At 42.7% G+C, this 72,089-nt stretch overlaps 1 protein-coding gene and 1 non-coding gene across 2 annotated transcripts; one reads left to right on the forward strand and one right to left on the reverse strand.

The window, feature by feature from the left end:
- Nucleotides 1-22,348: 22,348 nt before the first annotated feature.
- LOC126263460 (probable cytochrome P450 304a1) lies at nucleotides 22,349-35,924 on the reverse strand. The gene is made up of 9 exons (XM_049960553.1): nucleotides 35,825-35,924; nucleotides 32,941-33,189; nucleotides 31,484-31,647; nucleotides 29,001-29,294; nucleotides 25,969-26,080; nucleotides 25,386-25,566; nucleotides 24,019-24,136; nucleotides 23,304-23,445; nucleotides 22,349-22,521 (listed from the first exon to the last, which is right to left on the reverse strand). The coding sequence occupies exons 1-9, from the start codon at nucleotides 35,922-35,924 to the stop codon at nucleotides 22,349-22,351; spliced, it is 1,533 nt and encodes a 510-aa protein (XP_049816510.1).
- Nucleotides 35,925-70,315: 34,391 nt separating this feature from the next.
- Nucleotides 70,316-70,388, forward strand: Trnat-agu (transfer RNA threonine (anticodon AGU)). Its single transcript has one exon. It is a non-coding gene; the product is annotated as a tRNA-Thr (tRNA).
- Nucleotides 70,389-72,089: the final 1,701 nt, after the last annotated feature.

Consider the following 72,089-nt stretch of genomic DNA (forward strand, 5'->3'; position numbering starts at 1 on the left):
GAGAACTGGCAGACAACATTAATAGTAACATATGACTTTTCACAAAAGATGTAGTTATCTACAATGTTGTGGTGTCTGAAAAACCTGCTGAGATTGTAAGTCATATCTTGATAAAATTTCAAAGTGGCTAAGGACTGACAACTTGCTTTAAATGTTTAGATTTATAAAATTCTGCACTTCATCAGATGAGTAAACATAGTGCAGAAGTCAGCCGATCAAACTGCAGTACTTCCTTTGTGAGACAAAGTCTGTTAAATCATTCATTTGTTTACAAGTAGTTGGTATCTCTGTTATCGCTGGCGCACATGACTTGCAAGTCGAGCACATGTTGCCTTCCTGTCTCTCTCTTTCCCTCTCTCTCAGAGTCAGGCCGTTTTATCAGATAACACTTACTACAAGGGCACGCAGCCAGCTTGCTGATTAATATGACGTAAGGATTCCGAGCCACGGGCTGTCGTAGTTCTGACTCTCTATTTTGCGACGTGATAAGGTAGCGCTGTGATCTTCGAGCCACTTGGCTGGCTGTCTATTCATAAAAACTGGACGCAAACTGCCGAAACAGCTGCGTGAAACACCACAAATACGTGAACTGTTTCATGAATTTCGGAACATCGGCTGTGTTCGATCTTTACGAATTATCTTGAAACATACTATCTATTGACTAGTAGTTAGCACAGATTCAGAAAACACCGCCCTTGTGTAAGACAACTAGCTCTTTATTATCATTAATTAATGACAGCTGTCGACAGGGGATCTCAAATTGATTCCATGTTTCCAGATTTCTAGACGTCTTGTGATAACGTTCCCCGCAAGCCGCTTCCAATCAAGTTGATCGGCATTAGAGTATCGTCCCAGTTGTGCGACTGAATTCGAGATGTAAGAAAGGACAGTAACTGACGAACAGTCTTCGAGTAAAACGGAAGTGCTATCTGTAGCTCCCTAAAAAATTGCTATAGGTCCTCTGCTGTTCTTAATGTACATAAATGGTTTAAGAGACATTCAGAGCAGCCATCTTCGATTATTTGCGGATGATACTGTCAGTTACCGTCTAGTAAAATCATCAGAACATCAAAATCAATTGCACAATGATTCAGACAATATAACCGTATGGTGCGGCAATAGAGCCTAAATAATGAAAACTGTGAGTTCGTCAACACAAGTGCTAAAAGGAAACTGTAGTTACACCATAAATCTCACAAATCTAAAGGCTTTCAATTCAAATACATACCTAGGAATAACAGTTAGGAACAACTTAAACTGGAACGATCAGGTAGCTAATGTTGTGGGGAAGGAGAACCAAAGACGGTATTTTATTGGCAGAACACTAACAATACGAATGCCAATCGTCTGCTTGAGTATTGAATATAGAATAGGGTCCTTACCAGACAGGGTACACGGAAGTCATCGAAAAAGTTCAAAGAAGGGCAGTTTGTTTTGTATTATCGTGCAATATGCGAGAGAGTATCATTGGTATGAAGCGTTAGTTGGGGTGGGAATCACTAAAATAAAAGCGTTTTTCGTTGCTGCGGGAACTTTCCAGAAATTTCTGCTCCAGATTTCTCTTCCAAATGGGAAAATATTTTATTGATGCCCACCTACATGAGGAGACATGATCAACGTAATAAAATAAGGGAAATAAGAGCTCGCACAGATATATTTTCCCCCGCACGCTGTTCCTGAATGGAATGGTAGAGAGGTATTGTGAAAGTGATTAAATGAACCCTCGGCCAGGTCTTAAGTGTAAATTGCGAAGTAGAAGGCAGTTTAAATCTCTGTAATGAATTAAGGTCCCAGGGCCCGAAGTAGTCCTTCTCTAGTTCTACATAGAATTCGCCAGTGGCCTAGCCTCGCCTTCACCAAAAGTTACCGTAGATCCCTTCGATTTACTGGTAGTATCCTGGGAAGATGCAATGAGTCTACTAAGGGGATCGCTTACAAAACACGCATGCGACCCATCCTAGATTACTACTTAATTGTGTGTGATGATCTGTAACAAATAGGGCTAACAAGGGACACTAAACTTAAACAGCGAAGAGCAGCACGAATGGTAACAAATTTGCTTGCTCATGGGAGAGGGTCAAAGAGATTCCGGGAAATCCTAAACTGGCAAACGCTTGATGGTAGACGCCACATATTTTACGAAAGCCTACTCACAAAGTTCCAGGAACAACCGCGTATCGGACTTCTGCTATAAAAGTAGCACAACGCTAAATGTCAGGTTTTCCATAAATCACGAAAAACATTTTTGGCCATAATAAAACATTATAGATACAAACAAATTTTATCAGCACGAACCAGAATAGATACGACACCAGTATCAAATGGTGTTTCAGTCGTTTCTAACATTAACCCCAAAGAACTGCCCTTTGTTTTAGTTATGTCACTTTTTGTGTATTGATCAACTATTGATTATTTGGAGTTCTGACACCTTTATAGAATAAAACGTTTACAAATGTCACTTTTAATATTCAATTTTGCTTATTAATAATGTTTTATTTCTAGTAATGTTGCGCACTGCATGGGATAGAATTTGACCAGTAGATTTACGGTGTCCTTTGCTGCAAACCCGTAACTTATCTGACAATTAGATGTGCTTATTAAAGCCCATCACAAATTCATATGTGTAAATCAAATGACAGTATCATATAGTATTATGAAAGTCTAACATTAATTAGACACTAAAATGATTAAATCTTAATGAACAGTTCAGATATTCAACAAATACTTACAACGTCTTTGTAATAAGAATTACTATATGTTATTGTTGTTTTCACACAGAAGAAACTGATTAGAGTCAGCTTTAACCAATCTACTTTTTTACCTATATGTAACAGCATAAATGTGACTTCTGTCACTGCTTCAGAACTGACAGCAGTAACAATTGATACTATTTGGTTATAGGCTTTCACTAAGGATGATGCGTTTCTAGGACAGTGTAGCTCATGAATTATTTTGTTAGGCTCTTCCTTTGGTTCCCCATCTTTTCGATGTGTCATGTGGACTTTGAATACATTCCAAATTAGCAGGATATCCATCATTTTTATTAACTTGCAATATGACAGGCGGACACTAATGGCAACATCATACTTCTACATGAAAAGAGAACAGAAAAAGAAATGTACGAGTATATTCGTAAAAACTGAAACAAAAGATCCTGAACTACCTCTCCAAAACCTACAAAACTGAGTATGTTAGAAAATAATTCCTCTACAGTGAAGCAGCTGAAAATATCTTCACTGCATCATCACAAACAATGCAGTTCTGCTATGGTCAAAAGTATCGTGTTTACTCTAAGAACTGACAGTGGTTAAATTAGAAAACTACGAACTTTTTATGGCCAAAGTAGAGAAATGCAACTTTTCAGTTTATTCATTAACTGAGAAAACTCTGAGTTCCGTTAAATAATTCTTCAAACTGGGAACAATCCATATTATTTAACCGTTCTACGATTACCATGGACGACTAAAGTGACTCAAATAAAAAAATCACGCTGCTTTTTTATGACTTCAATCCTAACGAACGACACAAAAACTAACGCTGTATTGAACTTTGTCACACGATATGGTCGCTATGGGATTCAAAAGTCAACTAATAATGCAAAGTTATGAGAACGTTCCCACTCAAAACAATTGCTGTGAGACAATTGTCTTCTAACGGTCAAATTATGAAATTATAGAAACACACTTTTGATGACTGGTCGGCTACCATTTCTTCAACGCTGTCACATTAAACCTCAAAAATTAAGATAGTTGAATTGTGTCACTTTGGTTGCAAGGGATCGATAAGTATGGCTCCCATATGAACCGCGAAGTCATGACTAGACCGATTAAAACACGCACAGAGGGATTTAAGCATTCTATCTTCCTGCGCTACATACACGAATGGACCGGGAATAAGTTCTGATAACGGGTACAAAGAGAAGTACCCTCTGCTAAGCACTTCACAGAGTACATGTATGGATGTAGACACACAAAATACGACAAAACAGGAACTTCTCTATTGGAAAAAGTGGCTGTTTTAGACGCTGCGTGTGTTTAGCACGTAAGTGCTTCAAGAAAATGTTCCTTATTTTGGGTAATAATATTTCAGTTATGATTCTTGTGAAAGTGCTAGTTAGAACTGTGTGTTAAGCGATGTTATTTCTAGTCTTTGGTGTTATTAATTTTCAAATATCAGCTGCATACAAGTGCAAAGTTTTACGTATACGAGGGTTGGAATTAAATAGTGGCAACTATTTATTCACAACCGATACAAACGTGTTGCACGTTTGCACCTGTTACTGTCCATCAAAATAACGTCGTGTAGAACGTGTTACCAGCGATGTGGAAGGCATAATATACCGTTAGCAAAGCATGTTCTGTTGATGGTGAGGATGGAGAAGTCTACTGCTTGTCGAATCTCTGGAACAGTACAAAAATGGTTCAAATGGCTCTGAGCACTATGCGACTTAACTTCTGAGGTCATCAGTCACCTAGAACTTAGAACTAATTAAACCTAACTAACCTAAGGACATCACACACATCCATGCCCGAGGCAGGATTCGAACACCATCCAAAACGTACACGAGAATCACCATAACTTTAGACCGCTCCATTCGCTCCATCAACAGAACACGCTCTGCTAACGGTATACCACGCCTTCCACATCGCTGGCAACGGGGTCTACACTATGCTAGTGATTACTTTGAAGGACAGTAACAGGTGCAAACATGTAACTCTTCTGTATCGGTTGTGAATTAATAGTTGCCAGTATTTAAGTTCCAGCCCTCGTAGATAATCTTAATGGGTGAGAGAACAGAAAACTCGCCGTACTTGAAAATCGTTTTGATTCCTGTGCGGCCGTTTGAGCTCGTGTACTTCCTTTGCGAGAGAGGATTTATCAGCGCATTCATCCCGTTTTGTTTTCGAGAGATTGAGAGCCCTGAGTTGGCATTGCTGGCCTGAATGACTCGCTACTCCGACACTTGTTGTTTTACTGTCTCTCTCTCTCTCTCTCTCTCTCTCTCTCATTGAGTTCTCTCTCTCTCTCTCTCTCTTTCTCCTGCAAGGTCAGACGATAGTAACAGATAACGCTGACTCCACGGACCGGGCGCCAACATGCTGATTAATAAGATACACAGATTTTCCGGCACTCGCATTCTTAGTGCTGACTCGCCATTTTGCGACATGATGTGGCATCAGCTGCTAAGTATTTCGTTATTCGGTTACCGCTGTGAGCTGCGCGGCTATTCACGACATGTCTTACACCTCTTCAAGAGTGTACATAATCCAAAAGTCACTATTGAGGTGAACCGCACAATAGTCGATACTAGTGGTAATGTTCTATCATAGTTTTAAGAAATGAAAAATATGAAGTACGTTCGCATACATGTATAACTGCTGTGATATATCAAGTCTAAAACTGAACTCACTTATCAAATGCAACACATTGTTCAAGCAGAATATGTGTTGCCATCGTAGCAGCCAAAACCCAAATAGGCCTGCTGCGTGGTCTACTGACAAGAGGAGGCCACGACGTGCGAATCATGGATTTACTTGAAACTTTGTACACGTTTAGTAGTCCATTAGGACAACATAACGTGCACATAGTAAGGCGCTCTTCTTAGGCGATTTCGAGAAAATCGTAAGAGAATTTGTGAGCATCAGCGATGTATAGGCCGTGACCACGAGATGACGGCGATCATGTTCAATCTCCGTAAAAGGCTGAATCGAATCCCGCTCATGTGTTTTTTCTAATTTATATTTCTTCAAAACCAGTCATGCTATTTCAAACATATTACATTTGAAAGGTAATTTGAAGAAAAGACACGTGTATTTGCATGAGCCTCTACTGATTTTCATTGTTTTTTGGTTCCCAATTTTTACTTCACTGGAAAGTATGCCCGTCGTGATTTCTGAAATCCATTACACCTGCAGTCGGGTAAAGTACCAAGATCTGCTTTGCGTCTGGGCGCTTCGGACTGCAGACACTGGTTTCAATGACGAGGGAAAGGCTTGGAAACCCAAGTTAAAAATCGATAAATAAAGGAGTGAATAACTATATTTGATAATACAATGAGTTACAAAAAGCAAGAATATGAGGTTATCGTACATTTAATCGTAGGATGTGCTTTCGACATTACAAGTTGCAAAATGATATTTTTCACACAGACATGAAAAACATAAATTAAAATGGCATCTACTACATCGAGTGAATGGAATCTTCCCACGTGACCAAGGAACTTCCAGTGTTTCTAAGGAAAAACAAAGCTCGTTACTTTGAAAATTTTCCCTTCCTTCTGACAGTTTGGATGCAACATTTTCGTAAATATCGGTGCCGAAAATTTAATAGTATCTCAAAGCAATATGGAAGCGACGTTCCAAAATCTCATGCACATGTTCAATGAACAATTTTCCATCATACGAGAAAAACAAGATGACACCACCACTCAGTTCAATGAACAAGTTTCCAGCATACGAGAAATACGAGAGAACAAGATGACAACACCACTCAGTTCAAAAGAACAATTTTCCGGCATACGTGACAATCTTAAATCATACACAAAAACGACTGATAACTGTTTCAGACAGGTAGATACAGACATTAAGATCAGTGAAAAACGTCTTCACGATAAAATTGAAGCCATAGCCAGGCAACGCGCAGACAGCACCAAACCTTTGAGAGGTGACATTAAAGCATTGAGATATCAAAGTAGTGAAACCTAAAAAACTTACAGATAAAATCCAGTTAATGAAAGAGTAGATAAACAAGATATTCGATTACATTCACATCTTAAAAGTTCACACTGAGACCTCAGAAAAGCGATACCAAGACTTTCTCCGTAAACACACTGAAGAAAACAGTTTTTACAGTCATTAGCCGTACCAAGACAGGAAGAAGAACAACAGTTGCTCACTAGTCTTACAACCCATGTCGACGCTAGCATAAATTCCGTTACAGAGTATGTTGACAGTGTAAAACAATCACAGAACCAAATACAGCAAATGTACTTGGTTTCAAAACCATTGTTGACACACGAATCCAGCAAGTTGAAGAAAAGTGCACAGATGAAATTGAATCGTTAAGCACCCGTCTTGAACAAATAGAGCTGGTGCAGGACCCTGACACAATCAAAGCAGATTTGAAAAAGATGAACAAAACTGCACGAAAAGGCAGAAAAGTGAAAAGGGTTAATATATTGACCAACGGCTGGTTCAATGATACCTTGGTCTAAAATAGTCCTTAAGTTCTTGCTTGATTTGATCTCGATAGATAAACGGAATGTTGCCTTGAATGTATCATGCAGCTTTACTTGAAATTCGTAAACAAAACTGGATATGATTCTTGGTACATTGTTAAATACTTCAGAGTGTTGTACAAGAATATTCTGCAACTGTTGGCGCTCTTCATCGGTCGAAGCTTTACATTCATTCACCTTAGTGTTGGTCGTCTGTACTATGTCACAGTCTACTTCCTCAGGGATATTGTTACTGCGGCAATACGTGTCTGTAAAGAATGTTGTATGCCAATTAGTTTTCTTAGATGCTGAAACGACCTCTACTCTGTTAATGTCTTGCTCCTCAGCTGACAAAGTATTCTGAAAAGTGTCAGATAATTGTTGAGTTCCGGATTTCAGTATAAGCAATGACTTCTTAAAGTTGATAGCGTCATGTTCGACAAGGAAATCCATACCAAGGATAACATCGGTTATTAAGACAGGAACAACCCAGAAATTAGCATGAAATGTGTGATCAGCAAGTATAAAAGATAGGTATGTTTGCAGTTTCACATCTACTCCCTTGTTAGAGATTGCGCCTCGAATTTTCTTCTTACCAAGTGGAAAGGTAGGACAGGTATTGTCAGCTTTATATTTTTGGAATGGTGTTTCATATATCACTGTTACTGGTGAACCAGAGTCAATCACTGGAGAAAATAAATACAAACCAATTTTAATTTCAACTACGGGATGAGAAATATTCTTTTCAATTTGGTGTCTCTCTTGTAATAATGTGTCCCTAATGTTGTCGAAGGTTATGAAATTTTGCTGAACGGTATTATGAGCAGAAGATTCACCTTGCACGTTTTCCGATTGAGCAGCGTCGGTAGTCTCGAATCATGCATTACTAGTGGGTTGATTGGTCGCAGAAGATTGCAGTGATGATTCAGTTATATGTACTGCACGGTTGTTTTGGTCCCCAGAATGCCGCGGTGGATGGAAACGAACGTTAGGTTCGTTAAGAATGAACTCTAGGCGCTACAGTCTGGAACCGCGTGACCGCTACGGTCGCAGGTTCGAATCCTGCTTCGGGCATGGATGTGTGTGATGTCCTTAGGTTACTTAGGTTTAGGTAGTTCTAAGTTCTAGGGGACTGATGACCTCATTAGTTAAGCCCCATAGTGCTCAGAGCCATTTGAACCATTTGAGACTGCTGGGGTTGATTGTGATGGAACTTGCTGTTGCCAAAATTACGCTTAAATTGTTGATTATGCCCTTCATGCTTGTGATGAAAATTTCTTTGCTGTTGATCGTTTCGATGTGACTTGACAATTGGTTTTTGTGGGATAAGTTATTCCCTTGCGGTTGCATAAAATTACTGGACTGGGCTGTACTGGTAAAGCTGAACGGTGGCTCATTGAGCTTCTGAGCTTGTCGACCGTATTGTTGTTGGATATTTCCTGGCTGATGTGACTGTGGCAAGAATTGCAGCTTAAACTGTGATTGTTGGCGTCGAAATTCTGATATTGCTGCTGCTGCTGAATACACTGGTTATCAAAATGTTGTCTCTTGTTAGCATGTCAATAAAATTCGTTATCGGAATCAAATCTTTCATTTCTCTTGCTATGGAATGGGCGGGATTGCTCGTTACCTTCATTCCAGTTACTAAAGTTTTTATTGACAAATGAGTGGCCTGATGGCTGAATTTATAATAATTGTAATAAATCCCTGAAAGCTGAAATGCTTTCCTTTTGCTGTCTAGTAAAAAGGGAAACTCGTAATGAGTGCGGAAGTTTTGAGATGCGTAATTGTATGAGCGCAGATTGGCTATACGGTTCTGTTAGGTACTGGGTTTGTTGAACCGTATATTAAAGAAACTGGGTGATACTTGGAAAACTGCGAAGTTCAAAACTGGGTAAACTGATTAGCTGGTCTTTAATGCCTTGCTGAGTCGTTTCCGACGAAGACGCAGATAGAAATGTGTAGTGGACTGACAAGGCAGCCAGTCCACAGAGACGGGTAGCCGAAAGGGCACACGTACACACGCCGACTGGCGCGAAGTCTGGAACAGGATTCGTAATGAATGTGATAAAGAAAAGAACGTAGCTACTAGAACACTTAACTTTTATATCGTCCTTTGGTATACAGCATTCTTGATGATACAAGTGAGACTATCTTGAGATACATGCAATGGTACAAATGACGCCTTGCTAGGTCGTAGCCATTAACTTAGCTGAAGGCTATTCTAACTGTCTCTCGGCAAATGAGAGATAGACTTCGTCAGTGTAGTCGCTAGCAACGTCGTCGTACAACTGGGGCGAGTGCTAGTCCGTCTCTCGAGACCTGCCGTGTGGTGGCGCTCGGTCTGCGATCCTGACAGTGGCGACACGCGGGTCCGACATGTACTAATGGACCGCGGCCGATTTAAGCTACCACCTAGCAAGTGTGGTGTCTGGCGGTGACACCACAAAATGCATTTTGGAATTCTTCGACGGAGTGACATTGCCTTGCTATGGGTCTCCTATGTATCTAAGTTTCTCCCTCTAAAAAGCTACAGATAAATTCGATCTTGTGTGTCACTGGCCAGTTTGGTGTCAGCGAAAATGGAAATTGATGCTTCCAATCAAGGGTATGCATATCTGTGCGGTTATTTCTAAATACCTTGAATTTCTTTACAGACAATTGTAGATTTTGCGAGGGTTTGGCGGCGTGAAAGAACTGATTGTGGGATGATTGGCTTGTATCAAAATCACGCACTCTTTGTAATCTGCTCATATAATTGTGAGGCTGAAAAGTACATGAGTGCTGCTGTTGCACGTTCCTGATGTAAACTGTTAACTTTTCTACGCAGCGAACTGTTATGTGCACCAAGCTGGTTTAATGTTTGCTGCTTGGACTGATATTCTTGAGATTCAGTGAACGGAATGGGAGCTATGTCGTCTGATTTATTTTCGGTTTGATTTTCAAGTGTTTCTAATCTTGCCGATAGCTCATCACATCTTTCCGTGAGCGAAAGAATGTATGTGGAATTGTTTGAATCTACAGCGTCGACTTGCTCGCTTCATCTTGTGATGGATTCACGTCATATAAACGAAATCATTACTGAAACCGACCATCCGCAAACTCTGGAAGGCCTCTCACAAAAATTTCACGGAACGTCAATCTATTCTACTCTAGACCTAAAATCTGGACTGTGGCAAATTTAACTGCATCCTATTGCAGAAAATACATTGCTTTTCTTTGTTTAGGTAACTGTTATCAATTTTGTAAATTACATTCTCGTTTAACAATTAGCTCCACTGCTTACATCCGTACGATGAATACTATTCTTCCAAATTATTCTGTTCTTCGCATGCTATTGCCAACTTTTCTTACAGGTGTTACCGTGAACCTCAGTAAATCTCATTTAGGCAAAACTTCCATAACATTTATAGGTCGTGTAATTTCGACTGACGGCACTACTCCCGATCCCGACAAACTACAAGCCATCCGTGACATTACAGTTCCGTCTCCAAAAAAGAACTTCGCAGCTTCGTCGGTTTGATCAATTTTTTCGCCGTTTCATACACCACTCTGCACTAGACACCCCTAGATTGTGTTATCTTGCTGGTAAAAATACTATCACGTCATCACGTCGTGGGACGACCAAGCACAATTTAAGAAATGCTTTACTTAACGCTCGCCGGCCGGAGTGGCCGAGCGCTTCTAAGCGCTACATTCTGGAACCGCGCGACCGCTACGGTCGCAGGTTCGAATCTTGCCTCGGGCATGGATGTGTGTGATGTCCTTCGGTTAGTTAGGTTTAAGTAGTTCTAAGTTCTAGGGGACTGATGACCTCAAAATTTAAATCCCGTAGTGCTCAGAGCCATTTGAACCATTTGTATATGTGTTGACACGTAAGTAAGACTGTGTGTTGGCATCTGTCTTGCCCATTCATTCCCGTAACCTCTCTTATACGGTCCAGTCACATTAATGTAACCACGGCCTATGTTAGACGTCAGCGTGCTATAACAGCTCATAGACGGCAGGTGGTAGCACTAACAGCGGGGGCGGAAAGCAGTGCAACCGCCGTCGTCCACATCCCAGGAACCCAGAATACTGTAGCAGATGCTCTTTCTCGCTCACTGTGCAGTAACAGGCAAGAAATCGTCGCTAATTTCTGTCAAACCAATTTCAGCCTTCTCTATATTAAACAAGTAGCTTTTGAAATTTTTATTTCAGCATCGTTAAAAGACATCGCCAGAGAGCAGAGCAAAGACGACGATGGGATAACTGAATCGCTTACCACCAGAAAATTTTGTCCTCTAGTGGTGACTGTTGTCTGCATCTGTTCTATACAATTAAAGTAATTCGATTGAATCGCCACTCTGAAACCCTTTAGAGAAAACGGAGGAAACACTTCACTGTAGTAGACAAGATGTTAAGAAAAGTCTTCTCATACACTTCTAGCGACGTTTTTTTATTTATATTTCTACTCTACACGAAGATGAGGGCTGGCAGGAGATAAAACCACTTTCCAGCCAAAAAGTTATATCTTTTAAATTGTTGCAATTGTGGATTTAAAAACTGTCGGTAGGTGACAAGCTGACGAATGTTTAATGCAGACTGGCACTTAACATGATTGTCACAAATACACAGAGGTGACGAGGTCTGTACTGCTACGGCATAATGGTGGTGTTCGTGATGTTTGAAAATCAGTTACGTTCGTTTCGACGGTATGGTAATGTGCAGCTTTCAAAACGTTCTAAATGACGTCCTCTGACTTGCAGATAATTTTAAGCTGCCCTTAAAATATTTGTTCTTCAACTAGTGTCTGGAAAACAGCTCACAATCAGGAAGCTGACAGTTTATAGCAAAAAAACTCCGCACAGGCCTCAGATGGCTCGATGTTGCCGACCGACCGCCGTGTCACCCTCTGCCGATAGGCGTTAGTAGATGCGGGTACAGAGGAGCATGTGGTCAGCACACCTCTCTGCTGGCCGTTGTCAGTTTTCGTGAAGGGAGCCACCATTTCTCAGTCAAGTAGCTCCTAAACTGTTCTCACGAAGTCTGAGTGCACCACGTTTGCCAACAGCGTTCGGCAGACCCACACGTCACCCACCCAAGTACTAGCCAAGCACGAGAGCGCTTAGCTTCGATGATCTGACGGAAACCTGTGTTACCACTGTGGCAAAACAGTTGGTTGACAGTCTATACGACAGATAAAACCTAGATGGGTATAATAGCTGATAGTGAAAGGAATTGTAGGAAGAGTAAGGCGTCGTGAAATGGTAACTGCATGTAATAGGCAAAACGTACACTATGAAAGCTTTTTGTGTTATCAGCCGAGTGGCGTCGTCGACTTGTCGGAATGTTTCAGTAGAGTCCGTAGCAATCAACTTCAGTCGAAATGCGTGTATAACAAGGCTAATCTGCTGAGCAGCTTACCCTTATTGATCCGTAATTTTTGCCGCGTAGAGGTATGATACATGTGATTGTCGGCTTTCTCGGCGTATTTCAGCTAAGAAGTGGCGTCGTCGTCTTGTCGCAACGTTTCAGTGGATTCCCTATCCCTTCACTTGAAGATGGTGGATAGTGAATCCATTGAAACGTTGCAGGAAGACGACGTCACCACTCGGCTGAAACCGTAGAAGATTTCATAGCTGAAATACGCCCAGAAAGCCTTCAATCATAAATACATACAGTGCTTGGTAATTATTAATGTTTCATTTCTCAGAAAAAACCTGTAAGAATGCGCACTGAAACGAGAACGGGTTACTAAAGCAAATCTTCAGTATGTAAGGTGAAATAATGTGATCAAATTGTGTGAGGAATAGTGCCAGAATGCGGAAAAGACGGGCAATCCACATTACCATAAGTTAGACAGGTAAGGCATGCGGAAAAAGACAAGACGGTGTTGACGTGTGTACAAAGAAAAGCTGGTCAATATAGCGCTGTCTAACTTAAATGTTTAAAAGGAATGAAGACGACAAAAGTAAATTTCGCAACAGGACAGGAAGTACACCGCTATGGTAGGCAAAAATTGATATCGTAAGCCATTAACAAAGTGTAGTATCGAGCTATAATTTGATTCTGCATTTTAAGTGGAGAAAAGCTACTGTTACACCTGCTGAGATGGCGGAAATGTACAGCAACAATGCACCTTCGTAGGACACAACGGTTAGGTGCTGCAGACACTTTCTTTGTGGTCAAATAAGTCTGGGTGAGGTAGAACAAAGACCACCTCTCTCTGAAGGCTGAGAATCGCAAGGGTAGTGGAGACCCTGTCGATGGCAGTAGAGGAGATACGTCTTGAACATTTCGAACATAACGAAGGTCACCATTCGCTGGGTTTTGCGACTGCTCAGACGCATTAAAAAGCCCACGTCTTGAACATTTCGAACATAACGAAGGTCACCATTCGCTGGGTTTTGCGACTGCTCAGACGCATTAAAAAGCCCACCGAGGCTGTGCAACAGCAGAAATGTTGCAACTGTGGCAGTCAAGTTCAGACAGATTAAATTTTCGTGCCGGCGACGAATTACCGTACTTTCCTCTACTTCATTAACAGACTGGGCCATTTTGTTATGGCTCCTCTAACGGCAAGGTATGGTGCTGTGGCGCGATGATTTCTTTGCGTACACGGAAGTTGACATTTACGTATAAACAAACAAAAAACTTATTACACTACTTCCTTTTTCAGGGTAATAGTTGAAAACTTTGTGGTAATACTCGTATGCAGGCGTGCCCGCAAGTTTTCGTGTCAGTAACGACAAAACATTTTCCCCATACATTTTATTTAGAAATTTTCAAGACATTGCTTCATTTCATGATTTCCCCAATTGGATTCTACAGAACACTTTTAGTCCCTGGTCAGTGTTATAAACTAGATAGCAGTATAATTATAGTAAAATACGAGATAATCATCTTCCCTCATCCGCGTTTGGGCCTCCTATTATTTAATAAGGAAAGTGTTTCTGACTTGAAAAAACACAATTTTTTTCTTGTTTTACTTCCCGTACATGTTCCGGAGAAGTTTCTGCATCTTCAGTGTTTTTTGTTTCATTATCTTATTACATATTGGTGTTCACAAATATGTTTGGTATTTGGTATTTGCAGCGCAGCTATGATAAGTCTCTTCCAGTAAGTAATTTTTGGGCAACACTGAAACGGTGTGTGTTAGGAAGCTCAACTCAACTCGGACACCGGATCTACAGAAAATGACATACTGGAAGGATAATTATAGTTGTCCTGCAGATACCAAACAGAATTGTGAACTTCAGTATGTCATAGTTAGATAATAAAATAAAATCCACTGATGATGGGAAACTTCGCCGAAATATACATTGGCATAAAACAAGCAAAAATTGTCTTTACTTAAGACAGAACCAAAGTTCCTTGTTACATATAGCAAACGCTGTTTTTACATTTCCAGGTTTTACATTTTCTTGTCATTTACGTTATTTTCTGTTGGTCCCATCGTATGCACTATTCTCTCACTTAACTGTTTTCTTACAATTGAAAATCTCGTATGAGTATCACTTCACACTTTTTGCGCTTTGGAACAACTATTACAAGTTTCAACATCGATTTTAAAATCGATTTGTGTAGAAACTACGGCGTGTTCCCACTCACATACAACCTGTTGGATAATGCGTAACATAAAATTGTACAGTTTGTACAATAATCTGATTAATTTTGGGCTCTATGAGAAATATAGGTGCCATTTTTAGGGGTATTTACAAAAAGTTTCCGCAATGGTTCGTTACTAGACAGTACTCTTAACTGCATTAAACCGCTGAAAACAGCAATTGAATTTGTTTCTCCTCTTAAAGGCAAGACATGTAAAACACAAAACAATATCGAAAAAACAAATTATTGATGTCAGCGTAGCCCGATTAGTTTGTAGTAATTTTGCAAAACTGTCACTGACGACTTTTACATTTTTATTTTTGTTAGTCATAATTTTAACAAAAGTACTTGATTTTTCAACTGCTTGTTTAGCCATTCGGAATTCATATGCATTTTTAGACCTTCATGAAACTTTTTGAAATTTCTGACTGAATGGTTTATGAAAGTGCCATTCCCTCACTTTCATTCGTTTATGACATACGAAGAGTTTACTAATATCGATCATTTTTCCACTCTATGCACTACGCTGTTAAACCTCACCATGCATAATATAATAAGTAAATCACTTTCATGCACTACACCGACGACATCCTGTTTTACCGACAAGTACCGATCAACGTCCCCACAGTACAAAATGGTTCAAATGGCTCTGAGCACTATGGGACTTAACTTCTGTGGTCATCAGTCCACTAGAACCTAGAACTACTTAAACCTAACTAAGGACATCACACACATCCATGCCCGAGGCAGGATTCGAACCTGCGACCGTAGCGGTCGCGCGGTTCCAGACTGTAGCGCCTAGAACCGCTCGGCCACCACGGCTGGCCACAGTACAAACCAGCACCGCTTTTGCAAATATAATAACATGTAACAAAATATGATTTGAGACTTTCTCGGCGTATTCCATTCGTGAAATCTTCTCGGGTGATCAGCCGAGTAAAGGCGTCGTCTTCTCGCAACGTTTCGAAGGGTTTCGTACCCATCATCTTCAAGCGAAGTGTCACACTTCGCTTGAAGATGATGGGTACGAAACCCTTCGAAACGTTGCGAGAAGACGACGCCTTTACTCGGCTGATCACCCGAGAAGATTTCACGAATGTAACAAAATACTCAACTTTAAATTAGCACATGAGAGTTATTTTAATTTTCTACGAGGGAGCCTTTTGTCGAGCATGTTTTGTCGTGCATCTGTTTTGTTACAGCAAAAACCTTTTGAGGTTTATGAAGATGTGCGCTCGTACCATCGGATTTTGAAGAGACTCGAGTTAGGCGTCAATTAGAAACGTACCAACAGAACTATCGCATGATGACTGATACCATTTTTTTTTGGTTCCATTCTGCGTTAGGTTATACGGATCAATTTGCTTTTAAAATTCAATATATATATTTTTAGCTGAGATTGTAGTAGTAACTTGGGCACTAGAAGGGTGAACTTTTCATTCTCTGGGGAGGCAACATTTCCGAGACGGAACTAAAAACAAAAAATGGTTCAAATGGCTCTGAGCGCTATGGTATTTAACAGCTGAGGTCATCAGTCCCCTAGAACTTAGAACTACTTAAACCTAACTAAGGACATCACACACATCCATGCCCGAGGCAGGATTCCATCCTGCGACCGTAGCGGTTGCGCGGTTCCAGAGTGCAGCGCCTAGAACCGCTCGGCCACTCCGGCCGGCGACGGAACTGACTCCATGGATATAATTTTTAATTCTCAAATACTGTCCATCACAGTCGTTAAATTAACTCTACCGTGCTACCATGTACACCATGTTAATTTGCACATTTCGGACATATTTTTACTTGGTGTACTGCACGAACGAATTTACTTTTCTTGCAGCAAGTTTTACATTTACGCCCTTGCTCGGGAACAGAAGGCACATCTTCCTGAAATAGTGTGCCTTTGGATAGAGTGTGCTGCTGCACTGGAGTGCGCAGAATCCCTGAGATTGTTTCTTAGAGATTACGAGACAAACATAGGGTCTTTATTCCTGCCTCAACATGCGGCCCTATCAAACTAGTAGCTTTCTATAGATATTTTGCCGATTTGACACGGATTCTTTAGATTTGAATCAGAACACAACAGAGATGAACTGCCTTCAGCAACCCATAGAATATGCATAGAGACCATCTGTGAGCTTTCCTCTACACCGAGTAGGTAAGTCATAAATTATCAAAGCAATAACGTAGTCCTTTGTAGCACTGTAGAACTCTACGATTTCGGTAATTCTGACCATTCCACACTTGTTTCATTTCGTTATTCCCACCACCGTTATAGAGTGATCACTGAGCACAGAAATGAACCAATTATCAAAAGTGCAGTTTGTGTTAGTACCATGAAAAGATTTGTTCATCTCCGTAGACTAATACTGAGCAACAATAACTCACTTAGGAGTTGAATCCTTACCGCTATAGACTTCTACATTTAATATACAAAATATCTCAGCATCACACATCATTATTATCTTCTTTCCATATTTATTAGGTTTTGATGGAAAGAACATCTTAAAAAAACAGCGCCCCCGAAAACCAAGTAACTGCTCATCAACCGTACAGTACCGAAACGGCACATAAATTCCTGGATGGTTTTGCTTATGTGATAAAAAACGTGCCTTACTGCAGCCAGTCGGTCATTCTTTCTAAGTTCCCTCTTACTTTCGCGATCATCAAAGCGTAAGCAATTAGTCAGGAGTTCAAATCTTGCCATTGACATTGTACCACGAAAACAGACTACACCTGTGTGTATATAATAGTTCACACGTGGTTAGAGAATTTATTTTCAAAACTCCACCTAGTTAACATAATCCAAAAAGTGCCTTCAACTCTGTAACATTTGTCTCACGAGTAAATGATAGTCGTACTAAACGCAGCTCCTTCATCTTCATTCCTTTGATATCGACCGCTGGAATACCCTGAACGCTGCGTGAAAAGTACTACGTTTGTATGACTTACACCTGTTTTGCGAAAAAATAACTCCCGTAGTTTGACTCCAGCGTCAATGCTTCTCGTGGCACCTTTGTTCCCAGGCAGATAAAGCACAATGTTTATTGCAGGACATCTTACGTTCTTTGGCTTTTTAGCACACCATTTGTATTTATTCTTACCAGCAAGTCTATCTGGTACATCAATCACTCAAAGGAGATATTCAGATTCACTGTTTGAGTCGTGGTTACCAGGAGGAGTATAAATAACTGAAACACACTTGTCGCCATTTCATGAAGTACCACCTCGCTTAGAAAATTCACCATCACTATTTTTTCAGGCCTGTTGCTTTTGCTTGTTATTGAAATACACTTACCAACATTCCCTGTACGACTACTTCCGTTAGCATATTCATCATCACTATTTCCTTCGTGCCTGTTGTTTTCAGTTGCCCCGTCTGGTTCACTGTCTAAAAAGAATCTCTTATATCGGAGTATTCACCATCTCACTTAAGCAGTAGTTTCATAATTTCATTCTGTTAATGGTCGTGACCACTTCTTTGTTTGGTTAGCGACATTCAATTTGTGAATACCCAACAATCGTTATCGGAATAACAATAATTCAACTTGGGTACAGCCACGCGTGGTAGCCGCGTGGTCTGAGGCGACTTGCACGGTCTGCGCGGCTCCCTCGTCGGAGGTTCGAGTCCTCCCTCGGGCATGGGTGTGTGTGTGTTGTTCATAGCGTAAGTTAGTTTAAGTTAGATTAAGTAGTGTGTAAGCTTAGGGACCGATGACTTAAGCAGTTTGGTCCCTTAAGATCTTACCACAAATTTACAAATTTTTTTAACTTGGGTACTATATCTCAAACAAAAACAGATGTTTCCAGTTTATATGGTATAATCGCCCACTATAAGTCAGTGCTGCCAACTCGCTTAAATAACTAAGAAATAGACACACCGTGGGATATTATAGTACCCTGGGTAGGGTTTAAGGGTTAGAGGACTGTGTACACATTTAACAATTTCGTCATTCAATCTACTGACAGCCACTTTTCGTTTTATTGTATCTTGTTACTAATGCCCGACGTTTGTTGACATTCAATCTTTCGTTTCTTCTGAGATACTCCTTGTTCACAAGTACTAAAATCACAAGTACTAAAATCCCGAATAATCTAACTAGAAACGTAAATTTAATTTTGCCTTTTTCGTCGAACAGATACTGTACTTTATTTAATTTTCCAAAGATGATGACATTTAAAATTCTACATCACTTTTTAGATGTTTCTGTTTAACTTCAATTTATTATATAGTTCTTTCTTCTAATGTTAGCAAAAACGAATAATGCATCTATCTCTAGTAAAAATGCTGTAGTGTAGCTCAGGAATATTGACATGTTGAAAAAATGGTTCAAATGGCTCTGAGCACTATGGGACTTTTAACTTCTGAGATCATTAGTCTCCTAGAACTTAGAACTACTTAAACCTAAAGACATCACACACACCCATGCCCGAGGCAGGATTCGAACCTGCGGCCGTAGCGGTCGCGCGGTTTCAGACTGTAGCGCCTAGAACCGCTCGGCCACCCGGGCCGGCTTACATGTTGAAAACATACTGTTGATCCATCTGCTTATTGTCCCTGTCGCGACACTTACTGTTGTTAGCTTCTAACAGTTCAGATTACTGAAACAAAAATATCGACATTTTGTATCGATATTGTACGAGAATAAGTTCTGAAACTAAAGGAATTTTGAAGTGTTCAACCTGCCACCTTATTTACTACGATAATGTCGCTTATAGGCATAGGCAAGGAATCAAATTAGTCTTCGAATTTTTTTTTACGAATAGTGTATGTTTTACATCGTTTTACGTCATTTTATCTACATTTTCAGGTAATTGCAATGCTAAAATTTCAGGTATTTTAGGTCATAAAAGTTCGGGTCCTGTGATTACAGGTCCTTTTTCATATTCGTAAACTGAATGAATTCTCGCCAGGGGATGCTGCTACCAATGTACCCTCCCCCTACCCCGCCCCATTCTGTCTGCGGAAGCGACTCGTAATGTTATCTTTGCAAGATATTTGTGATTAGACGGAAGATTCTATTTAACGGATTCAGGTATCTTCAGTTGCCTCTATTCTTCCTTGCACTGCTGAATGCTGGATCGCAGCTGGTAACAGGCTCCAAAACCAAGCCGATCTATGTGCAGTGTCTTTCAGTTCTGTGCTGAACATACGATGACATATACGCAGAGCTTTGTAGTGACAGTGGTTAATATCTTGCCAGGTCGGGACTTGGTCCCGGATTTTCTGCTAATTGCTTAGCGGCCGCCTTAACCGTTTGGCTATCCGTGCACTCCTGCAGGATTTACTCCAGCATCATTTGTCACTGACGTTTCCACCAACGAAATCCAAACATTACCACCAGAGGTTGTCCCAAGGGGGACAACGGAGATATCAGCATATGGGGAACGGAGCCAGTGGAGAACTGTGACTTAACGTGATACACTGGGTATTTGGAGTGCCTTTTCAAAATGGGTAAAAGGAAATATGACCAGAAATGAGTTCCAACGGAGGTGCATCCACCTGAAGGTGGAGATAAAACATCTTTAACATTACTGCTTTCAATGAGAACATACCAGGCAGGTGGGAATGTTCTCTCTGACTAACGTTTTAGTGGTGCCACCAGCGCCGGTCCAGCCTCAGTGTGAGGTAGACGTAGACGCTATCGAGATTGCTCTGCACAGAAATGTGGAAGTTAGCTGGAGCACCAACATGCAGCAGTCGCGTTACCCTTCGTAGCACCGTAGGCACGTCTTCCAGCAGGAGAGGCTGAATAGCTCACAGGGCATGCAGATATGCCTCGCCTGTGTGGCGTTGTGGAAGGATGACTGGTCCCACGAGGTGGTCGCCAATAATCCCCACCCATACATTGAGAGTGAACCAGTGCTGACGTTTCACCGGTCACTACCACTGTAGCACTAAAGCATACGGACATAATATTTCCACTTTTCTGGTGTTTTTCATGTGTGATTTATATAACTGAAACGTATTCTATCAAATATCTTTTTATCTCCCACTCCAAGTGGGTGTGCTGATTATCCTCTCAGAGATCTTTTATTTCAGTTCGCCTCATACCACAAAACGGCTTTATATAACATATCATTATATCACTGCATTTCATTATATTTCTCTAATTTCATCCGCATTGTGCCATTAATTATACTTCAGTGCATTTTATTCGTTCTTGTAAACTATGGCTTTATCAGTACAAATGGTTCAAATGGCTCTGAGCACTATGGGACTCAACATCTTAGGTCATAAGTCCCCTAGAACTTAGAACTACTTAAACCTAACTAACCTAAGGACAGCACACACACCCATGCCCGAGGCAGGATTCGAACCTGCGACCGTAGCAGGCCCGCGGTTCCGGACTGCAGCGCCAGAACCGCTATTTATCAGTACACAATAGACCGCGGTGTATCACAGCTGAGCTGAGCCATCATAAACTTCTCGTATTATCCAACCAGCATCTGACTCAGTTATTACATGAAACATTTTCGTACCTGCTAGAGATTATGTAAAATCGTGTACTTCAAGAAACGGAAAAATGCAGTAGCGTGTGATTACAGTATTGATGCCTCACAATAAGGTTCAGTTAAGACATACAAATTGCTCGATGTAATAATTTAGGGGAATATGAAACGAAATGATCGCAGACGTATTTAAAGCGGTCGGTTGACTTGGATTCATTGGTAGACTACTGGGAAAATGCAGTTCAGTCTACAAAAGCGTTTGTTTACACAAAACTCGTGTCTCGTATTAGAATATTGCCCAAGGTTATGGAACCCCGTCCCAGGGCGTACTGAAAGCACAGAAAGAATGGCAGTACCAATGAACACACATTTGTTTGATCCGTGAAAGACTTCAACGGATATTTTGAAAATCCTGAACTGACAGACGTTTCCATACATATTAAACTGCAAACGCCTACTTACTTTTTCGAGAGGAAACTAGGAATAGCCTAGAGTCGTTAAGTATCACTGTCGTAGGGACTGCAAAGGTAAGATTAGACTAATCACAGCTTTCCCAGCGGCATTTAAGCAACCATATTTCCTGTGCTTCATACGTGAATGGAGGGGGTGAAAAAAATGCGTGATACAGTTGGAGTACTCTCTGCCATGCATTTAACAGTCGTTTTGAGAGTATGGATGTGAACGTAGGTGTAAATGCAGATGTATGTTATCTGACAGGGAGACAAGGATAATAACCAACACCAGAGCTACTATAACGAAAATATTTTTAATAAAATAAATAAAGTTGGTATATAAATACTGTACATATTTAGAGAGTATTTGGTTGATAACAAAATGTCAGTCTTCAAGGAATCAACATGTGAGATGGCAATTCGCATTGATATGCTAAAGAAAGGCAACAAAATAATTATCACATATTCCCATCTCCACCAGCTCCTACGTCTTATGAGTATCACAGCGTAATGTGTAAATTCTTCGTGCTTTATAGCATTGTTCATGAGTTAGGCAACAATGTCTTGTATAGCAACAGTCTCGAAATGGGAGAAGCCAACATTAACAACCACACGAAGAGTATTGAAGGGGCAAGTTCCTTCACCGGGGCTCAAACTGGGCCCAGAAGGCAGGCGGGGTCTCGATGGCCCCCGGGATGTTGCAGCGGAGAGGCGGCAGGCCGTCTGCCCGGACTGAGAAGTTCTGCAGAAGCGTCGCCAGCATGAGGAACATGTTCTGCCGGGCGAACGTCTCACCGGGGCACACCCGCTTGCCTGTAAGCACATATAAACACTTGCTAGCTGACGGTAATGGAGAGACAGTTAAAATTAAAACTAAGGTTGTGTGGAATTAATCTTGGTGAACGCAACTAGTCGGATCATACTCAACGAAAAGAAAGCGAAATATAGTAATTAAAAGTTGTGTTAGGAAACAAAATTTTAGCGAATATCGGGAAGGTCCAATACCACTTCTTATCTATGTGGACGACTTTCCATTTAACTTCCATTGAGTAGAGTTGACGCTTCTTGCAAACGTTGCAAATATTGCAATTAATCTGGTTAGAGGACAGCAACAGAAGAAACTGCTAATACGGCTCTGCAAAAGCTTAGTATGTGGTGCTCTGCGGAATGAACCTTTCTTAATTTCGGAAACAGTATATTTGAGTTCTGTGCGAGAAAGGTAGAACAACATGAACCATTTCTTGCCCTTTTCAATAAACTCCTTATTGGTATGTCACAACGTCATATATAGAGTAATTACCAATGTTTCAGCAGCTACTAGGGATAGCCATCTTCATGTCGTACTTGCAGTCACACACCCAAAACGATGTTGTTAAAATGAACTCCAGATACGGAAGCCTACATTCTTATTTTACACTTTTTGTGTGCTAAAATAGCCAAACATGTGCTGATCGACTTGCATAGCACCTTTGTAAGTAGTAATATAAACTAACAAAGTTTCCAATCGATAGAGGAGATATGTAGCAACATGAATGGCATACATAAAAACGTTTGTGTACTCTGAATGTAAATAATCAGGACATGGTAACACATACCAGTGCTGAAGGGTAAAGTGAGATCCCTGGTGCAGAGAGTGCCATCGCTGTTGAGGAATCTCTCTGGTCTGAAGTTCTCTGGATCTTTCCACACACCCTTGTCCATGTGCATGCTCCATAAGTTGGCTACTACCACAGTTCCCTGCAGCACAATGTACCAATCAGCATTCAGAAATTTTTGACTCTATGGCATATAGAGGAAATGCATCACTGCTTTAGAAATACTAATAAGTCGTTCAAATTTCAAATAACTAAACTAGATATGATGTGTTTCGATCTTTAATGTTTATAATTTATTCTACTCCCTCTGCCTTCTCCATGAATTAGAAAACTTGTAGTCGCCACTGCAAAATCTGTTACAGACGTTGTCCTCCTGGATCAGATAGCAGAAGATAGAGGCTCACAGCTGCCATTTGATATGGAGTATCCCAATGAGACCTAAACGGGGACAACTAACGTCTGATATGAAGAGATCCACTAAGACGTAGAGGTTCTTAGTTGATAGCTGGTATAGAGTATCCGAACAGGTTCTACAGGTTCCCTCCTGGCCATTGGAAAGACGATTCCCAACAGAAGATACAGGATCTCGACTGACTTTTGGTATGGAATAGAGGTACCCAGCTTACTTTTGGTATGGAGAAAAACCGACACAGAGTTTGATTCCCTGATATTTTATATGGAGAACTGCAACAGGAGGAAAAGGTTTCGAACTGACCTTTGGTATGGAGTAGCCTTGTAGGGTTGTGTCCTCTGTGGCAGCATGTGGGATCCCAATTGGCAGCAGTGTCTGTATCCTCATCGTCTCCCTCAGAATGGCTTCCGTGTATGGTAAGCTGGAGACAACAGATTGCTGTTAGTATCCAAAACAAAATGTACTGCACTGCACGTGAACATTCTTATCAGCATAACTTCCTATTACTCAAAGAGCTCTCTTTGACGAATGATTTACTAAATGGGTACATATATGAGTTTGGTGGTGCAATGAAATATTTGAATGTGTCAAAGTATTGTTCTGTGTACAGAAACATAACGTACATTCATGTATATGAAATGTAAACACTGGAAAAAAACTGTATTTTGATGTATCAATTGTGACACAAATTGTGCTATGTGATATTCTTGGCTTCAAAATTTATTAAATCAGCAATCCTAATTTCGTTAGCAGTTATGGCTGTAGCAGAAGATGGACGTGGGTGGTTACAAGATTCTGACTGTATATGTTTGTAAGGGCAGACATATTATTTTATTCCATATTCATTCTGTAATGTCAGAGTACAGAATATTCAGGAATTAACTCGACAAGAATTTATCCTTTTCATTTTCGTCACTTGCATTCCCATGGTAGTTCAACTGGAGTGCCGGGCACATCAGGAGTAACTGTATTAAAATGCAAACTCACGAAAAATTTACATCCCTAGAATTAGTCAGAGAGAAAAGGAAGGATTAACGCCCCACCGGCAGTGCCATCATTAGTGGTGGGCAGCTCAGACAGGTCTTTTATCAAAGGACGGTTTTTGTATTTTGCCTTACAGAAACATAGGGAAATGTGGGAAACCTAAACCTGGAAGACTGGATGGCGATTTGCCCAGCTATTCCAACTGGCTGGAGGGTTGAGTGTGCCACAAATGTCACGTTTTGTGAATCGCGAATAGATAGTGTCATACAGTTCTTGATCATAAGACTGTCTGCCATGTCTGTGGTTAATACGCAAAACACTTCACAATGTGTGATGGTGATTCCTCTACTGGAAATGATAGTAAAGAAACACCCCTGGTGCTAATAGGATCAGTGGGCTGCATGTCATAAATGTGATTCAGACTCTTCTGCTATCGACCCATCATCAGAAACGTGAATGTGAATGTGATTGTGTATAATACCTGCACTCTTCGTAGAAATTATATTGAAGAGCTGCAGTAAAGATGTGTTAAATGCGACTAAGGAGATATCAAAACTTAGTCGAGTGAGAAACTTTTTGCAAACGGAAATCGAAGCAACACTTGTAGGTTACTCAACTCCAGCAGTGCCCGATATGACTTGGACAGTACCCGTCAGCCGGTGGTGATGCACGTGTTGGGCACTCACCGAGGGCGGTCGTTGAGGTTGGGAAGCCTGGAGTTCCCCACGACGGTGTCCAGTTCGAGTTGCGCTCGCCTCTGTGCCTCTGGATTGTGGGCCACGTACAGCAGGGCCCATGAGAGAACCGTTGACTGAACCATGGAGGCCGGCAGGAAGGTGTCGAACAGGGTGACCCCCAGCTGATCAACTGCAAAGACAGACACCTGCTGTGATTACTTGAGATAGCAAATGTTGTGTTATGTTGGATGGTGATGCTAAATATTTGTAGTATTAAGTTCGTGCATCGGCTCATATTCAGGTTATGATAATGATTGTTGAAAAAGAGGTCCTTGAGGACAGTAAATGTTCTGGCGACAATAGCGTGTAAACAAACGCCATACAACATAAACTGAAACAGCCACAGCAATAGCTACAGTCTTTGTGAAGGCTATCCACACTTACTAAGTTCCACTTTTACTTCCCCCACTCGAACCATCAATGAATCCTGGCATTTTTAAGGAAAGTGACTTGTATGCTTTAAGTAAGAGCAAAACAGAAATACGAGCAAATGCATTAGTGATTGAGATACAGTTTCCTCTTGTTTACTTACTGGTATATACTGTATCAGTACCCTTCTTCTCCTTTATTTCTTTCAGGTATCTGTCAATGAAGTCCCTCATGTGATCATCAGAGTATGTCTTCTCGTGTTCCTTGATCACTTGCTGCAAAAAGACAGACTTAATCATTTACGTGAAATTTGTATCACAGGAGAAAATTTTTTTTTCGCATTATGTTACGTTATCAGCATCAAGTCCATTATCACTGACATACAAGTAATATGTCACATACAGAGAACGCAAAACGTACTGCTCAAAGTGTGAAATTTCTATTACCGATGTATTGTCTGCGATTCGTGAGCAGTGCATCTCTTGTCTCTTTAAGTTTCTTTGGGTCCATAGACTTGTAGTAAAAATAGCGTGCTAGCATTTGTCAGTGCTTCTGTACTGACAAGCCGAAGAACCAAACGGATGACCAGTGGGCAGGTACACTTCCTTGTCAGGCAGAAAAGGACTGATGATCTGAGGATGGTCATTACGGACTGAAACTGGTCATCGTCTTAAGAATTCATGTTGTGATCAAAGACTGAGATGAAAAACATTTGATAGTATTGGATCATTGTTTGTATACGCGACCATGTCGCAGCTGATGAAAAAACATAGGACTGATGTGCTTGAAATAATCTTCTTTGTAGAGGCAAATATGTGCCAAAATGGATTGTTTTTATTTAGTGACAGGCGATTATTAATCAAATTCTGCATCCTGCAAGTCATGGCAACACAGATGGAAAGCTTTTAATATGAGGAAGAAATTTAAGCATCACATTTTTGAGCACGAGGACCTAAAGAAAAGGCAATGCATAGTGGCAAAAATATTCATAACCACGAGTTGTTTTCTTTATTTAATTATGTGGTGCACACTTCTGAGGAATAATTTATAGTTTTAAATTAGCAACTTGAACAGTTCATGATTGCCGATTTGTGACTTTTCAGTGAGTCATTCGTTCGATTCAAGTAACTTTAGGTGTTTGGGTAAAATTTCAGAAATAGGAAATAAAAATCAACGGTTTCGATTCAAAAACTGCAAAAATTAATGGAACTAAATACTCAAGATAAAGAGAGAAAATCTATTGATAAAGTACCTGTAAGAAGATAATCACCAGTGAGTTGTATGACGAGAGTTGACAAACGTAGGGAAACACATGGGACTTTGCAAATGCAGAGCAATTGGTTAAAATGCAGACCAATTGGTTAAAATTGGTAAAATACAGATAACCTTCTCAGAAATTAACTGGAAAGCCGCTTGCAAATTTAGGTCGTGTCTAAATTTTTCTCTTAGAGGATACATTATCTCTTAACTTTAAAAAAAATGTTTCCTTAGCTTGTGGTGTCAGATTGCTGGGCTATTTTGAGAGTTTAATCACACACATTAAAAAATTTGAAAGCAGAAGCTCAGACCTAGAACGCTCCATCGCTCTTGCTACAGATCAAAATAAAGCTCACTTTCAGATATAGGTTTCAGTTAGGTTTAGAAACAGAGAAGATCCTAATGTGACTTATTGACAGAATGTTAACATACTACTGTACTAATGCTGAAATTGTTGAGAATTAGTCAGCTAGGTTGACACTGTTTTGGCGTGTGAACCGAGGACACAATGGTATTGAGAGACATAAGTAATACCAAATGCGTCAGGAACATAATCTGCTGAGGACTCGCTTCTCAAATCTGTATTAACGGCTCTTCTAGCAAAACCTGCTTCAACTTTCTGATCAGTGTTTCAGGGCAAAGCTTTTCTTCAGGGATTTGGAAGACAGGGAAGAATCTAGGTCCACGTAGGGCGTACGTAAATTAAAGTCTATCAGCCAAGCGGAGGCAGTTCTTGCCAGTAAACTCAACTTTTTTATGCAGAACATTCTGCATCTACAATCCACAAGCTACCTTGTGGTGTTTGGCGAATGCAATTTCTGGTACTAGTATCTTCTCATTCATTCGTATCTCATTCACGAGAGGCATGTGGGAAGAAGGGTTGTTGGTAAATCTCCATATGAGCCCTAAATTCTTAGATTCCTCTTTGTGGTCATTTTGCGAGACGTATGTGGGAGAAAGCAATATATTGTCCGCCTATTCCTGGAACGTATGTTAGTGACAATTTTTCTGTCGTACCACTTTCGCCCATGGAAGCTATGAACACCTACCTGTTCCTATGTGATCTCTGATGTATCGAATTTTATCACGATGGCCATATCTCCATGTGTTTCCAGGAATCAGTGAAATATTATGGCACTGAAAGGAGAAGGTTTGTAATTGAAATACCGTGTTGGAAGGTAGGAGACGAGATACTGGCAGAATTAAAGCTGTGAGGAGGGGGCACGAGTCGTGCTTGGGTGGCTCAGATGGTAGAGCACTTGCCCGCGAATGGCAAAGGTCCAGAGCTCGAGTTTCAGTCCGCCACAAAGTTTTAATCTGGCAGGAAGTTTCACATCAGCGCACACTCCGCAGCAGAGTGGAAATCTCATAATGGCAGCTCTTTTTGAATTGTCACAGAATGGGCGTCGAGATTCTCACTGATACGTCTAAAAGGCAGTTGAGGTATCAATCATTAAAATAAATCCGTTTTTGGTGCGCTGAGAACTTTTCACAACACGGTATTTCAATTACAAACCTTCTCCTTTCAGTGCCATAATATTTCACTGATTCCTGGAAACACATGGAGATATGGCCATCGTGATAAAATTCGATACATCAGAGATCACATAGGAACAGGTAGGTGTTCATAGCTTCCATGGGCGAAAGTGGTACGACAGAAAAATTGTCCGAAAATTTTGCTGCAAGCCTAATCCAATCATTTAAGCATGAGTTGCAGAATAATCATCGCAGATACAGATTTCTTTATGTTAATTTACTTCTAATTCCTTCATCAACCGTCGATCCTCTGCAGGTGGTTCTACAGTTCGCTACAGTCTTCTGACATTGCTGCAGTTTCTCTTTAATATAATAGTTAAAGGCAGCTGTAAGCAAATGCACTTATTAGATCTACTTTAGAAAATATTCCTTCTGCAAACAAATACATTACTGGGTACTCACGTGGAAGTATGTCAGGATCTTCTCGGCGGACTCGACCGTGTCGTGGTAGCCGGACATCTTGGGCGCGATGGAGGCCAGTGCGGAGTGAAGCGTGAGGAAACCGCCTGTGGCGTCTCCAGCCCTGGCCGTCTGCAGGCCCGCGTGCCCCAGGTAGCGGCACAGCCCATCTGCTGTCCGCGGCAGCTGGCTGCCCACCACCACCGGCATGAAGCCGTTGATGAAGCCGGGGAAAAGGGCATCCGGTAGCAGCACGCGCCGGCTGCAGTCTCCTCCTGATGACAACTGCACCACAACCTGTCGAAACGTTTCCAGTCACACACAAAGGAACCACTTCAGTACTATGTACTTCAGTCACACATAGAATTGGATACTCATAATTTGGAAAGGGCCACACTGTTACGTGACGGATTAATAGCTTACTTACAGTATAATCTTTCGATAATGTGTTTTCTAATCTGAATTTTGAATGACCCATGTGTAACACACAGTCTTTTGTGTTGTTGTGACTGTCCTAGAAGGAACTCAAATATGAGGTGTAGATTATGTCACAGAAATGAATCGATTTTTTCAGATTATATTTATTCCAGGACGCTGGACCTAGACTGTATAAGCACCAGAATAAAGTAAAAGAGAATCCAAGTAGCTTCTGCATTACACCAATTCAAAGTCCAGAACAAAACCAAACTCTGAGTTCCACGTTTGCATACCACTCCACTGCATTTATGGCACGAAATTAATGTAGTCCCAACTGTGAATAGTCATCTGCCGCATCTATAGCTGACCAACACCGATTCTGTCACGGGCTCAGCTGCACTGTGTGGTCGTTCTAAAGGTGAACTGAGCGCTTCAGCTTTTCTGGTTCTCTTTTAAAGAAGCAACAGTTCTGAACAGTGAAGCTGACCAGTTAGGGTTCTTTGGTTGTCTGGGGTTCACTCAATTCCTGTTTCTGGCATTCAGAATAAGTGAAATATCATATATATCCGTCTGTATGTTTCCCGGAATGAAATTTACTAGCTTGACATATTTTTTATAGACAGGCAAATGTCATCAGAGTACCTGTCATATGTGTATGTAGTCTGTGTATAACGAATCTGACTGAATAAATCTTGAAGCCAACCAAAAATCCAACATTATGCTACTACTAAATTTGAATCTGGAAATGTCTAGAGGGAAGGAATGTACCCATGGTAGTGATTGAGAATGTGAAGGTGCACTACAGAAGATGTATCAGCAGTGTTCAGGTAGTACGTGGACAGAGCCGATAGTCTGAGACAAAACGTGGCGTACATAAAGGGGGTGCGTTGTCTCCAACACTCATCATCATTCTGATGGATGACGTCACGAAAAGGATAAAGGAGCAGTATGGACCTGAACTGATTGCAGTGGTGTTCGCTGCTGGTGGTTACTATGTGGTGATACAAATGTAGTCCAAGGGAACCTGAGTGAGGGAACTGGTGAAGCTAGTGACATGAATTTTGTTAGATACATGCTGAAAAGAACAAAACAGGATAAGGTAAGGAATGAAAGTAATAGAGTGGACGTAAACGTACAACTCAGTGTACTGGCAAAACGTTGGTGATCTATATTAAGATGGTACAGTCATGTAGAACTGGTGGAAGAAACCAGGATAGTCAAGAAATACCTTGAGATGAATGTAAACGAAAAATACATATTGGATGTCAATGAGAAGCCGGGTTGGCATAGTTAAGGATGTCCCCCAAACTTCTCTTCTTTGAGATAGGATCCATCAAGAAGCGCTGAACAAGGAAAAAACAATTAGAAGAGAGTCGTCACTAGAAGTCAGGAATCCGGAGCTACGACCTGACGATGATGCTTTACATGTTTAATTTTACCTCTGAATGAATGTTAGTTAACTTCACTGATTCTTAAAAGTAATCATGTAAGCAATGACTTTGAGCAACGCTAATTAATGTTGGGAGACATTACACATCTATAGTCCGCATGTCACATTATTTTGTAAGACAGAGAGTACTTTATGTACTACTGTCACGTCCACTCCTTCCAGTTCAAGTCGCGCATGGTGCTTGGGAGCAAAGAATGATGTAAGCTCAAATCTCTCTGGTTTTACTTTCATGGTTTTTTCGAGAAATATGGTTAACATCAAAGGAATGTACAGTGAAGTTCCAGATTAATGTGTGACGAAATGCACTGTTCATCCCTGAGTCTGTTTTGGCCATTAATCCTATCTCATAAGAGTCGCATTTGCGAACTGCCACTTGGATCTTCCGACTTTAGCCAGGATGTCATTTTATATGCTGTGGACATTAATGTTTCTACTTATTGATAATGCCACTAACGTGTTTAATATACACATGCTACACTAATTATGTTTTATAAAGTTCCCAGTAATCAAACAGACAACCATGAATGTAACAGATGTCTAGAACATCACGAGTGTAACCAAGGTTACTTGTCTACAGCACGAGCAGATACTGGGAAGAAAGACTGTTCCTGAAACTCACCTCATCCTGTCGATCTCCCCGGATGAGCTCCACCAGCTCCGTCATCTCAGCTTCAATCTCCGACTCCAGGTGGTCGGAACGCCGTCCGAAGCCAAAGTCCCGCAGGTACCTCAGCGTGAAGCGACGCTGCTCCATCAGCTCTGGGCCCACTCTGAAGTTTATGCCTGCACAGTGTGGAAGCTAGCCTTAGCAATTCATATGGAATTGAGCGTCATTATGCATTTCGTATATGATTTTATACTGAGAGATTACAAAGAATGTAGTGTGCTTCGACACTGTGGGGGACGGTGTGTTGCAGCAGACTGTTATAAGATGCTGAGCGTGAAGCTAACTATCTGGCAGTGGCGTACGAAACGCTGGTGGCTCTGGTAGGATTAAGTAATGCTGACACGCTTCCATCCAGGACGCTGGCCACTAACACACAGCTTCAACCCCCAACTTCAACACCCAGTAGTTAGCCCGTGGCTTACATTAAGAACATGCCACACTTAAACTGAATCCCGTTCATGTTTTGACGAGAGAGGTTCTTATTTTGGTGAGAGGACAGAATAATAGCTAAGTGGTGACCTACCCATTTTTAGCTAACGACAAGATATGCAGTTACATCGGTATAAATTTGTGTAGCATCTGGGTTCCATCCACCGCTGTATCATTGTCGTTTAGTACAGCGTTCAGCCAGTCCCATCTATGAGTTGGGTTATTTTAGATTATTTTAATGCATTTCTCATCTCCATCATAAGATTTTAGAATTGATTATTAATACGATTTTCGTACTTCCCTCTCTCTCTCTCTCTCTCTCTTGCTCTGTGTGTGTGTGTGTGTGTGTGTGTGTGTGTGTGTGTGTGTGTGTGTTTCCTCTTTTCATTAATTTTGAAAACACTTGTCTCACAAAAGATTTTCGTAAGGTGCGCTTAAGGTCTGGCTGTCAGGCATCAAAGCCTATGTATCATCATAATCCGTACACTTCCAGACTCACAGGATGCAGTATCTCTGTTCAAAGATGTGGAAATGAAAGTTTTCGTAAGTGGAAACTGGACAACAACATATAGTAGACTAACGACTGACAATGCAGTCTCAAATGGTAATGTTGTGCGTGACCTGCAACAACTAGTCAACGTAATAGGGGAACGCAATACATCAACTGGTCAAAATATCAAGAACAAAAGACATAATTCAAGCTCTTGTCAATTAATCTGAATTTATTTCAACGACGCGTTGAAGAAACCCGACAGGCGCATTTACTATTTAGAAACGAAGTGCTCACGTGTTCTAAATTCAACCTGGTCATAAGACCAAGATTTGGAACATACTTTGTTTAGTCTCTACGTTTTTGAGAATAAAGTGAAAAGTAATCAGCAGACGTGGTACGTTTCATCATCATGAAGCTGGAAATGTAATAGGGATAAAGTAGTATACTGATTTTACTCTTGTTTCTTCAGACAGCAGTCAGTGCTTACCGAGGTCTTCATGGGGCATCCTCTGCTTGATGGCGATGTTGGATATGCGGCCCTGCAGATTAGGGTTGTTGAAGGCTTCCTTGGCAGCCTCGTAGTCACTGATGACCACCACGGGTAATGGTCCAAAGTAGAAGCCCACCAGTTTGGAGTTGTAGCGGCGCGTGAAGGCGTCCATCACTTTGTACGGAAACTTGTAGTTTTCCAGCAGCAGTTGGATGTAGCTTCCCCATATTGGTAGTCTAGGGGGGCCTGTAACATACAACACTGGGAATGAGACAAGCTGCACAGCCAATAGCGGCAAGAGAGCTAGAGACAGTACTGCCAAGAACTGAATTTTGTAGTGTCATTTTATTCCTACGACATCCAAATCCAAAAAGTTTGCTGTTGGAAATAGCACCGGCCTATGCAACGCTATACACAGCTTCAGGAGCATAAAACTCCTCATTTCGTTACAAGAGACACAGCGGAGGGAGGACACGCACTTTTCATCGAAAACATATGGTTGGTGGAGTAGCCTAGATCCCGTACAGCATAACAAGAACCAGCTATGTTTTTGTAGAACTGAGAATCATCAAGAAGCACAACAAGTACTGTCACTGGCATTTGATACGCTGTAGAGAAGAAACATGCAGCGAGAGATTAGGAGGAGTATTCATTACAAATTACGTTCAACGTTATTGGATAGTATGTGAATAATGGACCAGAAAACATCGTTTCCTATACTAAGCGTGCAGGATTTCGAGGATGTGTCAGTAAGGAGCTGTTGGAGAATCACAATATCAATTCTTTTTGTAGTATTTACTTGTGATAACGTGTGCGATCAAACCTGTTTTTATTATAGCATTAAGTCGCAGACAAACCATTCCATCCACATGTGTAGCGAGTGGATTAACAGTATAAATGCCTCTGGGTGCGGTATGGTGAGTCTAATCTTGTCCCCGCGTACGTATCTGAGCGATACGCACTTGGTTGTAATAGTTTCCTATATTATCCATCTAAAGTTAGTTCTTGAAGTTTAGTATGTAGACATACTAGGAATAGTTGGTGTTTGCCTGCAAGTGTATGCCAGTTTAGTTTCATCATCATCTCCATGGAACTCCCCCATGTGTCGAACAAACCTGTGGTCATTCGTGCTGCCCTTCCCTGTATAGATTCATTATCTTCCGTTAGTCCTATCTGATATAGGTCCCACACACTTCAGTAATATTCTAGACTGGGTCACACGAGTGTTTTGTAGACGAACTACATTTCCCTGGATTTCTTCCAGTGAACTGAAGTCTGCCATCTCCTTTACCTACGACTGAACCTATGTACTCATCCCAGTTGACTACTCGCAAGGACTTTTATGAGTTGACAGATGCCAATCGTGATTCTTTGATATTGTAGTCACAGTTTTTCCGTTTTGTGAATTGCAAAAACTTACATTTTTGAATATTTGAATAAAGTTGCCTATCTTTCTTCTCATTTTAATCTTACCGAGCTATGACTGAATATTTCTGCAGCTCTTTTAAAGTATAACTTTATTTTAAGTGACTGTATCATTTGTTAAAAGTGTGAGCTTGGTATTAATATTGTCTACAAGGTCATTAACATACAACACGAACGACGAGTGCCGCAACACACTTAACTGGAGCCAATATTACCTTACTTCTATGTGTCTTGGTGACTGTCCATACACAGACACGGAAGATCTCTAATAATAAATAACACTGTGTGACAGGAGGTGCTACAAAAAACATATTGGAGCTGTGCTATTGCTGTGCAGAACCAATAAAATGTGGTGTTATAACAACTGTGAAAAACACAACTTTACCTCTCATATGGGTGAAATGAATTTAAAGGTGTAACCTAGTTTACCGAACACTGAAAAACAGTAGAAACACTTGATCGGGTAAAACCAACTGAAGTAATTCGCTTTGGGAAGAGAAAAATGCAGTGTCTACTGTAATGTCGTTAGTGAGACTGGGAAAGTAAACCCATGTAGAAGTATTACAGGAAGTCTGAGAAAGATTTAATAGCTTGACAGCCGGCTTTTCACGGATAGAACTAAGAATATGGCCATAGGACTTCTCTGTTGTAGAGGTAATAAATTATACACACAAACTTTCCTCGTGAATCAGGCTATCTATTAGAGATAACCATATCAAAATTTCTGCGGTAGTTCGTGAGAGTTGCCTTCACATACATGATCGCGGTGAGTGACTTCTATTTGTAACACATACAGAATGTTAAAAACAAGCTTCGAGATATTCACGCAACAGAACGATAACGTTAACACGAAGTACACTCTTATCTTTTTGAAAGAAACGTGTTTCCTGCTCTGGACGTTATTTCTTTCCACTTCAGTTATTATTTTGGGTACTACGTCGTTTCAGCCGTTTAGCCAGTCTCATGCTGAATATTTACCTCCCTAACTACAAAAATTATGTTTTGAGTTACAGTTATTTTCACGGTCACTCCACGGCTGTCTGGGGTTGAAAGCTATAGCAGTAATATTTCGTACAGTACAAGCAGTAGCATAAAGACTATGTCATTTACTGTTGTCAAGTCGTGCTGAACTGTGTGCAGCGAGACATCTCACACAAGTCACATAGAGGGAAATACATGTCTGCAAAGAACCTCTGTATGATCTTATCCTGTTTCACAGTGACTGCAATTCACCTTACGAACCAGCTGAACGAACATCCCATTCTCAGTCTGGTAAAAACATGGCAGCCACTGTTGACTATACACTATCCACGAGTATGTAGGCTCTCTAAGTTATTGGGCACTGAAGAGTAGCCTGCTAGTTCCATGCAGCGTGTGCACATGGGAAGTAGACGAGAGGGGAGCTGTGATTTAGTGATCAGTTTGCTAGTATAGACAGACAGCAGGAGGTACATACCTGGAGGGAAGTTGTGAGGCCTGGAATATGCGGCCTTCACGAGGAGGAACAACAGCAGTACCACGATCACAGCAGACAACAGGAGAGCGAGAGGCGACATTCTGGTAGGTCTCTGTCTTCGGGCTCTGTCGGATCTTCCCTGGAGGTCGTCTTGCTCGCTGATGAAGCTAGGTGCACAGGCAGACAACTAGTGCTGTTGCTTTCTTTCTGCCTTCTGACCACATGGGCCCCCTGAGCTGCTTTTTAAGCACTGCGACTCCCGCTTCCCACACCACGAGGCCCCTCCGCGATAACGATGCCCTGCCTGTAGGAGGCCACGCCCACTTCTCCACGTGTCGTGACTCAGCGCCTCTCTCGCCAGAGAGATGCTCCAACAAAACCTGCTGTCATCACACTACAACAACAATCTGCAGCGATGATAGATCGGCATGATTTCACACAAATACACGTACTCTGGTACGGCATCAGGAAATCGTAGGTGTAATGTAAACTGGCACAAATGACATCCACTCTGAAAGCCAACATGCTGGGGAGAGTTCCTGCCACCTTTTACTGTGACTTCAGCAGACTGTCAATACCTCGACCTCCTCCTCTGATAATCACTTCTTTCCGGATTTAGTTTTTCATTCTGAACCAAATGTGAACTGATTTATTACTTCCTAGTAGTGTAAAACAATGTGTCGAGCTGTGATTCGAACCCAGAACCCTCGCCTTTTGCATTTTAATGTTCCACTGACTTCGCTATCCGGACACGACTCATGGCAAGTCGGCGAAGTTTTCCACCAGCACCTCGAAACAGTCCTATAGGCTGTGACTATGCCGTCTCTCCACAATATCGTTTCTTCCAAGAGTTTCATTCTCGCCAATACTAACTCCCAATATTCATTTCAAAAGTAACACAGACGTTGAGGTCTCTGTATTCACTTCCTACGAGACAGCCTTGAAGGTGATGGTACAATGAAAGATTTACGTAAGATGTAACAATTGTAATTGATATACTCAGATAGTATACGTGATTCATTGATATAAGATCGATGCAAGACGTAATAACTTTGATTGATATAGACAGCTGCTATAAGCGGTCCACTCGTCTTCGATGTTCTATATTTCCCAAAGTATTCCATGTACGCCGGCCGGTGTGGCCGAGCGGTTCTAGGCGCTTCAGTCTGGAACCGCGCGACCCCTACGGTTGCAGGTTCGAATCTTGCCTCGGGCCTGGATGTGTGTGCTGTCCTTGGGTTAGTTAGGTTTAAGTAGTTCTAAGTTCTGGGGGACTGATGACCTCCCATAGTACTCAGAGCCATGTATTACATGTACACTCATCACTGATGCATTGACAGAACCGTAAATGCACGGAGCTTGTATTTTGACGACAATTGACAAAATAGCGACAAAGCGAAAAAAGAATTATTTGTGTGCTGCAATATACGAAATGTTTATTTATTACAACAACACAGCGTGCATTCAGAAGGAATTATGGAAAAGGATTGCCAAGTGAACAGAGCATTTTGCGTTGGTATCTACAATTTTGGACAATGGTTGTGTCTGTAAACAGAAAGGTCCGCGCAAGCAACGAATTTGGAATACAGGAGCAAATTGTGTGAAAGATTTTGTAACGACGGTTACATTTCAGACCGTATCGTCTGTCGCTTGTGCCAAAATTAAAACAGGAAGACTATGGCTGGCGCCTTCAGCTTTTTCATTGAAATACAGGAAGCGCTTGAAGATGAACAATTCACCTCCAAGTTCATAATCAGCGACAACACGACCTTCCATTTATCTGGACAGGTTAATCGCCACAATGTGAGAGTGCGGAGCACCGAACACCCTCATGAAATTGTGCCGCAAGAACAACATTCGCCGAAGGTTAATATTTTCTGTACAGTGTTACAGACGAAGTCGTATGGGTGGTCCTTCTTCTGTGAGAAGACTGACACGTCAGTTGTGGTTGTTTTCAGAACTGACTGTTGATTTCAAGATTTTCATCTTCCAAGAAAACGGGACAATTTCGTTGTTATCTTGCGCATCGCCGGGTTGGGCATAGTGGTGAAGATGATGTGGCTCTGTTACCTTGGCCCACAGGTCGCCGTCATCTTTTCCATTGGAGATTCACTGACGACCGTCTTCATGTATCCCTACTGCCAAGAACACAGGTAAGACTCAGAGAACACCTCAGTGTCGCTGTGATGACCATTGACAGGACGCTGTAAGGTATGGAACGAACATGACTGCCTCCTGGATGTGTGTCGCATGACCAGAGTGGCACTCAAAACATTTGTGGAGCGTAAAATGCAAACCTGCTGGGTTTACAGTTCTATTCAAGAACCGGTCATATTTTTAAATGTAATACTTTGGAAAATACACAGCTTTGAAACCGAATGAATCTTTTATAGTAGGCCTGTATTTCGAGAAATTTTGGATACCGCCTCGTATGTTTACTCAAGTCAGTGTTAAATTCAAAGATGGTACTGGAGAGGAATCGGCAGTACTGTAAATAACACGTTGTCTATAGATTATTTTTATAATATCACACTTTGAAAAATTTCGAAACTATACTGGATAATAACATCTGGTTTTTAACACCCAACGAAATAACTCATAGTATTTTGATTCCTCATTCATATACTTCACTTTGTACACCCTCAGTGGCACTGATGATGTCCAGCCTGTATTGAACTTCTCTACTTGTAGAGGAGACAGTTGGAATCTATTCAAACTTTCGCATGTGTAATAAAAGTGTAGTATGTTTTCTTATCCCATATTTAAATGGTTCAAATGGCTCTGAGCACTATGGGACTTAACTTCTGAGGTCATCAGTCCCCTAGAACTTAGAACTACTTAAACCTAACTAACCTAAGGAGATCACACACATCCACGCCCGAGACAGGATTCGAGCCTGCGACCGTAGCGGTCGCGCGGTTCCAGACTGTAGCGCCTAGAACCGCTCGGCCACCACGTTTAAATGATGGCATTCACGTGTACTACAGCCCTTGTCTGAAATTACAAAAATTACTCTGAATAACAACAGTGAACAAGTATTGCAAGGTACAAGATGATCATCTACCTGTGAAAAAATTTGTACTGATATTTAAAGGTGCTACAATCGAGGAAATCTTGTTAATACTATATTTAATACTCTGCCCCTTATGTTATTATTCTACTACACACCAATAATCAACGAAATGAAAGGCAAATAATTAGAAGTATATCAAAAACCATTTACTAATTCAACACATTTCGAAACAGAAGATTATTTTCAAGAGCGGCAAAAATGTTAAGGCATTAAAGAAGTTAATTTCTGCATATCACATCTTCCATAGTTTACGAAATTCTTGTACTTCAAGGTACAGTATGGTGCACGACTGACGAAGTGTGGCTTAAAAGTACACAGGTTGTATGACAAAATTTAAAAAAATTGTATTTTGCTCATCACAACATTCTGTAACGGAAGAATTGGCGATATCTTCCAAAAAACATTTTTCAGTTCACACCGGGGATGTGACCCAAGGGACACTATGATCTGTTGTGGAACATGCTGTTTCTCGGTTTCAACTTGTGGCAGAAAGCTGTGTACATTATTTTACACGTCAAGCGCCAGTTTCACCACAACTGGAAACCAATGTCATTCTGCTTTTTATACGGTTTTTGGCCCCAGGACAACTAAAAACCGATGTCACGTTGCTTTTATGCGGTGTTTGGCCCCAGGAAAATTAAAAACCGACTTTTCCCATCCGGTGTCTACGGTCGTGACGTTGTGGGTGAGCTTACCTTGTTAACAGCGCCACAACTGTGGACTGGTGAACTTGTGCACTCACATACACTGAACAGTGCAGATGGCGTAATGTGAAACTCAAACCACAGCTATAGCATTGCGATTGATCTGTCATTTGCAGCCGACCCCATTATGTTAAGACGCTTACAGCGCTATCTGTTGGTAAAACGTTCGTTAAATCTGTCGTTCCAGGAAGTATCTCCCTGCATCAATAATTTGCTATTCATATCTGACTTTATTCTGTGCAGTGGTTCTCATTGTACAGCGTTTTAAAACTGGAACTTTAATTATGGGCAATCCGTATATACACTCCTGGAAATGGAAAAAAGAACACATTGACACCGGTGTGTCAGACCCACCATACTTGCTCCGGACACTGCGAGAGGGCTGTACAAGCAATGATCAACGCACGGCACAGCTGACACACCAGGAACCGCGGTGTTGGCCGTCGAATGGCGCTAGCTGCGCAGCATTTGTGCACCGCCGCCGTCAGTGTCAGCCAGTTTGCCGTGGCATACGGAGCTCCATCGCAGTCTTTAACACTGGTAGCATGCCGCGACAGCGTGGACGTGAACCGTATGTGCAGTTGACGGACTTTGAGCGAGGGCGTATAGTGGGCATGCGGGAGGCCGGGTGGACGTACCGCCGAATTGCTCAACACGTGGGGCGTGAGGTCTCCACAGTACATCGATGTTGTCGCCAGTGGTCGGCGGAAGGTGCACGTGCCCGTCGACCTGGGACCGGACCGCAGCGACGCACGGATGCACGCCAAGACCGTAGGATCCTACGCAGTGCCGTAGGGGACCGCACCGCCACTTCCCAGCAAATTAGGGACACTGTTGCTCCTGGGGTATCGGCGAGGACCATTCGCAACCGTCTCCATGAAGCTGGGCTACGGTCCCGCACACCGTTACGCCGTCTTCCGCTCACGCCCCAACATCGTGCAGCCCGCCTCCAGTGGTGTCGCGACAGGCGTGAATGGAGGGACGAATGGAGACGTGTCGTCTTCAGCGATGAGAGTCGCTTCTGCCTTGGTGCCAATGATGGTCGTATGCGTGTTTGGCGCCGTGCAGGTGAGCGCCACAATCAGGACTGCATACGACCGAGGCAGGCAGGGCCAACACCCGGCATCATGGTGTGGGGAGCGATCTCCTACACTGGCCGTACACCACTGGTGATCGTCGAGGGGACACCGAATAGTGCACGGTACATCCAAACCGTCATCGAACCCATCGTTCTACCATTCCTAGACCGGCAAGGGAACTTGCTGTTCCAACAGGACAATGCACGTCCGCATGTATCCCGTGCCACCCAACGTGCTCTAGAAGGTGTAAGTCAACTACCCTGGCCAGCAAGATCTCCGGATCTGTCCCCCATTGAGCATGTTTGGGACTGGATGAAGCGTCGTCTCACGCGGTCTGCACGTCCAGCACGAACGCTGGTCCAACTGAGGCGCCAGGTGGAAATGGCATGGCAAGCCGTTCCACAGGACTACATCCAGCATCTCTACGATCGTCTCCATGGGAGAATAGCAGCCTGCATTGCTGCGAAAGGTGGATATACACTGTACTAGTGCCGACATTGTGCATGCTCTGTTACCTGTGTCTATGTGCCTGTGGTTCTGTCAGTGTGATCATGTGATGTATCTGACCCCAGGAATGTGTCAATAAAGTTTCCCCTTCCTGGGACAATGAATTCACGGTGTTCTTATTTCAATTTCCAGGAGTGTATTTATAAACCATATACGTTAACAAATATGCAGCCTAATCGGTCCTAATGTTTATTATACTGAAGATTAAAAATTTGAACTACGTCTGTCACGAACTTTTCGAGATTTTTGGAAATAACGTTAAACTACGACTTACCTGTGTATAGCATCAAAGGCGCACATACGATAGTTTGTAGGGAGTTCCCTTGCTCTGAGGGTATGGGGAATTTTTAATATTTTGGAAGACGAGTCGCGACTTGTAAGTAGCCGTAAAGAAGTTCCAGATCCGACCATATTAAAAATCTGCGTAATACCGACTCTTAAATCATTTTCTTGAAAGCACCTGACTACACTATGTTTTTGCCTTTCCCTGAGAGGTAGGGGGAGGGCGGGGAGGCGCGCGGCCCAAACTTTCCCTCCGGTACGGGCCCCCTTGTATAGTTATTATACGATGGTTATTCGGAAAGTAAGGAACGATCGGTCGCGAAACGGAAACCACAGTGAAAAGCCGATAAAATTTTGCACAGGTGTGTTGGGCAGTGTCTCTAGTATGCCCGTCGATCTCGTTACGTTGTCCTTTTTAGTTCTGAGCACACAGGGAGCACGTAAAGATAACTAGAACAATAGTGTCTCCCGCCACGTACGAGGGCCTGGTGAGAAATTTCGCCTGGAGCTATGCAGCCAACATTACATTCCTGTCGTTCGTTTTCTTCTTCAAGACAATTCTTCAACCGCTTTCTGCAGGGGCAATGAAGATGCTCCTGCATCGTTTTCAGTTGGTAACGTTTGATTACCCACAATACAGTCCGTAATTGACTCCCTCTGAGTTTCATCTCTGCTAACATGAACCGCTGGCTATGAAGTCAACATTTTGGCAGAGTCATCGAGCTGTAGGCCAGCGTAGAGAATTGGCGGAAAGTACTGGTGGCTGCCTTCTATAACGAGGGTATAGGGAAGTTGGTAAAACGCTACGGCAAACGTGTAAGTCTGATCGGCGACTATGGCGATAAGTAGCTGGAAGTTGTAGCTAACTGTTGCAAATAAAACAGTTTTTATTTTTACTGTAGTTTTCATTTCGCGACCAAACGTTTATTACTTTCCGAATAGCCCTCGTAGATTTACTACATGGCACGTTTCGCCCAATTCAGGCTCTTCAGGTTGGCTGATATCAGATGGCGTTAGGCGCACTGGACGCCAAGCATACAAAACGTCCCAGCTAATAAGTGCCCTCACCAAATATTCGGAAACATGGCGCGGTGTCCTTGTAAAGGCATACAACGTAATCCAGTCAGCTTGTTTTGTATTCATTGTATTACGTTGCATGACGCAACAAGGACGCCATGCCATGTTTTCGAATATTTGGCGCGAGAAGTTTTGTACACTCGGTGTCTAATGTGCGAAACACTATATGATATCATTTACATGAAACAGAGGATAGGGAACGAAAGGGAAAGGACGGGCACACGGCATTGTGGTAATGCAATGGAAAGTTGGAAATTTCTGCCGGACCGGGACTGCGATTTAGAGAAATTGGAAATTTGTGGTAAATTCCTACAGGACCGAACTGCTGAGGTCATCGGTCCCCACTTAATCTAACTTAAACCAACTTACTCTTAGGACAACACATACACCCTAACTTAAACTAACTTACGCGAAGGACAGCACACACACACCCATGCCCGAGGCAGGACTCGAACCTCCGATGGGGAGGGGGGTGGGGGGCAGCGCGAACCTTGGCAAGGCGACTAAGACGGCGCGGCTACCCCGCGCGACCACAATTTAGGTAAAACCTAAACCAGAATGGCCGACGCGAGCTCCAACAACAGCGGTCCAATTCAATTTCCTATAGTAGTTCTCACGATATTAATGCATCCTCACTGAAACAAACGTCAAGGAGCCGTCGTGCTCTTACAGAAAAGTATATATTTGAGTGGTGTCTGTTGTGTCGGATATGTGCGACAGAATACACACCAATCAAATATATACCTCGTATATCAGCCAACCTTATGATGTATGAATCAGGCGAAAGGAGTCATGGGTAAATAATTACAACACTGTAACCAAGAGTTTACTTCCTGATCAATGTCTTCCAAACACCTATAAAATACTATTGAGAACTTCAATCAGTAGGTCAGAAAATATTTACAAACGCTGCACAAAACACGTCATGCCTCACAATAACGAAAACAGCAAAAACTGCGGCAAACTGCCAGTGGTGTTCTCTAGCAAGTGGTCACTAGTTTGAAACACCGACCAGGAAACATCATGTGTTCGTAAGTACAGTACACCGTCCTCAAACTACAACCTTGTCGCTAAGCTCCATGGGAGATTCACCTCTGCCTGTACCTCTCTCATGTCGGGGCGAGCCGTGAGTCGTTTCCAGGAAGCTCAGTCGGCCGAGCTGTTACCTTCAAAGGCAAAGGTCCCAGTTTGAAGTCGGAGTCTGGAACACAGGAAGGTTCAAATAATACTTCACATCCGATTCATCTACATCTAAACTTCGCAAGCCACCTTACGGTGTATGGTGGAGGGTACATCCGGCAGAGCTGTAATTTTCCCTCTTCGTCTTTCTGGTGCGAGGGAAGAACGACTGTCGGCAATCTTCCGTATGATCTCTGTTTTATTCTGATTTTCTGGCAAAGAATATTTTGCGAGACGTGAGTTGGGGGGCACCCTTTCTCGGGACGTATACTCGCGGATTTGTAACAGTCAGTCAGCCAGCGAATATTGTATTTATTTTTAGTATCTACAACCAGAGTGCTAGGCATCTCCATAATTCTATAGCGTTTACAATCCATCCTAGAGCCCTCCAACAGACTAACAATGCCAAATATTTGGAAGAATGCACAACTTACACTCGTCTACAAGAAGGCATCATAAGTGATCCAGAATATCTTTCACATCCACTTGCTACAGAATTTTAGAACATATTCTGAGGTCAAACTTAACGAGGTACCTTAAACAGAGCCGGCCGTGGTGGCCGTGCGGTTCTAGCGCTGCAGTCCGGAACCGCGGGGCTGCTACGGTCGCAGGTTCGAATCCTGCCTCGGGCATGGATGTGTGTGATGTCCTTAGGTTAGTTAGGTTTAAGTAGTTCTAAGTTCTAGGGGACTGATGACCTCAGATGTTAAGTCCCATAGTGCTCACAGCCATTTGAACCATTTGAACCTTAAACAGAACGACCTCCTGCATTCCATCCAGCATGGAATTAAAAAACATGCAAAAAACAATTTCATCCTTTTCTCACATGACATGCTGAAAGCTGTATGAATCAAGGCAGTCAGACTGATGCAATATTTTTTGACTTCCGATGGGCAGTAAACTCAGTACCGCCCCTACGCTTAGTATAAAATGTATGATCGTATGTAGCTTTAAGTGCAATTCTGACTGAGCATTCCTTTCTATGGATAATCATCTACAGATATGAAAGTAACTTCAGGCAATCCCTAGGGAAGTTTATTACTGTCCTTGTTGTTCATGCTGCGTATTAGTGACCTGGCAGACCATATTGGTTCAAATGGCTCTGAGCACTATGGGACTTAACATCTGTGGTCATCAGTCCCCTAGAACCTAGAACTACTTAAACCTAACTAACCTAAGGACATCACACACATCCATGCCCGAGGCAGGATCCAAACCTGCGACCGTAGCAGCAGCGCGGTTCCGGACCGAAGCGCCTAGAAACGCGTGGCCGCCGCGGTCGGCGCAGACCATATTAATAGCAAACTCAGACTTTTCATACGTGATGAACTTATCTGGAATGAAATAGTGGGTGTAAAAAGCTGCAGAGTCACATCTTAATAAGAATTCAAAGTGGTTAAAGATTGATAATTTGCTTTAAATGTTCGGAACTATAGAATTCAGCACCTCACAAAACGCATAAACATAGTAATGAAGTCAGACGATCGAAATGAGATGCAGTACTTAGCTTATGAAACAACATCTCAAGATCTGTCAGCGCATTCCCCTCGCTTAGTTTACAAGTAGTTGGGATCTCCGCTATCGCTGCGCTGGAGTACATGACTCGCTAGTCAGCCACGTGTTGTCTTTCTGCCCTTCTCTCCTCCTCCTCCTCCTCTCTCTCTCTCTCTCTCTCTCTCTCCCTCTCTGAGTCAGCCTTAAGATTGACTTCACAAACTGGCTAATAAGTATGACGTAAGGATTCTCCGCCACTGGCAGTCGTAGTTCTGACTCGCTCTCTTGCGACGTGGAAGGCGTCAGCTGCTAGTGAAAGGATTTCATAATTCTGTTTCCGCTCAAAGCTGGCGCTGAAGCTGCGAACCTCTGGCCGCTTATCTGTCGATTCATCTCAACCACGGTAGCAGTAAAAACAATATAAAACATCTGAATGAACTAGACTGTCAATCTATTTCTTGGATTTTTTGGAGGATCTACTGAAACAATGAATTTGCTGTGATTCAGTAGCCTTAGTGTTGATGAGGTTAATGACAATAATTGATACTACTGGTGATACTGCAAACATACACTATTTTCGAACATTATAAATTCACATTTCACCTTGGTGAAACCGATCTATGGCACGTAGAAAATATCGTCGTTATGCAACACAAGGTACAACTTTATTCTCATGAGATAATGAGTACTGTCGACAGGGGATCTCAAATAACTGCGTATTCCTAGATTTCCAGGAGGATTTTGAAACTGTTCCTGACAAGCGACTTGTAATCAAATTGCGGGCATATGGAGGGATGCCACAGTTGTGCGACTGGTTTCGTGATTTCCTGTCAGAAAGATAACTGTAGTAACTGACGGAAGTTCACCGAGTAGTACAGAAGTGGGATCTCTCGTTCCTCATGTTAAGATGAGAGGCGATAACCATTATGTCCCGAGGAGCCAAATGTTACGTCCCCGCTGCTAATGATGAATAGGTGAAGGTGGCCAAAGGGATCTATCGCCGTAGGAATCTGGACTGACATGTAGAAGATTAGTCAATATAAGTGCGCTTTAAATGAATACATTTTGCTTGGTTTGTTGCTGAAGAACTGCTACACTGTTGACCACTTGTGGCAGACGCGGCTAGCTATCAGCTGAGGCCAGACACGGGCGTGCGTCTGTGTACAGTGAACGTTTGCCGGTAGAGCTTGATATGAACAGCTCGATGTAACTGTGGTGTCACAGCAAGTCACCAAACTTGCTAGGTTGTAAGCTTCAAATCGGCCGCGGTCCGTCAGTACACATCGGACCTGCGAGCCGCCACTGTCGACGCTAGCAGACCGAGCGCCGCCACTCGGCTGGTCTTACGAGACAAGCTAGCGCGCTGGCCAGTTCTACAGCCGACATTAATAGGAATGGTTCACTTGTTATAGCTTCAGAGATCTCATTTGCAGAGACGCTAGTTAGTATAGCCTTCAGCTAAGTCAGTAGCTACGACCTAGCCAGGCGCCACATACAGTTTATGCATTGACAATTGATCTATATGTGTGAAGCAATCAGAATTGTAAAGAAGTATTCGCAGTTCATTCTATAACTGCACTTGTAAATATTATTGTACAAAGTCAAGATCGACGTTCACCGCTGATGCTGAATTAAAGCTAAGTATTTAATTGTATTCCTGTCTACTAGCTTTCTAATCACCTAATATGTTCCAGATACATCCCGTCAAGTGTAGTTCATTGATCGTCACGTCAGCCTACGTGATCAACGCGTGCAATTAATGGCCACACCTGGTGATCAGACTAAGAGTCAAATTGCCTGACTCAGCCGGGTCACCCTTTTTCCACAAGGCCCCTAGTTCTGCCTCATACATAACAGTAACGTTCAGCGGCAACAAGCGAAAAGGAAGTAACCTTGAACTAGAAAACTGGTGCACAGGTGCCCGCCGCTTGTAACTCCGTCCTGGCTGTCTTCATTGGTCGGCGGCCTGGAGGTTTCTTCTTCGAGACACCGCCTCCGGCAGTCTCGATAAGCTACGCTACTACACCCCGAGGAAGTATTGTAGACCCCCCATGTCCCTAATCTATATAAATCATTTAAGAGCTAAAATCGTTTGCAGATGACACCGTCATTTACTGTCTAGTAAAGACATCAGAAGATGAAGTCGCGGCTTAGTGCTGGCAAGGTAGCTCAGCGTGTTTTGTCAGAGGGTTGGTATTCACCTGTAACACACACAAAAAAAAACTGAATGAACTTGAACAAGCGTCTTATGACGACCGTCCAGAGCAAATGCAACGGCCAATAACGAACAAAATGAGATTTAAAAAAAAGAGTGATAACATGTTTGCCTATCTTGCAGCGGTCCCAGGTTTTATTTCCGGTCGGGTTGGAGGTATTCTCCGTTCGTGGACTGAGTGTTGTGTTGTCGTCATCCATTCATAATCACCGACATTCAAGTTGTCCAATGCGGCGCCACCAGAAATAAGACTTTCAACCCGGCGGTCGAACTCCGCCAGATGGGGCTTCCCGACCATCAGTGCCACACGATCATTTCCTTTTTATCAGAAGATCAAAACCAATAGCAAAGCGATTTAGACAAGATACCTGTATGGTGCGAAAATTGACAGTTAACTCCAAATACCAAAAAAATATGAACAGATCCACATGAGTACTAAAAAGGAATACGTTAAATTTCGGTTACACGGTTACACGATAAATCATACAAATCTAAAGGCTGTCAATTTATCTAAACACCTATGGATAACATTTACCAACAACCCAAATTGGAACTATCACATAGAAAAGGTTATAAAGAAGGCGAATCAAAGACTGCGTTAATGGCAGAACGCTAACAAATAAACTAAAGGCACTGCTTACACTACGCTTGTCCCTCTTCAGCTATGCGGTGTAGGATCCTTACAAGATAGGATTAACGGAGATCCTAGAAAAAATCAAAGAAGGGCATCTCGTATAGCACAGTGAGAGAGAAGGGGAGAGAGAGAGAGAGAGAGAGAGACAGAGAGAGAGAGAGAGAGTCGCTCTTTGATGCGTGGGTTGTGGTGGCAGTCATTAAAATGAAAGACTTTTTCGTTGCGGCGTGATCTTTACAAAAATTTGAGTCTCCACCTTTCCCCTCCGAATGAGAAAATATTCTGTTGACACTCACCTAAAGAGTGAGAAATTGTGATCATAATAAAATAAGACAAAACAGAGTTCGCACGGAAGAGATTTAAGTGTTCACCTTTCCCGCGCCGTGTTACAGAGTGAAAATAATTTGAAAGCGGTTTGATGAACTTAAATTCGGATTGCGGAGACGTCATATAGATGAAGGTAAATGCAGTTCAAATCGCTGCAACAAAATAATGTCCCGTGGCCCCATGGAGTCCTCCAGTTCTACATAGAATTCCACATGATTTACCGTGAATCCCTTCGGTTCATTGGTGGGATCATGGTAAAATGCAATGAGTCTGCTAAGGAGATCGCTTACAAAACACTCGTGCGATACATCTTGATTACTTCTTAATTATGTGGGACCTGTACCAAACAGGACTAACAAGGGATACTGAACATATTCAATGAAAGACAGCACGAATGGTAATAAATTTATTTAAACCCGAGGGAGAGTGTCAAGAAGATGTTGAAAAAACTTAAGCTGTCAGACGCTTGACGATAGACATCAAATATTTTGCGAAAGCCTATTTAAGATGTTTCAAGAACGAGGAAAGTGACAGGTTTTTCATAAAGCACGAAAAACGTTTTCGGCAATACTGAAACAATGTTAAGACAAACTAATTTATCAGCTCTGACGCAAATTGATACAACAAGAGGATTAAATTGTGTTTCAGTCATTTCTAAGACTAACCCCAAAGAACTGCCCTTTGTTTTTGTTACGTCGCTTATAGTGTCTTGATAATACATGTAGCTGATTACAGTTCTGACATACAGTAAGCGTATGTTTATATAACTTTTGATGTTCAATTTATGCTTAATAATAATGTTTCATTGCTAATTAATAATTGTGTTCATTTCTTACAAAGACACACATTGAGTAGGATAGATTTTGACTTACAGATTTCTTGTGTCCATCGCTGTAAACACATTACGTTCCTGAGAGTAAAATATATTTAATAGAACCTTTTATAAACTCAGACGTAAAGCTCAAATGACAGAATCATTTAGCGTTATAAAAGTGTAACAGTTATTAGACACTAAACTGATCGAATATTAATCAACAGTTCAAATATTCAAAAAAATGCTAGGAACATCGCTATGAAAAGGATTACAGTACCTTCTTGTTGTTCTAGGCAGAGGAAACTGATTACATTAAGCTTTAACCAATCAACTATCTGACCTACATGCAACAGCATAAATGTCACTTCCATTTCATTCAGATCTGGTAGCAGTAACAATTAATACTGTTTTATAGGATTTCGTTATGGATGATGCATTTCTGTGACAATGTGTGCTGGCGTACGCTGGCAGCAGCACACCATAAGGCATAGAGGTTACAAGAGTATGGATAGAGGCCAACGACAAGACTCGTTGGAAACGCTCCGCCAACGCCCTCTCAGCCGCCAGCATTTAGGATCGCCGGCACGGACCGGAGGGCCAGTTAAGCCAGGTAGTTAGTGCCTGTTACGTCAGTTAGTTCGGGTCTGTACACCGCGGGAGTTCCAGCGTGTCAACAAATCGGAGCAGTAGACTTAGCCTCTAGCACACAGAGGCAGCTCATGGCAATATTATAGAGAACATAGCGGACTTGTACTTCAACAGCACTGAGGCTACGTGGACTATACAGAAGAGGGCTCATACCTCAGCATATGGAACTTTAAGTTAAGTAGCTCTTTGTTTATGAGTAAAGAACCCAGTTATTAATTGCGTGCAGATTGTGTTATAGAACGAGGACACTGGCCACCAACCAACATCCTCTCCTAGCTTTCCATGATACAGCTCGACAGAGACAATGAGACGACATAAAAGCGGCTAAAGAGAATAAAAACCAATGTATTTCATGAAGAATTTTATTATGTTCTTCCTTTGGTGTCTCATCATTCGTTACATGTGCTTCTGTTCCATTAATACACTCCAGATTACCAGGATGTCAATCATCTGTATTAACGTACGGAATCACAGGTGACCACTAATGAAAACACATTCTTATTAGGTGACACAACTCAGATTATCACAATCTACTTCTTCAAAAGCAATACAACTGAGAATGTTGGAAAGTAATCCTTCTAAAGTGAATCATTTCAAAATATCAATACTACATCATCACAAATAGTACAATCCAAACTATAGTCAAAAGTATCGCATTTACTAGCAATCGTTTCATTAGAAAATTAGTAAATTTTTATGGCCAAAGCACAGAAATGGATTTTTTCATTTATTCATTAAAACTGACCTAACTCGAAAATCGCTGAAATTATTCTTCAAAATGGGTGCAATCTATATTATTTAACCGTTCTACAGTGAACACGATCGACTGAAGTGAAACAAATAGAAAAACCACGGTGTTTTTTGTGACTTCAATCCAAAACAACTAACAATAATACTGTTTTGAAGTTCTTAACAACGACCTCATCGCTATTCATCTAACAATGCAACGCTCTTCTTGTTATGAGTACGTTCCCATTCCAAACGATGAAAGTGACTGAACTGTCTTCTTACGTCAACTTATAAAATTATAAAAACACTCTTTTGATGACGGTTAAGGTATCGCTTCTTCAGCACACACAGAGGGCTTCAAGCAGTTTTTCTTCCCCCGCTATACACGCGGATGGATCGGGAGGAATTTCTAGTAACGGGTAAAATCATGGGATTGCGCTATGCACATATACATATAGCGGTAGTACCGCGCGCACGAGGTATAAAAGGGCAGTGCAGTGGCGGAGATGTTTCAAATTCAAATGGCTCTGAGCACTATGGGGCTTAACATCTGACGTCATCAGTCCCCTAGAACTTAGAACTACTTAAACCTAAGTAACCTAAGGACATCACACCCGTCCATGTCCGAGGCAGGATTCGAACCTGCGACCGTAGCGGTCGCGCGATCCCAGACTGAAGCGCCTAGAACCGCTCGGCCACGTCGGACGGCGGCGGAGATGTTGTACTCAGGTGGTTCATGTGAAACACGATTATAGCAGCACGACTGGGATCGATAGAATGCGTAATGGTAGTTGAAGCTAGACGCATGGTACACTCCGTTTCGGAAATCTTTAGGGAATTCAATATTCCGAGACCAAAAGTATCAAGAATGTGCCTAGAACACCAAATTTCAATTATTACCCCACACCACGACCGAAGCAGTGGCCGACGGCCTTCACTTAACGACCGAGAGCAGCAGCGTTTGCATAGATTCGTCAGTGCTAACAAACAAACAACACAGCTTGCAATAATTGCAGAAATCAATGTGGGACGTCTGACGAAAGCTTCCGTTAGGACAGTCCAGTGGAATTTGGGGGTTAATGGGCTACGCCAGCAGACGACCGGCGCGAGTTCCTTTCCTAACAGCACGACATCGCCTGCAACGCCTCTATTGGGCTCGTGACCATATTTGTTGGGTCCTAGACGACTGGAGAACCGTGATCTGGTCAGATTAGTCCCGGTTTCAGCTGGTAAGACCTGATGGTAGTGTTAGAGTGTTGTGCAGACCCTACGAGGCCATGGACCCTATTTGTCAACAAGGCAGTTTGCAAGCTGGTGGTGGCTCCATAATGGCGTGGCCAGTGTGTACATGGAATGAACAGATCATTGCATGGTAATGGTTATGTTCGGCTACTTGGAGACGAGTTGGAGCCATTCATTGTGTTCATGTTCCTAAACAATGATGGTATTTTTTATGGATGTCGATGTGCCATGTCAGCGGGCTACAGTTGTACGCCACTGGTTTGAAGAACGTTCTGGACAGGTCGAGCGAATGATTTGTCCACCCAGATGGCCCGATACGAATCCGATCGGAGATTTCAAATGGTTTAAATGGCTCTGAGCACTATGGGGCTTAACCGCTGAGATCATCAGTCCCCTAGAACTTAGAACTACTTGAACCTAACTAACCTAAGGACATCACAGACATCCATGCTCAAGGCAGGATTCGAACCGGCAACCATAGCAGTCGCGCGGTTCCGGACTGAAGCGCCTAGAACCGCTCGGCCACACCGGCGGGAATCGAATATTTATGGAACATAATCGAGACGTCAGTTCGTGCACAAAATCCTGCAACGGAAACACTTCCACAATTATGGACGGCTGTAGAGGCAGCATGGTTCATTCTGGAGAGGATTTCAACGACTTGTTGAGTCCATGTCACGCTGAGTTGCTGCACTAAGCCGGGTAAAAGGAGGTCCGACACGATATTAGGGGGTATCCCTTGACTTTTCTCACTTCAGTTTACATTGTACGGCAACAGAGCAACTTCTCTTACGAAATCTTACTCTTCAGATGCTTAATTACGTAAGTGCTTCAAGCAATAGTTTCGCATTTTGGCTCTTCTCGTGATTCTTGCGAAATCGCTGGTCATAATAGCCTGTTATGCGGAATTATTTCTAGTTGTTGGTGTTATTAACCTTCAAATATCAACTGCACACAAATGCAAAGTTTTACACACAGATGACCTTGATAGGTGGAAGAACAGAAAAATCTCCATGCTGAAAAGTCGTATTTATTTCTTTTTAGCCATTAGAGTTCGTATACTTCCTTTTGCGAGACAAAATTTGTCAGCACATTCCTCCCATTTTGTTTACAAGAAGTTGGAAGCTCGTGACTTGTCTTTGCAGGCCTACATGACTCGCTACTCCGTCAGATGTTTTCCTGTCTCTCTCTCTCTCTATCTATATATCTATCTCTTTCTCATCTAAGTTCACGCCACGAATTAAAAGATAACGCTGACACTCCGATCCAGATCCAACATGCTGATTAATATGACGTAAGGATTTCCCGGCACTCGCGTTCATAGTGTTGACTCGACATTTTGCGGCGTGATAAGGCATCAGCTGGCAACTGTTTCGTAATTCGGTTATCGCTATGAGATGCCGCTGAAGCTGCAAACTGCGTGACGGTTGCCCTTCCTTACATCTCCACTATAACTGGAACAAATGTCCTGACAGCCCAGATACCTGAACTGTAATTTTGTAAACAATGTTTATGGATATTCAGAGGATTCAGCAGTATTGCCATCACCCAATAGCCACTGTTGAAGTGATCGCACAATAGTTCACACAAGTGGTAATGATGTTATATCACAGTTTAAAAAAAATGAAAACTATTAAATATGTTGGAATACATGAACAACTGGTGGGGTACATCAAGTCTAAAACTGAACTATCTTATTACACTACTGGCCATTAAAATTGTTACAACACCAAGATGACGTGCTACAGACGCAAAAATTTAAGCGACACGAAGAAGATGCTTTGATATGCAAATGATTGTGTGGTGTCACAGCCAGACACCACACGTCCTAGGTGGTAGCTTAAATCGGCCGCGGTCTTGTAGTACATGTCGGACCCGCGTGTCGCCACTGTGTGATCGCAAACCTAGCGCCACCACAAGGCAGGTCTCGAGAGACTGACTCGAACTCGCCCCAGTTGTACGGACGACATAGCTAGCGACTAGACGTACGAAGCCTTTCTCTCTCATTAGCCGAGAGACAGAATAGCCTTCAGCTAAGTTAATGGCTACGGACTAGCAAGGCGCCATTAGCCTTACAGTGGTTGTAATCAGAGTCTCACTTGTGTTCACCATAGAGATGTACAACAAGGATAAATAAAGTTAAGTATATTATCAGCTACATACTTTTCTTCATAGCACTAATTACGTATCCTGTTCCAGTACTTCACGCCCGTCTGCGTTAGTCATAGCGTGCCTTAAGCCACCTCTATCTACAAGGTGTTGGCCCAGCTACCGACACATCAGATTGGATTTTCAGAGCATTCACACAAGGTTGGATCCGGTGGCGACACCTACAACGTGCTAACATGAAGAAAGTTTCCAACCGATTTCTCATACACAAACAGCAGTTGACCGGCGTTGCCTGGTGAAACGTTGTTGTGATGCCTCGTGTAAAGAGGAGAAATGCGTACCATCAAGTTTCCGACTTTGATAAAGGTCGGATTGTAGCCTATCGCGATTGCGGTTTATCGCATCGCGACATTGCTGCTCGCGTTGGTCGAGATCCAATGACTGTTAGCAGAATATGGAATCGGTGGGTTCGGGAGGGTAATACGGAACGCCGTGCTGGATCCCAACGGCCTCGTGTCACTAGCAGTCGAGATGACAGGCATCTTATCCACATGGCTGTAACGGATCGTGCAGCCACGTGTCGATCCCTGAGTCAAGAGATGGGGACGTTTGCAAGACAACAACCATCTGCATGAACAGTTCGACGACGTTTGTAGCACCATGGACAATCAGCTCAGAGACCATGGCTGCGGTTATCCTTGACAACGCATCACAGACACGAGCGCCTGCGATTGTGTACTCAACGACGAACCTGGGTGCACGAATGGCAAAACATCATTTTTTCGGATGAATCCAGGTTCTGTTTACAGCATCATGATGGTCGCAACCGTGTTTGACGACATCGCGGTGAACGCACGTTGGAAGCGTGTATTCGTCATGGCAATACTGGCGTATCACCCGGCGTGATAGTATGGGGTGCCACTGGTTACACGTCTCGCTCACCTCTTGTTCGCATTGACGGCACTTTGAACAGTGGACGTTACATTTCAGATGTGTTACGACCCGTGGCTCTACCATTCAGTCGATCCCTGTGAGACCCTACATTTCAGCAGGATAACGCACGACCGCATGTTACAGGTCCTGTACGGGCCTTTCTGGATACAGAAAATGTTCGGCTGCTGCTCTGGCCAGCCCATTCTCCATATCTCTCACAAATTGAAAACGTCTGGTCAATGGTGGCCGAGCAACTGGCTCGTCACAAAACGCCAGTCACTACTCTTGATGAACTGTGGTATCTTGTTGAAGCTGCATGGGCAGCTGTACCTGTACACACCATCCAAGCTCTGTTTGACTCAATGCTCAGGCGTATCAAGGCCGTTATTACGGCCAGAAGTGGTTGTTCTGGGTACTGTTTTCTCGGGACCTATGCACCCAAATTGCGTCAAAATGTAATCACATGTCAGTTCTAATATAATATATTTGTCCAATGAATAACCGTTTATCATCTGCATTTCTTCTTGGTGTAGCAATTTTAATGGGCAGTAGTGTAAATAAAACACGTTGCTCAAGCGCAATACGTGTAGCCCTCTTGGCAGACATAAACCTAATAGTCGTGTTCCGTGCTCTACTGGGTACTTAGCACTTTCCACATGCACTATGTGAAGTCATATCTATCTACCACAGAGGGTGCATTCACTAAAATAATACGACAGATAAAAAGAGGATATAAAAAATACAGGAGCACCAAAAACACACACATTACGCTGCCTGATACTTTGTAGGAAAACCGTTGGCATTCAAAACAGCTTGCAGTCTTCTCGAAATGAATAAATATAGGTCATGTATGAGTCTCAGACGAACCTTATATCATTCTTCCTGCAAAATAGTAACAAGTGCAAGTAACAATGATGGAGGTTGATAGTGACCACGGACACCTCTCTCCAAAGCAGGCATCAAAGGCGCTGAATAATACTGAGATCTGATGACTGTGGTGGCTAGTGGAATGTAGCAATTCACCCTTGCGCTCACAAAAGCAGTACTGAACGATGCGAGTTGTGAGAGAAGAAGCCCTGTCGTCTCACCATTTGATGTGAGCAAAGTGCTCACATAATGCTTGATAGTAATGCGACCTTGCAGATTAACCGTGAGGTCTACAGAATACCACGATAACATCATTCGACACCCGCACCCATTCCGATGTTTCGTTCTTGCGACGAAAACTCGGTCAGAAACTGGAAACAGTGTGAAACGAGACACATCCGTCCAAAAGACTTCCTTCCATGGCTCCATAGTCGAGGTTTTATGGCTGCGGCACCACGTGCTCCGGTTAAAGCATTTACATCTTTTGCATTTCCAGCTCGCCCTGAAATTACCTGCTTACGGGGCTCCCTTCGTGTTGTCTTGGTCTGACAGGGTTTGCGAGTGGACATTCACTTCTGCAGCTGTCGTCCTCTTATTTTTCGTTGCGGTCCTCTTCGATGAATATTCGTCAGGATCACTTAACACACACTTTCCTCCACCTTGTAACTTAACGGATGATGTTTTTTCCGCTCTTCCTGTATGCAATGTAAATCTTCGATTCATTGCCTCTTGCAACACCAAAGACTTCGGCGACCTTGGCTACGCAAGCACCACCCATCGAGTACCCACAATTGACCCACACTCGAATGCAGTGAGTTCCGACATATTCCACTAACAACTCCACAGAACACTGTTCCCATCCCGGCTGATATTTGAAAAGTACTGAGAACATTGCACAGGAGTCGTTCGTGGTCAGGTACGACGGGCGTTCAATAAGTAATGCAATACTTTTTTTCTGAAAGCAGGTTGTTTTTATTCAGGATTCCCAAACACCATTTTATTCCCCACTCTTTTGACTACAAAACCCTATTTTTCAAAATAATCTCCGTTCAACGCGACAGGCACTACCTCACTGAGAGGTCTTGCATGTCTGTATGGCGCCACTGTACTGGTTGACGCTGGAGCCAACAACGTCTTGCTGCATCTACAACTTCATCATCCAATAATCTCCTCATCATCCACCTACGGCTTCCGACGGAGTGCATGCTTCAAGTACTTGAAATAGAAGACGGTAGGTAAGAGATCCGGCCTGTAGGGTGGATGAGGAAGAACCGTTCAATGAAGTTTTGTGACCTCCTCTCGGGTGCGCAATCTTGTGTGGAGGACTGTGTCGTCACAGTGAAGCAGAAATTCGTTTGCATTTTTGCGGCAACGAACACACTGAAGCGGTTTCTTCAATTATGTGAGGATAGAACAATACACAATACACTGTGATGAAGGACACCAAACAGAAAGCCTTCAGAGTCCTAGAAGGCCGTCGTTATGACATTACCGGCTGAGGGCTGAGGACGTGGCTTTGAACTTTTTCTTCGGAGAAGAGGTGGTGAGGGGCCACTCCATGGATTTCCGTTTTGTTTCCAGTTCGAAGTGATGAACCTATGTTTCATCGCCTGTGACGACGTTCGACAAATAAAGTGTCACGATAAGACCATTAAAGCGAAAGCAAGTCCGCCCAGATGGTCCTTCGTTGCTCTTCATGCTGTTCTGCTAGGAGGGCACGTACCTCAACTGGTGGACAAGTCTGTCAACACTGCCAAAAGAGACGTCCGGTTGAGCAGTAATGTGTCTGATTGTGATCCTTCGATCACCTCGAATGAGAGTGTACGCACGTTCCAACATTACAGGAGTCACAGCTGTGTGCGATCGGCTGGCACGCAGGAGGTCATACAGGTTTGCACGACCTAGTCGCAATGATGACAGACGCCTCGCCCAACGACTCACCGTACTTTTGTTCACTGCCAGGTCTCCATAGGCATTCTGCAAGCGCCTACGAATATCTCTGTTTCGCTGTTTTTTCGCCAAAAGAAACACAATTACGGCTCTCTGCTTGGAATACAGCTCCGTTACAGGCACCATTTTGAAGGCCACGCATAGCGCCCTAGTTCATGAAAGTATAGGAGCTGAAGTGGGTATATTCCACGATGTCCCACAACAAATTCAAATTTTTTTCTACAGAAACTAACTGAGAAAAGAAATGTGTTGCGTTACTTATTGAACAAACAAAACCTTTCCGTTGGCTTGTCGTGTTGGCCGTAATCGGTGCGCCCAACAGCCAAAATCTCCGTAAACACTGCAACAGTCACACCACAGACGCACCAGGTTGAAGATATCTTTTTGATAAAACACTGTGTCCTACCGGGGGAACAATTCCGTAGCTGCCTGCCGCATACCCTCGTCCGACAGGCATCGGCAAGCCTAATGCATTCTTTATGGAACCGAAGGCTTGATAATCGCACAGGGATAGATCTGTATATAGGGCACCTGCTCGAGTGTCTCCTAGTTGAGCAACTTCTGCGTTACCAAATTTGCGATATAGATGCGCGTTGTGTCGCATCGCGACCAGCACGCAATTTGGCGCACCACTCCAGAAAGTTGGTTTTCGAGAGACATGCTGCCCCCTACACATTCTTTATTCTCCGATACCTGTCTATCCGTATTTGTCCTTCGGAAGCCAAGAAAATAATAACAGCACGTTGGTCCTCTTTGGACGCATTTGGTAATAACATCGACATAGTTCACGTTTCTGCATTCACTTAAGCACGCCAGAAAGACACGAATGCCATACTAACCCCCTTGCCTACAAGTCAGTGCTTATATACCCTAACGAAGTCTCGATACGTTGCGTATGCTGCAGCAACGTCCTCAGGCTGAAACTTTTTGATCAACCCTTACATTAAATTTTTGATGTTGCCCATGTAAGCGTGAAGTAGTTTAGAAAACGGTTGAAGTTACGCGTAATAGTAGCTGGATGTCGTTTAACTTTTCTCATTCTCAAATACTGGATAAATGTAGTCTGTGCGTTTGTCCTAGGCGAGTTTTCTGGCTAATTGCATAAACACAATTTGTCTTACTGTGTTAAGTATTTAACATTAGAATATACATCTTAATAACTAGAGTACTATAGCATTTTATGTTTTTAAATTCGCTTAATAATTATAAGAAATACGGAAAATAACTTGAAACTTCATGGCAGATTAAAACTGTGTGCCCGAGTTCGAGTCTCGGTCCGGCAGGAAGTTTCATATCAGCGCACACTCCGCTGTAGAGTGAAAATTTCATTCTAGAAACATCCCCTAGGCTGTGGCTAAGCCATGTCTCCACAATATCCTTTCTTCCAGGAGTGCTAGTTCTGCAAGGTTCGCAGGAGAGCTTCTGCGAAGTTTGGAAGGTAGGAGACGAGGTACTGGCGGAAGTAAAGCTGTGAGGACGGGGCGTGAGTCGTGCTTGGGTGGCTCAGTCGGTAGAGCACTTGCCCGCGAAAGGCAAAGGTCCCGGCACACAGTTTTAATCTGCCAGGAAGTTTCATATCAGCGCACACTCCGCTGTAGAGTGAAAATTTCATTCCGGAAAATAATTTTTTTCTTGCTCCTGGAAGCCATTAGATAGGCAACCTGCATCTGGGTCTAGTTGCCATGAACCGGGTTAGCCGTCTGTAGTTACACACAATCCATGCTGACACACGACGCGGTGGCTGATGGGAGCGACCGTAATAGCATTTCACTTTTACAGTGGCATCCATCATGCACAGCACCGAATGTCAGCTTCGAGTGTGCGAATAATAGGTTGTTTCTCAATGGAGCAATATCCAAATAAAACCAGAATTTTATGTCTAACAGTTCTAACGAGGAAACTCCCCATCTCCCACCCTCAAATTTAGTGGTAAGTCCGTCATAAACTGGACACAGATTAAGCATGGAAACTGGAAAAAAGGTGTACTAGACTGTGGAAGAAAAAGCAAAACGAAAATAGTGAACGGTCCAAGAACAAGAATCACATCATAGAGGAACAGGGAACAGAGTTAGCGCAGTGGTTAAGGCCAGCTCGATAGCTCAGCGACTGTGTGAATGGTTCCGCAGTGGATTTTAAAGGCTGCCAAAGGACGTAAGCCCCGAACAAATGTAACGAACAGTAAAAAGAAAGAAATAGGGTCACGGTGCTGGGCTGCCAAACGGGCGAACCGTCTTCAAACCTCACTCGTGCTGACAGTCTCCCCCCGCCTTTTTTTTGTTTTGTTTCTTTTTCTGTTTTGCAACAGCGAGATGTAAGATAGGAACCTATAATGACAAATTAATTCTGCACAACTACTCTATTAGCAGCCGAAAGGAAATGGCTTCCGAATGGGAATCGCAAACGTTTGGTGACAAGGCGACAAGTCGCCGAATCCTCCATCGGAAAACGCGTCTGGTGTGTCATTAGTGATAGTACATCATTGGCAAATAGTCTAATGCCGCTGTCAATACCATCAACAAGATTGTTAATGAAAATCGTAAAAAGCAGCGGACCTATTACGCTGCACTGGGGCACACTTGATGTTACGCTTGTTGCTGTTGAAGTCTCCCCATTCAAGACTTCATACTGCTGTCTGTCTGTTAGAAAAATTTCTATCCAACCGCATATGTCATCGGATAGATCGTAAGCGCGCACTTTTTGGAGCAAGAGACAATGCGGAACTGAGTACGTGTGGCGTAAGATAGGAATCTCTTATCGATGCACCTACTTTATACGACTGTTGAGTGAGATTTGTCTCCTTACCTGATATATGTGTTCGTATGAATGTGAGTGTGAACACTCCCAAGAAAATGATGAAAACGTTACAGTTTGTCACATAAGCTGCAACGAATGAAAGCAACAGTTTCGCAATCACGCTCTGTCAAAACATAGACCCTACGTTTTTGAAGTTGCATTCCATTTTGGAAGTCTTGGCTCTCGAAACCTTTGTTGTAACATAGTTCACACACATTTATTTGTTGTTTTCATTTCTGAGACATCTACGTGGTATCCTGTTCACTCTCTCTATTCATCTATGTGTTATCTCGTTTACTCTCACTATTCATCTATGTGGTATCTCGTTTACTCACTATTCATCGCGTATACTTGCGACGGTAAAGTATTCTTTCCACACGACTCATATTCTATAACCAATGTATAGTATGGTAACTGCCAGGACTACAGAATGAGACAAACATTTCAAAGAGCGGATGGACAGTTCATAAAGTTGTGGAAAAAAATAATAATAATGGCACGAGAGAATTTCGATTAGGACTCGTCCGCGTGGCATTCCAACGCCATGACCACTTGCCCACGACGCCTTCGCTGCGTAAAACTGCTCATTATTGTACTTGTTATTTGTGAGACATTCACTGTTTTTATTTTGCTTGTTTGTACACAGTTCAATACACCTTCTTCCTGTTTTTATTGCTTGATATGTGTTCAGTTTTTGAGATACTATCCACTGGGCCACGTTACCACTAGATCTGAGGGGGGTGCGAGAGGGAGTTTCCCTTGTAAGGTGGCAGGAATTTATCTTGACGTTTCGTAACTTTGTATACTGCAAACAGTCTCGAAGCCGTGAGTGAGATTACTCACCTTTTCAATTATCTTTGTGTGATTTCCTTGGCGTACAATTAGTTTCACAAAGGAATTCGTGAGCTTTACGTAATTTATATTTTTTCGGTGTTTTATTTATTAATAGTGAACGTGAATTTTGCAGCAGCTTTGGGATAGAAACAAGTTTTTTCAGCTCTCAGGTGCATTAGATTGCTTCGTTATGTTTCTGAGTTAAATATTTCGTCACATTTAGGTAAAAAGTTAATAGTTTACCTCAGCATACAGTTTTCTGCTGACCTAATCGTACTAAGAGTATTGCCTTACAAGGATCTTTAAAAAAAAAACACCATTTGTTTATGTACGGCTCTTGAGTAGGCTTTTAAAAGATTAATCTCGTCGCAGCCATTTATGTTACAAAGAGTTGCGCTTTCTTCTACACCATCTATGGATAATCCCACGTTCAAAGACGAGAACAGCCCTGTTCCGTTAAATCATCCGACCTTAATGCCCCAGAAAAAAGCCTGTGAAAATTTGTAACAGTAACTGAAACAAAGCAGTCATCACTGTACATTTTGGTATCTCTAAGCAATATAATCATCACTGACTGGAGTCGGCTGTCTATGGCGCAGCATTGTCAATGTTCTTCCTCAACAGCTTGAGTTCATTTTCAATGTTGGAAGGTGTGCTATCCGTCATTTGATGTGTCCTGAGCGTAGAAATTTTTTTTTCTCCAGTGTGCTTGTTTAAATGGAGGCTACTACTTGTATTGTCACATGACGCTGATAATAGCGTGAACTGTTACCTTGCAGTAAGGCCCCAGAGAATGATGGAATTCCTGTCGAGCTGTGTTCAGATTTTGCGAGTGCGTTAGCTTCGCTCTTGACCATAAATTATCTCGGACCCATTGAGCCAGGGCCAGACATGAAGTACCAAACTACACACGAGCGCCCCAGCCAAAAGGGTGGCCTGGGTGCTGGCTCAGAATTGACCTGTCTCGGTTCTGTCCTGTCCTTCTCGGAAGTACCCGATACAGCTCGACATTTGGTGTAATATTTTGGTATCGCATTTTTCGTTTGGCACAACTCTCTTCAGGTTCACAGAATCGTGGTGTCAGCGCTGTTTACTTTTCGCTATTTGTTCATGGTATGAAGGACGTTCGCAGGTGCAGCGACTGTTTGCATTAAAACAGGCGGTCTAGTGATCTGTTGCCTTCAACTATTGAACTGTATGGGGATGACAGAGGAGAGGAATGAGAATTCTCAGTATTTAATACTCAGTCGCATAATTGATGGGTGCTACAAATTTGCTAAGAAATGATATGGCGACACTGTGCAGAAGGAATTCAGAGATTTTGTTGACAATGAAAAAGCAAAAAGTTATTACGGTCGAAAGACGGGATTCATTGTTCTGTACATCAAGAAGCAATTTGTGCTAAATTTGCAGGGATGGATATGTGAAGAAATTGGTGGCACAAATAACAATTTCTCTGAAGTTGTATACATTATTCCACTGTCAGCTCCAACTGTTTTCGATGGAACTCAACTAAGAGTATAGAGGCTTTATATATTACTGAACAGTACCTTGGTTAAGTCAAGGAGCATGCCTGGACGATTTTTCGTTTTAAAACCCGCTATTGTTGGATTTATGAGGGAAAAGGGACTGCAGGAACAAAAATTAAAACATCCAAAATGGATTGCAGATATCGCACTTTAAGTCAACTTTACTCCACCTTGCCTACAGCAGGAAACTGCAAGCTGAGAAACAACTTACTTCTGGCTTAATGCGGATGCATTCAAAAAGAAAATCGCACTGTAAAAGCGTCAAATTATGACAAATACAGTCCAGTCCCCTAAGCTCACTAACGTTAAAGGAAGCGTGATTTATAAGGGACTCACTGTGGCCTTGAAAGAATTAAAATGATAGTCTTCCATATGTTTTGAAGATCTGCCGGCCTTACACCTGTTTTCAAGCTGTTTTCGACACTGTTTGCCATTTCTGGTCATAGTACTACTGTGCAAATGCAGATGCAGCTGAGTGATCAACATTGTGATTCCCACTTCAAAGACGAATGCTTTTACGTTAAAGTTGTCCAGTATGTCTACTATTGATTTCCTCAGATAGACTTTCCAAGTCTCCATAATGGGGTTGCAGAATTGCTACAATATTTCGATCAACAATTGTGTGTGAAAGACCTTTTTTCGATTATTAACCTAACTAAATTATGATTACATGGCAACCTAAAGTGAAAATCTGTGACAATGTCTGTGTCTGTCTGTGTACTGACTGTTTGTACCAGAGAAAATTATATTATATCTTCATTGCGCCAAAATAATTAAATAACGCTAAAAACTTGTTTTATTCATGACGTATGCTGTTGAGAAATATGAAACCAAGTCCCATGCAGCGCCACTGCTTTGTCATGTACGCTGAAGCGACAAAGAAACTGGCATAGGCGTGCGTATTCAAATACAGAGATACGTAAAAACGCAGACTACGACGCTGCGGTCGGCAACGCCTATATAAGACAAGAAGTGTCTGGCGCGGTTGTTAGATCGCTTACTGCTGCTACAATGACAGGTTATCAAGATTTAAGTGAGTTTGAACGTGGTGTTATAGTCGGCGCACGAGCGATGGGACACACCATCTGCGAGGTAGCGATGAAGAGGGGATTTTCCCGTGCGACCTTTTCATGAGTGTACCGTGAATATCAGAAACCCGGCAAAACATCAAATCTACGACATCGCTGCGGCCGGAAAAAGATCCTGCAAGAACGCCACCAACGACGGCTGAAGAGAATCAGTTAACGCGACAGAAGTGCACCCTTCCGCAAATTGGTGCAGATTTCAATGCTTGTCCATCAAAAAGTGTCAGCGTGCGAATCATTCAACGAAACATATTCGATATGGGCTTTCGCGGCCGAAGACCCACTCGTGTACAATAGCGTAACATATTCATTCAATATGAGCTGCCCGGAACATAACAAGCATACTACATGGAAATCAGCATGTCTACTGAAAACAGGAATCACGCGAAACGAAACTCATGCTCTATGCACATGATACTCGCAATGTCATGAATAGAGGGAACCAGTTTGATTCGAAAAACAATGCCACAACGAAATCTTCTAAATGAAATACATTCCTTTGGGCTACCTAACCAGTATTTCTATGGAATAAAAAATTTGCTGACAAGCACGACTTGACACCTTATTCTGTGTGGAGATTAGACACTGAAGAAAAATTCAGTGTGCCCGCGGTGAGTCTAAAGCAACCAATGCGTTTGGTGTTGTACTTTAATTACTTAGCAAACAGTATTTGTTGTGATGGCAGACTTCTCGCAGATGATGAAAATACCTATGAACCAACTCTTCAAATGGTTCAAATGGCTTTGAGCACTATGGGACTTAACATCTGAGGTCATCAGCCGCCTAGAACTACTTAAACCTAACTAACCTAAGGACATCACACACATCCATGCCCGAGGCAGGATTCGAACCTGCGACCGTAGCAGTCGCGCGGCTCCGGACTGAAGAACCTAGAAATCGCTCGGCCACCGTGGCTGGCTGAACTAGTTCTATCAGGCAAAAATTTGCAGTTGCATCTAGTTATGTTGCGATAAAGTATCAGCCTGGTGCGACCCACTAGACAGAAGGTGTTAATGTAGAGAAAGTCAAAGTTGTGCAAAATGTATGTCCAGGAATCCCTCCGAGTTGTTTCGACAACCGACCGAGTTGTCTTCTCCTACATATAACACCAAAACGATAAATGGTGCTTCACTCCTTATCATCTTAATAATCAAATGATATACTTTCTTATTCAGATAATTTTTAGGAAGCGAGAAATGAAAGATTAGATTGATATCAGTCATTACTGAGTCACTCGCTGTACGATTTATTGTCGAAGTTATTCGTTCCAAAACAGCTTAAGTACACTCAGTTTTTGCAACTTCCCATAGGCCAAGAAACATTAATCACGTTACACTGTATCTTTAAGATTGTAAGAATTTGACTCGAACAATGATTACTTGTAAGAGCTGGACATAGCTACACCAGCGGCAGCTGGAGTAACAAAACACATAGTGTGGTAATGCTAGTCAGTAAACTTACCAAAACATATCATAAAATATAACAAATATTCCGGCTTGGGAGGACAGAGGATCCTCACAGGGTGCTGTGAATTGAGCTGTTGTATGTACTCGTTATACCTGAAGAATATGAGTGGTTCGGTAGTGAAATATTGTGCTTGAAATGGAAACAACAAGACGTCTAAATACCCGAAAGTACATCATTAATCAATAACATCGAGAGAAGTTGAGAGGTCACAAAATTGTGCCCCTCGCAAAATATAAAAGCGAAGTGTGCTTTAATTACACGGTTAATGAGTCACAACTAGAATCAGTCCTCTTAAACATTTTTTTCGGATCACTAGTGAGATATGAAGGTGGAGGACCACATAGCTTCACTTGTAGAGAAACCAAATGGGAAGCTTTAATCCATTGGTAGGATACTGCGGAAGTGAAGTTTGTCTAGAAAAGAGATTGCACTTAAAACATTTTATTGGCTCATACTTGAAAATTTTAACCCCCTTGTTAAACTGTTAGAAGCTTAGTCTGACGGTATCGTGATTTTGAAATGAGAGTTAGTATGGTTGTAGCGCAATAAAAATTTCGCGTGAAGCCCCGTTGCGACACAGGCGAAGGTCAATTGTGTAAACTAAGCAACTGCTTATTAAAAGTAACGTTATTAAGGAATACACCCGACTGACGACACAAAATAAGGGGGCACGTACATTCGCGAGTGAGCGGTTCAAAATAAGAATTAATAGTGTAGGGGAAATGGGTCATAAGTATAGTTACGTAGGTACACACTCAGTTATATGCGAAGGTACGATCGGGATAGAGGCACGTACGTTCCTCGTGGCCTGGGTAAAAGTAATTGTGGTTAAAATGCATTTATTCATCGGAGTAGGAAAATAATCGGACTTTCTAATTAAATGAAAAGAAAGACTGCAGGTTATGAGTGACGCGCCAAATATGACCTAAATATTGAAACTGATATTGGTGATCACGAAGGGAAAGAGATGAACACATTCACGTACCTCTATTGTTTGCAGCACCGTCGTGAAGATCATCGTCTCCTTCTACATTCTCCATACAGAGTGAAAATAATATTAACCTTCCAGAGCTACAGGAGCTGGGATCCACGGTACCGCAAATAAGAAAATCGTATTGTTTGCTTTTATTACTTAGTACAATTTCACTTGAATATCACGAGCACTTCCTTTATACGTCTAATCACCAGGACGTGAGAACAACGAAAGGTAACTATTAGTAAAACTAATAAACGAAGAACGTAAATCTTCTTTTGTCCGTCAGTGGTAAATACTTTTCAAATTAATCTTTGGTAGGACAGTCGAAAAATTATCTATACTTTTATCAATAAGAGAAAATTTTTAAATTCCTTTAAAAAAATGTGGCATACAGTATCAGATCAAAAGTATCAACAACAAAAAATGGCTATGAGCACTATGGGACTTAACTGCTGTGGTCATCGGTCCCCTAGAGCTCAGAACTACTTAAACCGAACTAACCTAAGGACTTCACACACATCCATGCCCGAGGCAGGATTCGAACCTGCGACCGCAGCGGTCGCGCGGTTCCGGACTGTAGCGCCTAGAACCGCTCGGCCACTCCGGCCGGCGATCAAAAGTATCCCGATATCCCTAAGTAATGCGGGAATGAGCTATAGAAGCCACGAGAGGCAGAGCTGCCAGTATAAAAGAAGGTGCAGAGTATTGCGTTGTTAACAGAGAAGCAGTTACAAGAGAACGGGTCAGTGAGAAGTGCTCATTGCCTTCGGACGTGGACTAGTCTTTGGGTGTTATTTGAGTAACAAATACATCAGACATTTCGTTCCTTCTAAAGCTCCCATGACAGTTGTTGGTGACTTTATTGTGAAGTGGTAACGAAATGATAAGAGCATATGGCATCGTTGGCCGGGAGGGCCCATCCGGGGAAGTTCGGCCGCCAAGTGCAAGTCTTATTTCTTTCGACGCCACATTGGGCGACTTGCGCGCGCAGATGAGGACGATATTATTAAGAGGGAAACACTACACCCAGCCCACGAGCGGAGAAAATCTCCAGGGAATCGAATCCGGGCCCATTTGCAGGGCGGACTGTGAAGTGGATACGCGAAGGAATAACAACAGGTAGACCAAGATTAGGATGACCTCATGTACTGACGGGTGGTGGTCGTCAAGCATTGTGGAGGGTGACTGTAAAAAAAGATCGTATGAAATCAGCAGAAGTAATCAGTCGTGAGTTCCAAACTGCTACCAGTAGTCCAACTAGAACAATGACTTTGCTTACGAACTTAGAATGAGAAGTGCAGAATTTCTGTGGTCAGTGCTAAGCGACGCTTGAGGTGGTGTGTAGGTGGTGTGGAGAGGACCCTGGACAGTGGATGGCGAAGGCCTGGAGAAAGTTAATTGCCATCGTGTGTAAAGCCAGCAAGGAAACATGGAGAAGATCATGTTACGGTATGGGGGTGTTTCCATGGTTAAGGTGTGGACCACTTGATTGCACTAGTAGAAGAACAGTTCGGAGACGATGAAAACATAAGCGTGACAATGCACCTGTCGTAAAGCAACATCTCCGAGGCAGTGGTTTGTGCAAAATAGCATTCCTGAAATGGACTGACCGGACCAGAATACCGATCTAAAACCGAGTAGAACACCTCTGGGATGAGTTAGAACGTCTACTTCGCTCCAGATCCCCTATGTCCAACATCAACACCTTCTCTGGTTTCGGCTGTTGAGGAAGAGTGGGTTGCCGTTCCTGTACAGACATTCAGAATCCTCACTGAAACTGACTCCACCAGAATTCAAGCCGACTTACGGGCGAAGGGCGCACACACCCAATACAAATGTCCACTAATAAGTGTCTGGATACTTTCGATGTGGACTAACAGCGTGTGTGGAGAGTGTACAAAGAAGGGCAGTACGAATGTAAAATGTTTGTGAAATCTTATGGGACTTAACTGCTAAGGTCATCAGTCCCTAAGCTAACACACTACTTAACCTAAATTCTCCTAAGGAGAAACACACACACCCACGCCCGAGGGAGGACTCGAACCTCCGCTGGGACCAGCCACACATTCCATGACTGCAACGCCTTAGATCGCTCGGCTAACCCAGTACAAATGGTCAGAGTCTTCTCTGACTGGCCAAACAGTGTAACAATAATCTTAGAATAAATTAAATGTCAGACAATCGAATAATGACGGCGTGCATCTGTCGAGAACGAGTTGGGACAATGCAAGAGCAGTCTTTCAGGTCAAGGTGTAGGAACACACCTCTGCCTCTGCTCCCTCCTCCATGAATCTATCCCGAACAGGTCTTGCAGATAAAATTGAATAACAGATCCAGATCATGCAGAGGCCTACAAGCAATTTTTCTTTCCACATTCCATGCGTGAACGTTAAAAATTGGAAACCTATTTAACAATAAGAAAGTACTATATACCATAGACTTACTGATTCACAGAGAGTGGACAAAAATGTACAATGAAACATGTGTCCCAATTTTTTCCTCATTGTAGTATGTACTGGACGTACGTGCATAATTCACGAATGTAGATAAGCGTGTGGTAAAATTGTTGAATTCAGCACTCTCTACACACAGCGAATGTCAAACACGAGTATTCGATCAATACCCAAACAATTCGGTCAGAAGGCAGGCTCATCTTTCATCATAACATAAATTTTCACTCAGTACAGGAGCTTTATACTTCTAAATGGAATTGACTAACATTATCTATCTTTTTCCATGCGTATTTTTATTTGTATTTTATTTACCAGCTTTCTATCGAAAAATATCATTCAATTCCGCATATCTGGTTTCTCTTTCAGAAATTATCTCCGGATTTACTGACATGTAATGAAGCCAGAACCACAAAAAATGGTTCAAATGGCTCTGAGCACTATGGGGTTTAACTTCTGAGGTCATCAGTCCCCTAGAGCTCAGAACTACTTAAACCGAACTAACCTAAGGACATCAAACATATCCATGCCCGAGGCAGGATTCGAACCAGAACCACATTTTATTCGGAGTGATACAATAGGTTTTGTGGAGGTAGCTTTCATAAACTAATCCATCAAATAATATGTTAACTCATAACTGGAACAACAGCAATCTTTTATTGTAATTTAACAAAAATAATCAGTATCGATCGCAAATGGTATTTATTTTTTCTGGTAACGGGTTTCAATCATAGAAATACCATCCTCCCACCAGTATATAACTGAAATTAAATAAGTAGGCCAGGAATAGTACAGCCATTTACCTTACACACATTTAGTAAACGACGCAGTTACAAAATAGAAACACAGCATGTGTATTCCTATTGCTGACGCCTTGAGCGGATTTTTGATTTTTTAATTTTTAATGTCAGTTAAAACTAAATTGGTGCTTGTACACATATACTATACATGGTGTAGCGGGTATAAGTGCAGATATTTTATATGCCGTAGCGTAATATGTATATACATTAGCGTGTTGGTTGTTTTGTCTCTGTGTTGAACAGTCTTTCCACAAACCCATCACCAACTCTAAGACCTGATATTTTCTGCAAGGCGGTAACTGCACCACTAAGTGGACTACGACTGTCAGTATAGACTAACCGTTTTGTGTCCATGTGTCCACACTTCAACACCTGGCCTGATCCCAGGGAAAAATAAGTATTACATGTAAACTGAAGGGGGATCTCTGCTATCAGCTGCAGTGGTACATTAAGCAGAATCAGCAACGACGAGCGAAAATGTATACCGGACATTCAAGTAATTGATAAGCCTGGCTGGGCAATGGATCCACTTTCTTCAGTGCGAATGCATAAATACGTTCGACCTCCTGTGGAAATGTCTAACCAGCGAACAGGAGCATAATGGAGAGGCACTGCGGATAGGTGTTTCTCTAAGGGAGTGTGGACCGGCCGTCAGGCGGATGGAGATAGGAAGTCCAGTTGCGATAATACTATCTCCTGGATGGCGCAGTGGTTACCGCACCTGCCTAGTAAGCAGGAGATCCCGGGTTCGAATCCTGGTCTGGTACACGTTTTCGCTCTTTGCCGATGTTTCCGCTTAATGTCCCGCTACAGCTGGTAACCGAGATCCCCCCTTCAATTTACATTTAGTGTTTCACAGCTGCGGGATCTGCGTGGTGTCTGTTCTTTCGAAAGAAAGGACATCATGCATTCAAACAGAAAATAAGTATGTACGGCGCGCTCTTGCCACATATACGTGGATATACTAGCCAACATAAGAACATACGATTTGTAATAGCTATAACTACACTCCTGGAAATGGAAAAAAGAACACATTGACACCGGTGTGTCAGACCCACCATACTTGCTCCGGACACTGCGAGAGGGCTGTACAAGCAATAATCACACGCACGGCACAGCGGACACACCAGGAACCGCGGTGTTGGCCGTCGAATGGCGCTAGCTGCGCAGCATTTGTACACCGCCGCCGTCAGTGTCAGCCAGTTTGCCGTGGCATACGGAGCTCCATCGCAGTCTTTAACACTGGTAGCATGCCGCGACAGCGTGGACGTGAACCTTATGTGCAGTTGACGGACTTTGAGCGAGGGCGTATAGTGGGCATGCGGGAGGCCGGGTGGACGTACCGCCGAATTGCTCAACACGTGGGGCGTGAGGTCTCCACAGTACATCGATGTTGTCGCCAGTGGTCGGCGGAAGGTGCACGTGCCCGCCGACCTGGGACCGGACCGCAGCGACGCACGGATGCACGCCAAGACCGTAGGATCCTACGCAGTGCCGTAGGGGACCGCACCGCCACTTCCCAGCAAATTAGGGACACTGTTGCTCCTGGGGTATCGGCGAGGACCATTCGCAACCGTCTCCATGAAGCTGGGCTACGGTCCCGCACACCGTTAGGCCGTCTTCCGCTCACGCCCCAACATCGTGCAGCCCGCCTCCAGTGGTGTCGCGACAGGTGTGAATGGAGGGACGAATGGAGACGTGTCGTCTTCAGCGATGAGAGTCGCTTCTGCCTTGGTGCCAATGATGGTCGTATGCGTGTTTGACGCCGTGCAGGTGAGCGCCACAATCAGGACTGCATACGACCGAGGCACACAGGGCCAACACCCGGCATCATGGTGTGGGGAGCGATCTCCTACACTGGCCGTACACCACTGGTGATTGTCGAGGGGACACTGAATAGTGCACGGTACATCCAAACCGTCATCGAACCCATCGTTCTACCATTCCTAGACCGGCAAGGGAACTTGCTGTTCCAACAGGACAATGCACGTCCGCATGTATCCCGTGCCACCCAACGTGCTCTAGAAGGTGTAAGTCAACTACCCTGGCCAGCAAGATCTCCGGATCTGTCCCCCATTGAGCATGTTTGGGACTGGGTGAAGCGTCGTCTCACGCGGTCTGCACGTCCAGCACGAACGCTGGTCCAACTGAGGCGCCAGGTGGAAATGGCATGGCAAGCCGTTCCACAGGACTACATCCAGCATCTCTACGATCGTCTCCATGGGAGAATAGCAGCCTGCATTGCTGCGAAAGGTGGATATACACTGTACTAGTGCTGACATTGTGCATGCTCTGTTGCCTGTGTCTATGTGCCTGTGGTTCTGTCAGTGTGATCATGTGATGTATCTGACCCCAGGAATGTGTCATAAAGTTTCCCCTTCCTGGGACAATGAATTCACGGTGTTCTTATTTCAATTTCCAGGAGTGTATTATTCTTCAAATGATGTAAATACTGATGTGATGATGTT

The sequence above is a fragment of the Schistocerca nitens genome, chromosome 6, assembly GCF_023898315.1.
Source record: "Schistocerca nitens isolate TAMUIC-IGC-003100 chromosome 6, iqSchNite1.1, whole genome shotgun sequence".
In the NCBI taxonomy this organism is placed as follows: Eukaryota; Metazoa; Arthropoda; class Insecta; order Orthoptera; family Acrididae; genus Schistocerca; species Schistocerca nitens.

Bases quoted from the DNA above. Each gene is read 5' to 3' on its own strand.
- LOC126263460 (XM_049960553.1), bottom strand. From the start codon at position 35,924: ATGTCGCCTCTCGCTCTCCTGTTGTCTGCTGTGATCGTGGTACTGCTG. The intron at 25,567-25,968 runs GTAAGTAAACAA...CTGTCTTTGCAG, and splicing joins TACTGATACAGTATATACCA to TTGATCAGCTGGGGGTCACC. The intron at 24,137-25,385 runs GTGAGTGCCCAA...TGTTGTCTCCAG, and splicing joins AACCTCAACGACCGCCCTCG to CTTACCATACACGGAAGCCA.